At 36.6% G+C, this 72089-nt stretch overlaps 2 protein-coding genes and 2 non-coding genes across 4 annotated transcripts; 2 read left to right on the top strand and 2 right to left on the bottom strand.

The window, feature by feature from the left end:
* Positions 1–15289: 15289 nt before the first annotated feature.
* Positions 15290–15397, bottom strand: LOC112738858 (small nucleolar RNA R71). The gene has a single exon (XR_003169811.1). It is a non-coding gene; the product is annotated as a small nucleolar RNA R71 (small nucleolar RNA).
* Positions 15398–34940: 19543 nt separating this feature from the next.
* On the top strand, positions 34941–35855 carry LOC112735219 (protein FAR1-RELATED SEQUENCE 5-like). The gene has a single exon (XM_025784782.1). It carries the CDS (start codon positions 34941–34943, stop codon positions 35853–35855), a length of 915 nt encoding a protein of 304 aa, XP_025640567.1.
* Positions 35856–40829: 4974 nt separating this feature from the next.
* LOC112732605 (protein ROH1A) lies at positions 40830–42577 on the top strand. The gene has a single exon (XM_025781369.3). It carries the CDS (start codon positions 41084–41086, stop codon positions 42266–42268), a length of 1185 nt encoding a protein of 394 aa, XP_025637154.1. The 5' UTR covers positions 40830–41083; the 3' UTR covers positions 42269–42577.
* Positions 42578–66333: 23756 nt separating this feature from the next.
* LOC112739072 (small nucleolar RNA R71) lies at positions 66334–66441 on the bottom strand. The gene has a single exon (XR_003170011.1). It is a non-coding gene; the product is annotated as a small nucleolar RNA R71 (small nucleolar RNA).
* Positions 66442–72089: the final 5648 nt, after the last annotated feature.

Below are 72089 nucleotides of genomic sequence, written 5' to 3' on the forward strand. Positions count from 1 at the left end.
AAGAAGAGCTGAAAGAGGGAAAAATATTGTTGGAGAAGAAGAATCAGAAGAAGAATTCCAAGATATGGAGGAACATTCAACTAATCCACCAGGTGGAGCAGACAACAACAATAACAATCCACCCCAGAGGAGAGTTTTAGCTTCCTATACTTTTGCAAATCCTAGACATTGTGGAAGTAGCATCTTAACTCCAAATGTCAACGCAAACAATTTTGAACTAAAGCCACAACTCATCACTTTGGTTCAAAACAATTACTCTTTTGGTGGAGGACCACTTGAAGATCCGAACCAACACCTATCCACCTTCTTGAGGATTTGTAACACTGTTAAAACTAATGGTGTGCCTCCTGACAGCTACAAGCTATTGCTATTCCCATTTTCTCTCAGAGACAAGGCCACTCAATGGTTGGAATCCTTTCCAAGAGACAGCATTAACAATTGGGATGATTTGGTAACCAAGTTTCTTGCCAAATTTTACCCACCTCAAAGGATCATAAGGTTGAAGACTGAGGTACAAACATTTACACAAATGGAGGCTGAACCCATCCATGAGGCATGGGAGAGATACAAGGCTCTAATCAGGAAATGTCCTCCTGAAATGTTCACTGAGTGGGATAAGCTGCAGAATTTCTATGAGGGCTTAACATTGAAATCTCAAGAAGCTTTGGATCATTCAGCTGGAGGTTCCTTGCAACTCATGAAAACTGCAGAGGAAGCTCAAAATCTCATTGATATGGTGGCTAACAACCAATATTTCTTTGCTCATCAAAGAAACCGCCAACCATCACAAAGAAGAGGAGTAATGGAGCTAGAAGGAGTGGACTCAATCTTGGCTCAAAACAAGATGATGCAGCAGCAAATTCAACAACAATTTGAACAAATGGCCAAGAGGATTGATAGTCTCCAAGTTGCAGCAGTGAACACTAGCCAACCATCAACCACATGGGGGCAAAATGAAGAAACTCAAGAAGAACAACAACAAGAGCAAGTACAGTATATGCACAACCAAGGACCAAATGAAGTGTATGGTGATACATACAATCCATCCTGGAAGAACCACCCAAACCTCAGATGGGGAGATAATCATACCCAAAACCAACAACCATGGCAGAGAAACTCAAACCAAAATAACCCAAGAAGCAACCAAAACCACAACCAGCAGCAAACTAACCAAAACCCCTACAGAAAAACTCAAAACAACTACCCCAACCCCAACCAGTACCAATCCAATAACCAACCCACCAACCAAAATGCCTACCATCCACCACCCATATCTCATAACCCACCTCAAGTATCACCTGAAGCCCAAAGAATCACTAATTTGGAGGCCGTGATAGACAAAATGTTGAAACACCAAGAAATGATAACCAAGAATCAGGAAGCCTCCCTGAAGAGCCTAGAGAGACAGATGGGGCAAATCTCCAAACAGATTTCTGTTGAGAGACCTTCAAGCTCACTGCCGAGTGACACAATTCCAAATCCTAAGGAAGAATGCAAGGCGATAAAATTAAGGAGCGGGAGAACATTGATGAGCAACAATGACACCACTAAGAAGCAAGTAGAGAGCAGTAAAAGACCAATAGAAGAGGAACAGCCAACACACACAGAGGAAGCCAATGATGATGATGCAATGGCAAGCAAGGAAGCTTCAAAGCAAACTCAAGCAAAGGAGGAACAATCAAAAATTCCAAAAAAAGGGAATGAAGCAGTTGAAGAGCCAACCAAGAATCAAAAGCAACAAGCAGAGAAAACCTTTGTACCTCAACTGCCATATCCCCAGAGATTCAACAAAGAAACCAAGGACCAGCATTTTCACAAGTTCCTCAAAACTTTCAAAAAGCTGGAAATCAATATTCCTTTTGCTGAAGCACTTGAGCAAATGCCTCTGTATGCCAAGTTTTTGAAGGAGCTTATCAACAAGAAAAGAAGTTGGGATGAGAAGGAAACCATACTGCTCACTGAGGAATGCAGGGCTTTGATTCAAAAAGGGTTTCCCCCTAAGCTTGAAGACCCAGGGAGCTTTTTGCTACCTTGCACCATTGGGGAATTAACCATCACTAAAGCAATGTGCGATCTAGGAGCAAGTATCAACTTAATACCATCCTCCTTGGTAAAAAAGCTGCATATAGAGGAAGTTAAACCAGTACAGATATCTCTAGAGCTAGTAGATAAGTCAACAGTATATCCCAGGGGTATGATTGAAAACCTTCTGGTCAAGGTGGACAATTTCATATACCTTGCAGATTTTGTGGTTCTAGATTCAGAAGGGGATGATGGTGACTCTATTATTCTGGGAAGGCCATTCTTGGCCACTGCTAGAGCTATCATAGACATAGAGGAAGGAGAATTAACTCTCAGAATGCATGATAAGAGTGTCACTCTGAAGGTGTTACCAGAAGCACAGTTTGGTAATGAGAAGAAAAACTATATGGAACTTGACAAGGAAGAATCACAATTAAAGGGAGAAAGCAACAAGGCGATTCACAACAACATCCCAAGGCAAAAGATTGTGCAAACTGATGAAGAAGTCCAAGAGAATATGGGAGTATTAGCCACTGAAAGGATGAAAGATCCCCAAGGTAAGCCTACGGCCAGAAAAGAAAGGTCAACAAAAGAAAGGATGAAACGCAGAAACAAAACAAAAAGGGGTTGGAAGAACAGGAAGATTCCAACAGAGGGGCTTTCCAAAGGTGACAAAGTGCAATTGATATATCAACAACTGGGAGCAAGCCGACAGACTGATGACTATTACAATGTCAGCAACATACTCTCGTTGGAACATGCTGAAATTGAACACCAGAGAACAAAGAGGAGGATCACGGTCAGGGGAGACAAGTTGAGGCACTACAACCCTCAACCACCATAAAAGAAAGCTCCAATGTCAAGCTAGTGACAATAAAAGAGCGCTCCATGGGAGGCAACCCATGATTTAAGATTTATGTCATTTTAAATTCAATAAGTTATGATCATCTGAGCATGAAATTTATTTTCATAGACGTACTCAATGAATGCATGCAAAATTTTTTTTCATATGCTAAGACTTCTAAAGTTTGGTGTGCCTTCAAGCACACCAAACCAGTGTTGCAAACATTTTCATACTATATGCCTAGCATATGACCAAACACTAAGTTTGGTGTTTCTCTTCTCATGAAAATTAAAAAAAAATCATGCATCAATGATCATACATTATCTCTTACTGAGACTTTTCAATTAAAAAGAAATCATACTCTATGATGAAGGCATCAATTGTGATTTACTACTAGCATCTCACATTTACCCCTTAAGCAAAATACAAATTTGGTGCACGGATTTAGGGACACAATTGATCCTTCATGAAAAAAAAAAACAAGAGAGAAGAAGGAAAAGTATGATGAAAACATTTCTTATAAACATTTGACCAAGAATGGCATTGGGATTTCAATTTCACTAGTTGGAGGAAGAAACACATATTTTCAACTATATGACCAAACATTAAGTTTGGTGTCCTCCAAGAAAAGTCACGATTCAAATGGATATAAGGAATGATGATTCATATAGTGTTAATGAAAAAAAGAAAGAAAAAAAAAAAGAAAAGCACCATTGCCACGGTTTGATATAGCTAATGCGTGTTGTCTTGTTGTGATGACTAGGTGGTCAAAGAACACTTTATGAAAGAGACAAGACAGAGGAAAGCATAGCATGAGGACAAAATCTCATCACATGCCTCAAAAAGAGAATCTGTCACTCCTTGAAATGATCACGGCAAAGACAATTGAAGGATGTCAAGCTAGTGACAATAAAAGAGCGCTTGTTGGGAGGCAACCCAACTTGAGGTAGTTTTCTTTTCATAGCTTTTTCAATAAAAATGTTGAATAATTGATATGTATTGCAAGGAGCTAAGTTTGGTGTTGCACACCAAAAACAACTTAAGGAAGAATGGAGGATTCTAAGTTTGGTGTTCCACCAAAACCTCATTCAAAAGCACATTCTAACCTCCTGCACATTGTTAGCTCCAAGCAATCGAACAGATTATTCAACCACTTAACTGCTTTTTAGCCTTAACTTCATAACCTTTAGCAAGGACACAAGATTTTGCCTAGAGTTAACCTGCTGTATCCAGAGAAGTGGCAAGAACTTAAGTTTGGTGTCCCCACACCAAATTAAATCCACAAGCCACACTCAATTCATGCATACTAACTGGTCATCTAAGGGCTTGAGAAGCAAGCAACTTTTGAGAAGTATGAAGGGAATTCACCACCATTTGAAGACACTATGCATCATAACTCAAAAGGGCACAACAGAAGGAAGGACAAAGGAACTGCAAACCAATAGGTTGTATTTACACTTAACTCTTACTGTTGAAAAATGTTTTGACTTGTGTTTTGTTAAAGTGTTCATCTAATACAAGTAGAATCACTCTTAGAATAAGTAAGCTAGTCTATGTGTGTGCTTGTGTGTTTACTTTCACTGAACAAAAAGCATGCTTTGTCCCCTGCATTTTCAATTCAATAAAAGAAATGTTTGAATGTGAAGTGAAATAGTTCTCTGTTAGATAGAAGTAAAATAAAAGTAAGTGGTGGTATGTGTGTGATTGTATAATAGCTCACCTTTAATGAATAAGAACACTAGGATGTCTCCTCTTAAGTAGAAAGTAGCTACTGTCTATGAATCTCAATCGAATAAAAATCCTTGGTTAGAAAGAAAAACAAAAAGAAAGAAAAAAGGGGAGAAAAAGAAATAGCCAAAAAGTAGCAGAACAAAAGAAAAACAAAAAGAAACAAAGCTGGACACCAATAGCTTGAACCTTAGGATATATGCCTGTGGTGTCTTTGTATTAGGATCTGCTTGGATTATTAAGCTCTTTGGAGTGCATCAACACTTGATGACTTGGGTTAACTAACCCGGGATCATCAGCTGAAAGTCCACTATCAAGAGCAACCTAACTACAAGGCATTTAGTAGCCCAAAGAGGTGCTGGGCATCAATGTTCTAAGAAGGAATGTGAGCCAAGTGTCTATAGTGAATAATGTGTCAAGTATAAAGAAAAGGAAATGAACTTGCTACACATGACACTCAAATAAAGCTTATGAACAAGATAATAGCCAAGGATAAAGGAATAATGAGAGGTCATAGCAGTATGTTACTTGAAGCTTGAAGGAGGCTTTCTAGGCTTAAGAGTCAATAAGAGGTGAGTGTGTACATATCCACATAAAACCCCATGAACTACCAATAACACTCTACTAGCATGAACATCCTCTTCCATTTCATTCTTTGTTCTCAATAAATCATTTCTTGCTTGGGGACAAGCAAGCTTTAAGTTTGGTGTTGTGATGACAAGTCATCTTAGCCTAGTTTCACTAGCCTTTTTCTTTTGTTTTCAATTGAATTATGCACTTTCTTGAGCCAAAAGCAAGCCAATTGGGTAGATTTTCATATTTCCTTTGACTTAATCAACCATGTATGAATTCATGCTATTTCATGAGGTTTTATGCTATAATTGTCACATATTATGAAAGAATGAATATCTCATGATTTTGAGCATAGCTTTGATGTGTTTGGTTAATTAATGATAGGTGAAGAAAGCTTGGAGAAAGGTTGATGCAAGAAGGAATGGCTAGGAGGAAGAGAGAACAAAAAGTTTGAGCAAAAGTTTGCCTCAAACTTTAGCTCAAACTTTTGGATTAATTAAAAATGAACCAGGAAGCAAAAAGCTGGACCAAAAGTTAGCCCCTAACTTTTTGGCTAACTTTTGGGCAAAAGCTGGAGCAAAAGTTAGCCCCTAACTTTTTGGCCAACTTTTGGCATGAAAAACACCCCTGGATGAGCAAAAGTTTGCGCCAACGTTAGCCCCTAACTTTTTGGCTAACGTTGGCGCATGAAAAACACTCCCTGGACTAGCAAAAGTTTGCGCCAACGTTAGCCCCTAACTTTTTGGCTAACGTTGGCGCCATGAATAACCAAGGGGAGGCCAACGTTGGAGCAAAAGTTAGACCCCTAACTTTTGCCCCAACGTTGGTATCAGCAAAACAAGGGTGCTGATGTGAAAAGTTGGAGCAAAAGTTAGCCCCTAACTTTTACTCCAACTTTTACTCAAACTTTCATGATTCCAACCCGGTTCAATTCGGTTCTTCTCCAAACTCCAAGAGCAATCAACCAAGGCCTCTATTAACCCAATTCCATCAAGAGCAAAGGCCCAATTGAAGGCTTGAAGACCATTTGAAGAAAGTGTATAAATAGCATAGGATTTAAGTTTTAGAGGAGCTTCTCTTTTTAGTTTTCAGGGAGCTTCCCTTTTAGTTTTTCAGAATAGCTTTCTTTTCGGTTTGCTTAGAGCTCACTTTTATTTTTCTTAGCATTGTTGTTTTAATTCAAGAGAATTTGGGAGGAGAATTGATCTCTCTTCTTCCTTGTTCCTGCCCAGCACTCTTTACTTTTCTTGTCTTGGATCTTGGGTGGAGAATTGAAGAAATTCTGTTTCAATCTCACCTTGGGATCTTGTTTAATTTTCTGCTTAATTGAATTTCAGTTTCGGTTACTTGCTTCTTCATCTACTTTCTTTGAAATTTACAATTTCCTTTGCAATTGTGCTTGTTGGATCTAGGAAGGCATTGAGATCTAGACTTGGTTTTCTAGTCTCTTGGGTCCTGAGATCCGGATTTCCCATTTCCCATTCCCTGTTTACTGTTTTCATGCTTATTTACATTTCTGTTTTAAGATCCAGTTTGATTCAAGACATCCTTTACTTCTCTGTTTGTTGCAATTTTTCATTTCCTTGTTTAATTTCTGCAAATCCAACTCCCCATTCCCTTTACAATTCAAGCCATTTACATTTCTTGCACTTTAAGATTTTGCAATTTACATTTCTTGCGTTCTAAGTTTCTGCCATTTAATTTCTTGTTCTTTAAGATTCAGCACTTTAATTCCTGTTCTCTTTAATTTCATGCCAATTACCCATTCCCTTTACTTTCTATGCAATTTAAATTCTGCAAATCACAAATTTCTCAACCAAATCTTGATTCGCTTGACTAAATCAACCACTAAACTAAAATTGCTCAATCCTTCAATCCCTGTGGGATCGACCTCACTCCCGTGAGTTATTATTACTTGATGCGACCCGGTGCACTTGCCGGTTAAGTTTGGGTGTTTTGGAGAAATTCATTTTTCCACGAAAATATCCCATCAACACCATAGAAGGGTGATCATAGCAGCTGGGATCTCCGTCTCGTGAGTACTCGGCATCACATAATTACTCAAGATCTGGTGCCATAACCGAGCCTCATCATTTAAGTACGCCCTCTTGATCCCTCTAGGCATGGTGGTGTCCTGACCCATCTCCCAAGGAACAGTCGGGTCGAGAGCTATCCGTGCCTTTACAGCATCCCAATCAAACTGCATCTGGCGCATGTCCTCCTCAGCCTTTGAATAACCATCAGGCTGATCGGACTTGGCTGGGAGCTGGAGAATGTCCTCTAAGGCCTCCTCAGTGACTAGAATTTGTTTTCTTCTCAGGTTCACTGCATCTAGGGTGGTGATGTAGTAGTTGTAGTAGAATTCCCGGACCCAAGATGCATTGACCTCTGTCAATGTTCTCTCCAGAAAGAACCAGCCTCTTTGCTTGATTTGCTCAGTGGTGTACTGCTGGAGTGCTTCTGGAATCTTCAGAGTTCTCTCCAGGTATAGATTCCTGGAGTTTGCAAAAGCCGGATACTTCAGCTCACAGTACCAGTTTGCAAATTTTATTGGATCATTTGTAGGGAGCAACTGGTCAGCTTTTTCCTGCTGTGTAAAGTTCTTCTCCCGCCATGAGGAATCATGCATGAGGACAATGATGGACTGGGAGGAATCTCCTCTCTTGCGCTTGCCAGTAGCCTTGCCTTTACCTTTCCTCTGTGAGGCAGACATCCTGAAAAATGGAAAACCAGGATATGGATAAAAATAGGGAAGCAAATAGGCAAATAAACAAAGAAAAATCAAAGCGACAAAAGAGAATTGGAAATAGGTAAATGAGTTAAGTAATAGTGTATTAAGGATTGTATAGTAGTTTAAAAGTTTGAAAGGAAGAATTTACAATCCAAAATTTATCAGAATCCAAGGTAAATAGAAAAATAGGGATGGCAGTGGGGCGGGTAGGGGCGGGTTCTTGCCCTACTCGACCCCGCCCCGCCGTCCTTGTACCTTACTACTACCCGCCTCATCCCTACCCGCGGGTAGTAGGCTACTCTACCCTAACCCGCCCCACGGGTACCCGCCCCGCCCCTACCCGCCCCTATAGAAAGTAAATGACATTTTAAATTTTACACATTCATATATAAATCAAGATACAAACTTAAAATTCATAACTGAATTAAAATACAAACATAAGATTCATACAATGTCAAATAACTTAAAATTAAAAAAGAGTTCATAGAATGTCAAATAACTAAATTAAAATACAAACATAAAGAAATTACATCATTAAAATATAAAAAAGTCTTCAATCCTTATTCTTGATCACTTTCCACATCTTCATCATCATTAAAGTTTTGAAGATCAAGATTCAAACCTAAAATTCAAACCTGAAAAAAAACAATTAAAAAAGCACAAAACAAAATTTAAGAATTGGCAAACTGAATCATGTTCACATCACCTAGTCCAACACAAGTCTCTCTTTTCCAACAATTCTAACAAGATCTTTTAGTCTTTTGAGATCCATTTGACCATTGTTGAACACATACTATAAAGAGAGAAATCAATTAAACACAATATGGCTAAATTATTTCCATTGAAAAATAACACATAAGTGGCATTCTTGAATAACATAATTGGTTGAGAGAGTTAATACAAATGCTTTCTCAATGGATGAAAGTTAATGGCAATTAAAAGGTGGAAAAACTTAAAGAAGAACTTAAAGATGTGACAATGACGTGGCTTGCTCCTTCCTCGATGTAACTCAAATAATTGTTCGAATTTATTCTCCCTCCAATTTGCAAACCGCCTAAATTTTACCAGTCCTCCACATTTAAGTTCAGCAGAGGAAAAATATATGTAAGTTTTAAACATTTCATCAACCATAAAGGACAATGAAAATGCTAACATAACTTGTATATTGCTAAGACTCATGTTTCAACTTTCAACAACATCATTCTCAATAACAATTAAGAACACAACATTTTAGTAAATATGTTCCTTTAGAAAACACAAATGCCACTAATCAGTGGCAGCATTTAGAAAATCATATCGGGATAAGCATGCAATGCTTCAAGTGCAGCAGCTTTGCTCAAAAGATCCGCACCGAGCATGATCGCATGGCCAACGGTAAGCCCATCTTGTTTATAAAGAATAGCATACTCAGCTAAAACATTAAAAATCAAGGATGAATATGTTTGTTATCAAATTGAAAGTTCAATTAATATCAATAATACAAGAAGAATATATGACTTCAAAGTATTCTGCACAAGTTGAATATATGACTTCAAAGGAATGAAAAAGAAGAATAATACTCTAATTCACTCAATAAAACCACACACTAACCCAGCATGAATTAATGGTTATAATGCAGTGTGAATCAAGGATGAATTCATCAAGGCTGTGTTTGGTAACTAAAATAGGACACAAATATAAAGATTCAGAGATAGAAAAAATGTCTTCCCTTCGTATTCAATTTTCAGTACAAAAAATAAAGGAAGTTTAAGATCTCAATTTTCTCCAAACAGTGTTTATTCTTTTGAACAGTTAATCCTATGACAAAATCTGCCCCATAAACTAAAATTGTTCCTGCAAATGAACATACATGTGATGCTAGACTTGAACAGAAACATAGTTACATAACCTCACTAAGATATGACAATATTAATGCACTCAAGCTTTAAGATATGGCAGCAGAGAGAGCATGAGATAGAGAAAGGGGCAACTTACCAGTTACTAGAGGAGGAAGACGGTAACAAAGAGGGCAGCGTAGAGGTTCGGTAGTGCAGGACGGCAGCACAGTGACACAGCGAGGGTTCACTGTTCAGCAGATGAAGACTCAGCGATGGGTTCGGAGGATGGTAGCATCGCGGCGGTGAGAGGCTCGGCGGGAGAGGAAGAGGGTTGCGGCTGAAGAGGAAGAGGAAGTGGGCGAGGGGCTCGGAGGAAGGTGTTGTCGCGGCGGTGATTGGCTCGGCAGGAGAGGAAGAGGGTTGCGGCTGAAGAGGAAGAGGTGACGGGTGACCTTTCTCTGTTAGGGTTGGGGGAATGGGGGCACAAAGCCTCAAACATGAAAGAGACAAGGTCACAAGGAGTGAAACTGTTAGGGTTGCGGCTGTGAGAACTGAGAAAGAGAAACCCTAAAATTGAAATTGTGTATATATACTATGCACTCCGGGGCGGGTAGGGGCGGGTTTACCCTGACCCCGACCAAAACCCGCCCCGCCCCGACCAAAACCCGCCCCGCTCCGGGTCGTGTTTTAACCCGCTCCGACCGGGTCGGGGCGGCTCGGGTACCCGCGGGTTCGGGTACTCCTGCCACCCCTATAGAAAAATAGTCATTATGCCATGGTTAGAAAGTTAGAGGAAAGTGAAAAATCAGAAAAGAGACTTTGAAAGGTTAGTATGGTTAGAATTTGAAAAAGAAGTTAGTAAATTAAAATTAGTGAGTCAATAAAATGTGGTTTTAAGGTAAGTGGCATAAAGAAAATATTCCATATAACAAGGATTCACAATTATGGCTAGAATTAACTCACAACCAAACAAGGAAAACAGGGTGATGTTGATTCTAATAGATATAAAGAAAGCAAGAACTGGAATCAGAATATCACAAATACAGTTGATAAACCAGGAAATCAAAGAGGATAAGAAAGTCTGTCATAGCATTCATGAAACGGTTTGGGTAAAGCAGAGGACAACAGAGTTCAGATTGCCAAACCAAAACATGAATGAAAATAATTCACAAAAAATTTGGGCAGCATTCCGGCTAAAGTTGGATTGTCCCGGAAAATAAACAGCAAACAAGGCAGTTCATATGAATTAAAAAAACTTGCTGCAGTTACCTATAATTAATAGAAACAGAAAAATTCAGAGTAACAAGCAGCAAATGCAAGAAATCACAGCATATGAAGGTCACAGGAACAACAGAAATCCAATTTTGATAAAACAGAAACATGAACAGTGCAAGTAAACAGACCTAGATCCACTAACCACAGCCTAATCTACCTAACAACCTAAAAATCCACTACAGCATGCATATTTGATGAGCGGATAATTTATACGCTTTTTGGCATTGTTTTTAGTATGTTTTTAGTAGAATCTGGTTACTTTTAGGGATGTTTTTAATAGATTTTGTATTAAATTCACATTTCTGGACTTTACTATGAGTTTGTGTGTTTTTCTGTGATTTCAGGTATTTTCTGGCTGAAATTGAGGGACTTGAGCAGAAATCAGATTCAGAGGTTGAAAAAGGACTGCTGATGCTGTTGGATTCTGACCTCCCTGCACTCAAAGTGGATTTTCTGGAGCTACAGAACTCGAAATGTCGCGCTTCCAATTTCGTTCGAAAGTAGACATCCAGGGCTTTTCAGCAATATATAATAGTCCATACTTTGGCCAAGAATAGACGACGTAAACTGGCGTTCAACGCCAGCTCTCTGCCCAAATCTGGCGTCCAGCGCCAGAAAAGGATCCAAAACCAGAGTTGAACGCCCAAACTGGCACAAAAACTGGCGTTCAACTCCACAAATGGCCTCTGCACGTGCTACACTTAAGCTCAGCCCAAACACACACCAAGTGGGCCCCAGAAGTGGATTTATGCATCAATTACTTACTCATGTAAACCCTAGTGACTAGTTTATTATAAATAGGACCTTTTACTAGTCTTTTTGACCATCTTTGGATTACCTTATGATCCTTTGATCACGTTTTAGGGGGCTGGCCATCTCGGCCATGCCTGGACCTTCACTTATGTATTTTTAACGGTAGAGTTTCTACACTCCATAGATTAAGGTGTGGAGCTCTGCTGTTCCTCAAAGATCAATGCAAAGTACTACTGTTTTCTATTCAATTCTTCTTATTTCTCTTCTAAGATATCCATTCGCACCCAAGAACGTGATGAAGGTGATGATTATGTGTGACGCTCATCATCCTTCTCCTTTATGAACGCGTGCCTGACAAACACTTCTGTTCTACATGAAATAAGCTAGAATGAATATCTCTTAGATCTCCTAACCAGAATCTTCGTGGCGTAAGCTAGAATGATGGCGGCATTCAAGAGAATCCGGAAGGTCTAAACCTTGTCTGTGGTATTCTGAGTAGGATTCAATGATTGAATGACTGTGACGAGCTTCAAACTCGCGAGTGCTGGGCGTTAGTGACAGACGCAAAAGGAGGGTGAATCCTATTCCAGCATGATCGGGAACCGACAGATGAATAGCCGTGCCGTGACAGGGTGCGTGAGCATATTATTCACTGAGAGGAGGGGATGTAGCCACTGACAACGGTGATGCCCTTGCATAAAGCCAGCCATGGAAAGGAGTAAGACTGATTGGATGAAGATAGCAGGGAAGCAGAGGTTCAGAGGAACGAAAAGCATCTCCATTCGCTTATCTGAAATTCCTACCAATGATTTACATAAGTATCTCTATCCCTATTTTACTATATAATATTCGAAAACACCATTATCACTTTATATCTGCCTGACTGAGATTTATAAGGTGACCATAGCTTGCTTCATACCAACAATCTCCGTGGGATTCGACCCTTACTCACATAAGGTATTACTTGGACGACCCAGTGCACTTGCTGGTTAGTTGTATCGAAGTTGTGACAATCATGAATTAAGATCAGAGCACCAAGCTTTGGAGCCATTACCAGGATTTGTTCGAGCCTGGAGATCACAATTTCGTGCACCAAGTTTTTGGCGCCGTTGCCGGGGATTGTTTGAGTTTGGACAACTGACGGTTCATCTTGTTGCTCAGATTAGGTAATTTTCTTTTCGTTTTGTTTTCAAAAATCTTTCAAAAATATTTTCAAAAATCTCTCATCTGTTTTCGAAAAAAATAAAAATGTTTTCAAAAATAAAATATTTTTTTTCAGAATTTTTAAGAATGAATTCTAGTGTTTCATGAAGCATGTGAAGCCTGGCTGGCTGTAAAGCCATGTCTAAATTCTTTTGGACTGAGGCTTCCAAACTATCAGAGGTAAGTTACATACTTGGTAAATGATGAGCAGCAATTTGTTATCAAGATCAATATACTCTGATGTTAAATGCTGAAGCTTGGCTGGCCATTGGCCATGTCTAGTGTTTTGGACTGGAGCTTTCTTTGAAAAGCTTGGCTGGCTAGTGAGCCATGTCTAATTCCTGGACTGAAGCTTTAGACTAAGAATGCAAGATTCCTGGAATTCATATTAAAAATTTTGGAATCCTTATTTTCCTTTTTCAATAAATTTTCGAAAAAAATCCAAAAAAATTAGAAAATCATAGAAAGCAAAAAAATATTTTGTGTTTCTTGTTTGAGTCTTGAGTCATGTTATAAGTTTGGTGTCAATTGCATATGCATCTTACATTTTTTCGAAAATATCATGCATTCATAGTGTTCTTCATGATCTTCAAGTTGTTCTTGGTAAGTCTACTTGTTTGATCTTGATGATTTTTTGTTTTGTGTCTTTTGGTGTTTTTCATATGCATTCTTGAATTCTTAGTGCGTAAGCATTAAAGAATTCTAAGTTTGGTGTCTTGCATGTTTTCTTTGAATAAAAAATTTTTCAAAATTGTGTCTATGATGTTCATCTTGACATTCATAGTGTTCTTGGTGTTCATCTTGACATTCATAGCATTCTTGCATGCATCACATGTTTTGATCTAAAAATTTCATGCATTGCATTTTTTTTGTGTTTTTCTCTCTCATCATAAAAATTCAAAAATAAAAAAAATATCTTTCCCTTTTTCTCTCATCAAATTCGAAAATTTGGATTGACTTTTTCAAAAAATTTTAAAATCAAATTGTTTCTCATGAGTCAAATCAAATTTTCAATTTGAAAATCTTATCTTTTTCAAAATCTTTTTCAAAAATCAAATCTTTTTCAAAAATCTTTTTCTTATTTTTATACCATATTTTCGAAAATAACAATAACAATTAATGTTTTGATTCAAAAATTTGAAGTTTGTTACTTGCTTGTTAAGAAAGATTCAAACTTTAAGTTCTAGAATCATATCTTGTGATTTCTTATGAATCAAGTCATTAATTGAGATTTTAAAAATTCAAATCTTTTTCAAAAACTAACTTCTATCATATCTTTTCAAAAATATCTTCTTATCTTATCTTTTTCAAAAATATCTTTTCAAAATATCTTTTCTAACTTCCTAACTTCTTATCTTTTCAAATTTGTTTCAACTAACTAACTAACTTTTTGGTTGTTTCTTAACTTTTTCAAAACTACCTAACTAACTCTCTCTCTCTCTCTAATTTTCGAAAATATCTTCCCTCTTTTTCAAAAATTTCTTTTTTATTAACTAATTATTTTTATTTTTAAATTTAAAAAAAAAAATTCGAAAATTTCTAACATTTTTCAAAAACCATTTTCAAAAATCACTAACTCCTTTTCAAAAATAATTTTCGAAAATTATACCTCCCCCATCCTATTCTATTTATTCATTCATATCCTAACATCTCATCTCACATCTCTTCCATCCGTACAGTTGTGCTTCTTCCTTTACATCACATTCTTTGTCCCCCCCTCTTTTCTTCCACTCACAAAGGGATCCCTATACTGTGGTATAAAGGATCTCTATCATTATTATTATTTTTCTGTGCCTTCTTCTTTGTCATATGAGCAGGAGCAAGGATAAGAACATTCTTGTGGAAGCAGATCCAGAACCTGAAAGGACTCTGAAGAGAAAATTAAGAGAAGCTAAAATACAACAATCTAAAGATAACCTTTCAGAAATTTTCGAACAGGCAGAGGAGATGGCAGCCGAAAATAATAATAATGTAAGGAAGATGCTTGGTGACTTTACTGCACCTAATTCCAATTTACATGGAAGAAGCATCTCCATTCCTGCCATTGGAGCAAACAACTTTGAGCTGAAACCTCAATTAGTTTCTCTGATGCAGCAGAACTGCAAGTTTCATGGACTTCCATCTGAAGATCCTTTTCAGTTCTTAACTGAATTCTTGCAGATATGTGATACTGTTAAGACTAATGGAGTAGATCCTGAAGTCTACAGGCTCATGCTTTTCCCCTTTGATGTAAGAGACAGAGCTAGATTATGGTTGGATTCTCAACCCAAAGACAGCCTGAACTCTTGGGATAAGCTGGTCACGGCTTTCTTAGCCAAGTACTTTCCTCCTCAAAAGCTGAGCAAGCTTAGAGCTGATGTTCAAACCTTCAGACAGAAAGAAGGTGAATCCCTCTATGAAGCTTGGGAAAGATACAAACAGTTGACCAAAAAGTGTCCTTCTGACATGCTTTCAGAATGGACCATCCTGGATATATTCTATGATGGTCTGTCTGAGCTATCAAAGATGTCACTGGACACTTCTGCAGGTGGATCCATTCACCTAAAGAAAACGCCTGCAGAAGCTCAAGAACTCATTGACATGGTTGCTAATAACCAGTTCATGTACACTTCTGAAAGGAATCCTGTGAGTAATGGGACGCCTATGAAGAAGGGAGTTCTTGAGATTGATACTCTGAATGCCATATTGGCTCAGAACAAAATATTGACTCAGCAAGTCAATATGATTTCTCAGAGTCTGCATGGAATGCAAGCTGCATCCAACAGTACTCAAGAGGCATCTTCTGAAGAAGAAGCCTATGATCCTGAGAACCCTGCAATAGCAGAGGTGAATTACTTAGGTGAACCTTATGGAAACACCTATAACTCAACATGGAGAAATCATCCAAATTTCTCATGGAAGGATCAAAAGCCCCAACAAGGCTTTAATAATGGTGGAAGAAACAGGTTTAGCAATAGCAAGCCTTTTCCATCATCAACTCAGCAACAGACAGAGAACTCTGAACAAAATGCTTCTAATTTAGCAAATCTAGTCTCTGATCTATCTAAGGCCAGTGTAAGTTTCATGAATGAAACAAGGTCTTCCATTAGAAATCTGGAAGCACAAGTGGGCCAGCTGAGTAAAAGGATCACTGAAATCCCTCCTAGTACTCTCCCAAGCAATACAGAAGAGAACCCAAAAGGAGAGTGCAAGGCCATTGACATAAGCGCCATGGCCGAACCTGTGAGGAGAGGAGAGGACGTGAATCCCAAGGAGGAAGACCTCCTGGGACGTCCAGTGATCAATAAGGAGCTTCCCTCTGAGGAACCAAAGGAATCTGAGACTCATCTAGAGACCATAGAGATTCCATTGAACCTCCTTATGCCCTTCATGAGCTCTGATGAGTATTCCTCTTCTGAAGAGAATGAGGATGTTACTGAAGAGCAAACTGCCAAGTTTCTTGGTGCAATCATGAAGCTGAATGCCAAATTATTTGGCATTGATACTTGGGAAGTTGAACCTCCCTTGTTCGTCAATGAACTAAGTGATCTGGATCAACTGACATTGCCTCAGAAGAGACAGGATCCTGGAAAGTTCATAATACCCTGTACCATAGGCACCATGATCTTTAAGGCTCTGTGTGACCTTGGTTCAGGAATAAACCTCATGCCCCTCTCTGTAATAGAGAAACTGGGAATCTATGGGGTGCAAGCTGCTAAAATCTCACTAGAGATGGCAGACAGCTCAAGAAAACAGGCATATGGACAAGTAGAGGATGTATTAGTAAAGGTTGAGGGCCTTTACATCTCTGCTGATTTCATAGTCTTGGATACTGGAAAGGAAGAGGATGAATCCATCATCCTAGGAAGACCTTTCCTGGCCACAGCAAGAGCTGTGATTAATGTTGACAGAGGTGAAATAATCCTTCAATGGAATGAGGACTCCCTTGTGTTTAAAACTCAAGGATCTCCCTCTGCAACCATGGAGAGGAAGCAGAAAAAGCTTCTCTCCAAGCAGAGTCAACCAGAGCCCCCACAGTCAAACTCTAAGTTTGTTGTTGGGAGGCCACAACCAAACTCTAAGTTTGGTGTTGAACTCCCATATCCAAACTCTAAGTTTGGTGTTGGAAAGTTTCAACAAAGCTCTGCACATCTGTGAGGCTCCATGAGAGCCCTCTGTCAAGCTATTGACATTAAAGAAGCGCTTGTTGGGAGGCAACCCAATGTTTATCTAATTCTTATTTTTTTTTGTTTTTCATGTTTTCTTAGGTTCATGATCATGTGGAGTCACAAAATAAACAAAAAATTGAAAACGGAATCAAAAACAGCAGAAGAAAAATCACACCCTGGAGGAGCATCTGTCTGGCGTTCAAACGCCAGAACAGAGCATAGTTCTGGCGCTGAACGCCCAGAATGGGAGCATCCTGGCACTGAACGCCCAGAACAAGCATGGTTCTGGCGTTCAACGCCAGAAATGGCAGCAAAGGGGCGTTGAACGCCCAAAATGGGCACTAACCTGGCGCTGAACGCCCAGAGTTGTGTGCAAGGGCATTTTACATGCCTAAATTGGTGCAGGGATGTAAATGCCTTGAAACCTCAGGATCTGTGGACCCCACAGGATCATCTCAGGATCTGTGGACCCCACAGGACCCCCACCTACCTCATCATCTCTCTTTCCATTCATGATCATCCCTTCTTTTTTTTCCATTTACCACTCACATCCATACACCCACTACCTTCAAAAATTCAACATCTCTCTCCCACCCAATCCCACCCATATGGCCGAATACACACTCCCATCCATCTCCTCCATATCTTCTTCTTATTCTTCTATTCTTTCTTCTTTTGCTCGAGGGCGAGCAACATTCTAAGTTTGGTGTGGTAAAAGCATAGCTTTTTTGTTTTTTCCATAACCATTGATGGCACCTAAGGCCAGAGAAACCTCTAGAAAGAGGAAAGGGAAGACAAAAGCTTCCATCAAGGGTCTATAGCTCAGTGGTAGAACATTTGACTGCAAATCAAGAGATCACTGAGATACCTCAGGGGATACATTTTCTTCCACACAATTATTGGAAGCAACTAAGGGTGGAACATCAAGAGCACTCCATCATCCTTCATGAAATCAGAGAAGATCTAAAAGCAATGAAGGAGGAGCAGCCAAGGCAAGGAAGAGACATAGAAGAGCTCAAGGACATCACTAAGGTGGACTCATTCCTTGTTCTTACTTTCTCTGTTTTTCATTTTCTATGTTATGTGCTTATCTATGTTTGTGTCTTCATTACATGATCATTAGTAGTTAGTAACTCTGTCTTAAAGTTATGAATGTCCTATGAATCCATCACCTCTCTTAAAATAAAAACTGTTTTAATTCAAAAGAACAAGAAGTACATGAGTTTTGAATTTATCCTTGAACTTAGCTTAATTATATTGATGTGGTGACAATGCTTCTTGTTTTCTGAATGTATGCTTGAACAGTGCATATGTCTTTTGAAGTTGTTGTTTAAGAATGTTAAATATGTTGGCTCTTGAAAGAATGATGACTAGGAGACATGTTATTTGATAATCTGAAAAATCAAAAAAAAAATGATTCTTGAAGCAAGAAAAAGCAGCAAAGAACAAAGCTTGCAGAAAAAAAAAATAGGCGAAAAAAAAAATGTAGAAAAAAAAATAGAAAGAAAAAGCAAGCAGAAAAAGCCAATAACCCTTAAAACCAAAAGGCAAGGGCAAATAAAAAGGATCCCAAGGCTTTGAGCATTAGTGGATAGGAGGGCCTAAAGGAATAAAATCCTGGTCTAAGCGGCTAAACCAAGCTGTCCCTAACCATGTGCTTGTGGCGTGTAGGTGTCAAGTGAAAACTTGAGACTGAGCGGTTAAAGTCAAGGTCCAAAGCAAAAACAAAGAGTGTGCTTAAGAACCCTGGACACCTCTAATTGGGGACTTTAGCAAGGCTAAGTCACAATCTGAAAAGGTTCACCCAATTATGTGTCTGTGGCAATTATGTATCCGGTGGTAATACTGGAAAACAAAATGCTTAGAGCCACGGCCAAGACTCATAAAAAAGCTGTGTTCAAGAAACATCATGCTGAACTAAGAGAGTCAATAACACTATTCGAAATCTGAAGTTCCTATAGATGCCAATCATTCTGAAACTCAATGGATAAAGTGAGATGCCAAAACTATTCAAGAGGCAAAAAGCTATAAGTCCCGCTCATATGATGGGAGCTATGTTTCATTGATAGTTTGGAATTTATAGTATATTCTATTCTTTTTATCCTACTTGATTTTCAGTTGCTTGGGGACAAGCAACAATTTAAGTTTGGTGTTGTGATGAGCGGATAATTTATACGCTTTTTGGCATTGTTTTTAGTATGTTTTTAGTAGAATCTGGTTACTTTTAGGGATGTTTTTAATAGATTTTGTGTTAAATTCACATTTCTGGACTTTACTATGAGTTTGTGTGTTTTTCTGTGATTTCAGGTATTTTCTGGCTGAAATTGAGGGACTTGAGCAGAAATCAGATTCAGAGGTTGAAAAAGGACTGCTGATGCTGTTGGATTCTGACCTCCCTGCACTCAAAGTGGATTTTCTAGAGCTACAGAACTCGAAATGGCGCGCTTCCAATTGCGTTGGAAAGTAGACATCCAGGGCTTTCCATCAATATATAATAGTCCATACTTTGGCCAAGAATAGACGACGTAAACTGGCGTTCAACACCAGCTCTCTGCCCAAATCTGGCGTCCAGCGCCAGAAAAGGATCCAAAACCAGAGTTGAACGCCCAAACTGGCACAAAAACTGGCGTTCAACTCCACAAATGGCCTCTGCACGTGCTACACTTAAGCTCAGCCCAAACACACACCAAGTGGGCCCCGGAAGTGGATTTATGCATCAATTACTTACTCATGTAAACCCTAGTGACTAGTTTATTATAAATAGGACCTTTTACTAGTCTTTTTGACCATCTTTGGATTACCTTATGATCCTTTGATCACGTTTTAGGGGGCTGGCCATCTCGGCCATGCCTGGACCTTCACTTATGTATTTTTAACGGTAGAGTTTCTACACTCCATAGATTAAGGTGTGGAGCTCTGCTGTTCCTCAAAGATCAATGCAAAGTACTACTGTTTTCTATTCAATTCTTCTTATTTCTCTTCTAAGATATCCATTCGCACCCAAGAACGTGATGAAGGTGATGATTATGTGTGACGCTCATCATCCTTCTCCTTTATGAACGCGTGCCTGACAAACACTTCTGTTCTACATGAAATAAGCTAGAATGAATATCTCTTAGATCTCCTAACCAGAATCTTCGTGGCGTAAGCTAGAATGATGGCGGCATTCAAGAGAATCCGGAAGGTCTAAACCTTGTCTGTGGTATTCTGAGTAGGATTCAATGATTGAATGACTGTGACGAGCTTCAAACTCGCGAGTGCTGGGCGTTAGTGACAGACGCAAAAGGAGGGTGAATCCTATTCCAGCATGATCGAGAACCGACAGATGAATAGCCGTGCCGTGACAGGGTGCGTGAGCATATTATTCACTGAGAGGAGGGGATGTAGCCACTGACAACGGTGATGCCCTTGCATAAAGCCAGCCATGGAAAGGAGTAAGACTGATTGGATGAAGATAGCAGGGAAGCAGAGGTTCAGAGGAACGAAAAGCATCTCCATTCGCTTATCTGAAATTCCTACCAATGATTTACATAAGTATCTCTATCCCTATTTTACTATATAATATTCGAAAACACCATTATCACTTTATATCTGCCTGACTGAGATTTACAAGGTGACCATAGCTTGCTTCATACCAACAATCTCCGTGGGATTCGACCCTTACTCACGTAAGGTATTACTTGGACAACCCAGTGTACTTGCTGGTTAGTTGTATCGAAGTTGTGACAATCATGAATTAAGATCAGAGCACCAAGCTTTGGAGCCATTACCAGGATTTGTTCGAGCCTGGAGATCACAATTTCGTGCACCAATATCTATCTATCCTAATTATGAACTGGGTGGTGGTCGGCGCGGCGGCAATGGTGGCTGGGTGGTGGTTGAGAGAAGAGGGGCAGAGAGGGAGAAGAGGGTTGGGGCGGGGCTACGCGACTAATAGGGTTCGCGTGGCTGAGGGGTTATATTTTTGAATCCACGCGGCCGCGTGGGGCACGCGGTCGCGTGGTTGGGGTGAAAATGGTAGTGACGGGATCGCGTGGGGCGCGCGATCGCATGAAAGGGGGTGGAAGAGGGGATGACGCGATCGCGCGGGTCACGCGATCGCGTCACTGAAAATTGTGCTAAACGCACGACTCCAGCACCATTTCAGCATAACTCTCTGTCTCCTTCTAAGGTGATGTGCAATCCATGTGACGTGATCACGTCGCTCACGCGGTCGCGTGGGATTGGTATTGTGCAAGTGACGCGATCGCATGGGGCATGCGATCGCGTGGGCCAAATTGTGTAAAACGCACAAGGGCCGCACGATTCCAGCCTAACTTTCTGGACGTTGGATAATTACGCCGATCTCCGGGTCACGCGATCGTGTGGATGACGCGGTCGCGTGGGAAGTGTAGTTCGCCATGTGACGCGATCGCATAGGGCATGCGGTCGCGTCGTGCATCCCCTTTTTTTTTAATTGAATGCAGGATGCAATGCTTAATGTGAATGCTATGCATAATTCCAGGTTTAATAAAATAAAAATAAAATTCAAAAACAAACAAAGTGGAATAAAATTAAAATTGCAAAAGGAACGATCATACCATGGTGGGTTGTCTCCCACCGAGCACTTTTGGTTAAAGTCCTTAAGTTGGACATTGGAAGGGCTTCCTGTTATGGTGGCTTGTGTTTAAATTCATCCAGAAATCTCCACCAGTGCTTGGAATGCCAATAGCCTCTGGGGTCCCAAACTAGGCATGTAAAGCTTCTGAGCAGCTTCAAACAAAGTTTTAGGCTCCCGGGGTGACGAATGTCAGAATAGATTCCAGGATCCCAAGCCTTGTTTTTAAATCCGCCTCTGTCTTGATCTATATGTTTCCATCCGGGTGGTTTAAAAAGTAGAATCTCACCATGGTGACCAAACGTTCTCCGTGATCCATGCAATGAAGCATGATACCAATCCGTGTACTTCGAGGTGAAGCGTGAAACCTTATTGAACCTTGTGCACCAACTCTGAGTACGAGCCAGTTCCCTCTTACTCTTAAAGCCGCAAAGAGCTCTAAGCTGGCCATCTGTTTCAAGCAAACCATATTCAAGTGAATAAGCAAAGTTAAAGGTTAAGGATTGTACCCACTTGAAGCTTGTATTAGGTGGCAATGGCCTTGGGGGTAGGTATTTCCGGTGGTTCTGTAAGTTCCATTCCTTTGTGCTCTTCTGTAAATTCCTCCACTTCCTTGCAGGGTTCTACAATTGTATCTATGTCCAGGTCAAAGTATTCTATGTCTTCCTCATCACTTGAGTCATAGATTGGAGGTTGAGAAAAATCTACCTCCGCATCATCTTCATATTCACTTGGTGAAGATTCTTCAATCTCAGAGAATTCACTTGCGGATGCAAGTTCATTACTAAGAGAGCTAGACTTGTAACTATCATCATCAAGGGAATTTGTGTCCTGGGTTATTCCGTCTGATTCTTCATAAACAACTTGCCTTGGAGGTTGTACAATATCCTCCTTAGCATTAACTGTGGCGTCCTTGATGGAGTTCTTCTCAGTTCTGGATTCCCATGGAGGTTCAGCATCTCCTAGATCTTCAACCAACTCTTCTTCTTGAACAATGACAGCTTCTTCTATTTGTTCTAGTACGAATACATTCTCTATCTTGTCCACTGGAGTTTCTGGTATCTCCTTCATGCTACGCTCTTCGTTAGACTATTCACATGGGGCTGTAGCTGATCCTTGTGTATTTGAGCGTCTAGAAACCCATTGAATTACTACTTGCTCTAGTTGTCGAATGGTTGTTTGAAATTTATTTACTGTTTCCGTTAGGCGAACCTCTGCTTCTCGGGTTGCCGGACTTGGACATGATACAAAGGAAAGTGGTGGTGGTTGGGAGTGATTGGATTGGTACTGGGGTAAGGAAGGATCATATGGTGGCGAATGGTGAAGAGAAGCTTGTGAGTGTGGTGGTTCGAGGTTATGTTGAAAGGATGGTTTATATGTATGGGGTGGGGCTTGTTGGTAGTTACAAGGTTGTCCACCATGTCTTTCAGCTGGGTATGCACGGTAGAATGGTCTTTGTCCAGGATATCTCGGAGGGTGTTGCTGCCTAAAGGGTTGATTAGATCCTCTTGGCTCCATCCATCCTTGATTGGTCTGACCTTGATGCACATTCCTGCTGTAGCTTCTATTTCCTTCAACAAAATTAGAACCAAACTCAAAGCGAGAGGGGTGAGAGTTCATGGTAGCAAATAAAGATAAAAAGGAAAAACAAAAATAAATAAACAAGCAAAAGAAAAATATTTACAATAACCAATAATAAGGCACATGTTAGCAGTTCCCCGGCAACGGCGCCATTTTGACATCAGGATTTTTGCCAGTAAAGAAGTTCATAAAAACAGTCGCGTTGTAGATATAGTCTCTAAACCAACAAAAACCCCTTCGTGCAAACGTTTTGGGTGTCACAAGTAACAATCCCCTTTAAAAATTGTTAATCGAGTATTCAAACCTCGGGTCGTCTTCTCAAGGAACTGCAAGGAAGTATGTTCTTATTACTGGCTATAAAGGTTGTAATCGGGGTTTAGAAGGTGAGAAGCAAGTGATTTAAATGACAAGTAAAGTAGATGGCAATTGAAATAAATAAACACTGTAAAGCAACTTTTGGCAAGGTAAGAGAAATTAGAAGTCCAACTTAGTTATCTCTCTCAACAATAATGAAAGTTGAATCTAAACTCCACTTAGTTAACCTTTACTAAAGTAAAGGAAAGTCAAGGGACTAATTAGTTTGACCTTCGAATCCTATTTATTTCCTAAGAAAAAGTTGGGATTATTGAAGTTCAGTTCAATTAGCAAGATAACGATTATCAATTATGCTGAGTTTAATAATGTTGAGTTACTGATTTCTTAACCAAGACCAAAAAGGGAAAGAGTAAAATTGTTGGAATAAAAATGCCCTTAGCTGGGAAGCAATGGTAACACAAATTAAGGAGAAAGCAATCAATAACTAAAATACCTCAAATAATCATTAATTCAAATCATAACATGGGAAGGATTCATAAGTCAAGTTGGCAACATTTATAGGTACAAATAAAAGCATTAAAGTAAATATTAAACCTGGATCGAGAGTCACTCTTACAAACTAAGAGAAGTCCTAAATCCTAATCCTAATCCTAAGAGAGAGAGGAGAGAACCTCTCTCAAACTAAATCTAAATCATGGAAAGTGAAAATTGGTGAGCTCTCCCTGAATGGATGCATTCCCCCACTTCATAACCTCTGGTCTATGCCTTTTGGACTTGGATTTGGGCCAAAAAGGACTTCAGAATTCGCTCTGAGCATTTTCTACAATTTCTGGTGCGTAGCCTCTGTCACGCGTCCGCGTGGGTCACGCGGTCGCGTCATTCGGAGTATTTCCTTGCCACGCGGTCGCGTCAGTCATGCGATCGCGTCATGTGCGTTCTGCTTAAGGCGCGCCGTCGCGTCAGTCATGCGGCCGCGTCGCTACTGATTCGCACTTGGCACGCGATCGCTTCGTCCATGCGATCGTGTGGATGCCAGTTTCTTCAGAAGCTCCGTTTTGTGCTTTCCTTCCATTTTTGTATGTTTTCTTTTCCATCCTTTAAGTCATTCTGCCTTAGAAAATCTGAAACTACTCAACACACTAATCACGGCATCGAATGGAAATAAAAGTAATTAAAATAATTAATATTAAAGCTTAGGAAACATGTTTTCACATACATCACATAATAAGGAAGGGAAAGTAAAACCATGCAATTAATATGAATAAGTGGGTGAAGGATTGAATAAATCACTCAAACTAAGCCCAAAATAACTCATGAAATATGGGTTTATCATTGCTTCTTTAACATGCAATGTTCTTTGTCCTTCTCAAATTTTTTGAATTCATTGATTTCAAAGGGTTGGGGTGTTGAGGTGCTCCAATGTTGATCACTTCTAATTCATTGTAGTTGTTGATATATAGTTGAAGACTTTTAAAAATATGTAACTTTGTGAATTGAGCAAAGATTGACTTTGAGTGTTCTATAATTTTTTCTTTATAGTTTGGGTTAGTATCCTTTGAGGTGGTGTTCTTCGTAGAGGTATTTTCCAAGCAACATTCTTATAACGATATAGAATTTCAAAATTGAAATTATTGTTCACTTCAGGAGAAGTATTAAGATCATCTTGAGGAAGGTAATAAATGATTACTTTTCTGATTTCGTTCATCAACAACGTCTTCTTTTTCATGTTGAGATTTCTTTCAAAGCCTCTATCAATAGGCTAGTGAAAAAGTAGATCAATCTTCTTATCTAACTTTGCAGGTTGATCGTGTATAACATGATTTTGCGCATCGACAAACATATTTAAGAACACTTGAAGTGACAAATGTGATATATAGTATGCATTCATGCAAGTATTTGTATAATTTATAGATACCCCATGACTAGGGGTGAAAAAAGGTCAGGCGGCATGCCAGAGGCCTGTAGCCTGGCCTATGTTTAGCTTGGCCTAGCCTAGCCTGTTATAAAATAAACACAGGCTCAGGCTCTTGAAAAAGCCTTAATACGTTAATAGGCCAGGCTCAGGCTCACTAATTAGCCTTATTGACCTGTCAGGCCTGCCTGGGCCTGTTAACACATAATTAAATATATAAATAATATTTTTATTATTAATAAAATTATGAGATATTTTAAATTTATTATATTTTATTATAAATACTTTTGTATATTTTAAATACTTTAAAAGTTTAAAAATTCTTATAAATATTAAATATGACATATTATATATAAATATTTTTATTAAAATGATTTTTTTAAATAATATTTTTATTTTTGTAAAAAAAAATTATGAGATCTTTTAACAGGCTTTAGGTCAGGCCAGGCTAAATAACAGGCCACGTTTAATACTTTAAAAAAAGTCTATATATAGCAGGCTGTAGGTCAGGTTCAGGCCAATTAATTACATGACAGGTCAGGCCTGTGAAGAGTAAAGCCTGGCCTGTTTCCACCCTTACCCATGACTTTACTTAATTAGACCATAACCATGATTAAAAGACTCTACCCATACATGATAATTTTTTATGGCATCGAACACAATTCATATAGATGAGTATATATATTAGGGAAAGATTGTAGAAAAGTTCTAACTTTCTTTGGATAGAATATTTTTGTTGTGAAAATCTTTTTTTTACTATAAAGAGAACTTTTGTTGTTGAAAAAAATTCTTATTGTAGACGAATTAGAGATTATATTAACAATAGCTATCCCCAAGTAATGTTGGTAACTCAAAAGAAAAATTGTCATAAGAATTCATGCTAGCTTAGAAGATATCCAATGTGCGGACTTCAATATACAGATACACTTTTTTCCTTTTTTAAAACATACTTTTCTAGTATGTACTCATAATTTTGAAGAACACCTAACTCATGAAGATGAGTGGACATTTTTATTCAAATTATTAGTACCCTTTTTGAATGGACATCTTCTAAGTAAATATTTTTAGGGTGACACCTTTTCTGTGCCATCTTACAAATGAACACTTCTTTACTTTATTCTCATTGCTTCTTTGACGAGAAAGAGAAAACACTTCCATGTGTGTTGATTATGATTTATATATGTGATGCGTCTGTATCATTAGTATTTTTTCTTCTTTATTTTAATTGATTTAAAAAGAATTTCTATGGATAATCAATGAATTTAAGGTTAGAATGGATATTACTTTAATTAGTTGAAATTTATTGATTACATAAAGTTTTAGAAGGAAAATAGAAACACATAGAAAGCTTCCTGAAAGTTACAGAAAGTTCCTTGGAAGAAGAAAAAGTGAGAGACAGGGGCTTTCACATACTACGTCCCCCACATTTTACATGTCACGTGTACACATGCAGCGCGCGCACGTGTGACCATCATTTCACATAGTATGTTGAAGCTTTCACGTAATACGTTGGGGACATTTTCCATGTCACACGTACGCGTGACTATCACTTTTCATGTAGTACGCTAACGATCTCACGTACAATGTAGCCCACTTCACGTTGTACGTGAGCCCACAGAAGACATTCCAGGATCAATTCTCCATGTCACATATGACTTGGACGAGCCAAGTACTATGTAGGCATTGCTACCTCTTCCAGAACCTAAAACCAAGGCCTTCTGTTCTTCAACTTCTCAGCCCTTTGAAGGATCAATCACAAGCCCAGTAATGATGACAGTTATTAAATATCACAAGCAATTAAGGAAGATATCTTCTCGGTAGAAAATAATTAGGAAAAGATTTGATTCTGTTTGAATTTTGAATTTGATTTAGAAGTTTGAATTTTTATCTTTCAGCTTTTTAGGTAAGTATATAAGGGAAAAAGGCTCTAACCTCTTCTCTTCGCCACTTTTGAGTTTTATTTTTTTTAAGTTTTCAAGAACAAGCGTGAGTTTCTAATTCTCCTCGGTTAAGGTTAGGAGCTCTGTTAGTTCTATGACTTTTCTATTTCTAATTGATGCAATTGATTCCTTTTTAAGAAACTGTTTTCATTCTTTATCTCAAGGGGTTTGAATATGTTGAAAAATAATTCTTCTCTGACTTGAATTTTCTTAATCTCTTAGAAAATTGATTAATTGAATTAAACTTGAAAATTGATTCTCATAATTCTTAAGTTTTGAAACTGGATTGATAAGTGACATAAAATCAACTAGGTTAAACTCTTATGAATTATGTGATTTTATAAATCAGTAGACGTCTTCAACTCTTTTCTTGATTAAGTGACTAAGGGATTAGTGTTTAATTAGGTTAAAGAGAAATTGAATCACCAAGAGATTGGGGTTTAATTACTAATGATTTGCCATAAAAGAATCATTGCATGCATGATTAGAATAGAAAGTGAAAAGTGTTGATTCGAACGACTAACATCTCTGAAACCTTAATTTTCTCAATTATACATTACTTTCATACTCACTGTTTGCTTTGTTTGCTTCATTCAATTTCTGTTTGAGTTCAAAAGCTTTCAAAACCCTAATTTTCTAGTCTGACTATATTAATCGGTTGATTTTGTTTGCTTAACTCGTTAATCCTCGTGGGATCAACCCTCATTCACCTGAGGTATTACTTGATTTGACCCGGTTCACTTGCCAGTATTTTTTGGATTGTAAAATCTACATCAATAAGTACCTCTATTCTATAAGTTTTTTTTCTAAGAACACCTAATGGAGATGGAGGGAACACCTTTAGATACCTCTTCAAGTGTACCACATAAGTTTTAAATATTTGAATAATCATGCATGTATTTATGCCTTCCTTTTCAAATTATTGTATGAATATTTTTGCAAGAGATAATCAACCACAATCATCATAGTTGTTGATTTCTTTCAAAAGAGTGAGTTAAACACCTCATGGATGAAAAACATTCATTCAGCCCTTTCTCTCTTGATGGGGAGGTTATAGATAGGACCAAAATAAATGTTCAGTCGTCTCTTTTCTTTTCTGTCATTGCCTTTTTTTGGAACATCACTTAATATTTCTTCACAAATTAGGAACACCTCCATATCTTGTGTGTTTGATACTTCAAAGTGATTGAAGATTCAAAAGAATTCCATATTGTAGCACTGGTAAAAATGTAGCTTAGGGTGTTTAATTTTTTTTAAGAATACCGATCAAAATAAGACACATGTAACATTGGTGGTATTTGAGGTTAGTGAACCCCGCATTTCAAAATATTCCAAGGTTTTCAATTTTTTACTATCTTCAGCATGAATTTAGAATAACATTCCAATATACATAATATTTAGATACTATATCTAGGCATGGATGTTCCACAAGATGATAAATGCGCATAGAATTGAGAGTTTTAATATCAAAGTTGAGAGTACTTAGCTTCTTTGAAGACTCTTTAAGATAATGTTCCAGGTGGATTTCTCATGAAACAACTTATATGATTTATTGTTGTTAACCAGCTTCTATTCATAATGAGTTTAAGTGTTTCTATGGTGATGTCAAGACTTCCCTTCCTTCATTTTTCTTAGCGACTTCAACTGCTGATGAGCGGATAATTTATACCATTTTTGGCATTGTTTCTATATAGTTTTTAGTATGTTTTAATTACTTTTTATTATATTTTTATTAGTTTTTATTCAAAAATTACATTTCTGGACTTTACTATGAGTTTGTGTGTTTTTCTATAATTTCAGGTATTTTTAGTATGTTGGATTCTGACCCTCCTGTACTTGAAGTGGATTTTATGGAGCTACAGAAGCCCAATTGGCGCGCTCTCAGTTGCGCTGGAAAGTAGACATCTTGGGCTTTCCAGAAATATATAATAGTCTATACTTTCTCGAGATTTGATAGCCCAAACTGGCGTTGAAAGCTAGCCTAAAACTTTCTGGCGTAAAACGCCAGAACTGGCATAATTCTTGGCGTTAAACGTCCATTTTGGCACCCAGGGTGGCGTTTAACTCCAACCTTGGGCATATGCACGTGAAAGCTTGAAAGCTCAGCCCAGACATGCACCAAGTGGGTCCCGGAAGTGGATTTCTGCACTATCTGCACTTAGTTACTCAATTTCTGTAAACCTAAGTTACTAGTCTAGTATAAAAACTACTTTTAGAGATTCATTTGGTACCTCATGACATTTTACACTTCATATTGTATCTTCTACGGCATGAGTCTCTAAACCCCATAGGTGGGGGTGAGGAGCTCTGCTGTGTTTCAATGGATTAATGCAATTACTACTATTTTCTATTCAATCATGCTTGATTCTATTCTAAGATACTCATTCGTACTTCAATATGGAGAGTGTAATGATCTGTGACACTCATCATTATTCTCAATTCTATGAACACGTGCCTGACAACCACTCCCATTCTATCTGAGCTCAACGTAGTCATTGGGTAACAGCTTGAGTGCGCATCTCTTGGATATCTAATACACAGACCGAGTCCGTGAGATTAGTATCTTCGTGGTATAGGCTAGAATCATGGGCAGAATTTCTGGGATCCGAAAAGTCTAAACCTTGTATGTGGTATTCCGAGTAGGATCCGAGAAGGAATGACTGTGACGAGCTTCAAACCTGCGAATGTTTGGTGCAGTGACAATGTGCAAAAGGACAAGGGTCTTATTCCAACGCTAGTGGGAACCAACAGATGATTAGCCGTGCGGTAGCTGCACATGGTATTTTTCATCGGAGACGAGAAATCTGACAGTTGATTAGCCGTGCAGAGATCGTACCTGGTATTTTTCATCCGAGAGGATCATAAAGCTTGCCATTGAAGGAAGCCATGCGTGTTTGAAGAAGAAGACAGTAGGAAAGCAGAGATTCAGATGACAGAGCACTCTGGAACCTCAACCTATTTCTCATTACTGAATCACAGGTACTATTTATTTCATGTTATTTATTTTTCATAAATACAATCACTCTCATCATTAATCTCCTGACTAAGATTTACAAAATAATCATAGCTTACTTCAAGTTGACAATCTTCGTGGGATCGACCCTTACTCACGTAAGGTATTACTTGGACGACCCAGTGCACTTGCTGGTTAGTTGTGCGGAGTTGTGAAAAGTGTAATCACAATTTCATGCACCAACTGCCTTTTCAAAAAATTTGGGTATCAAGTGTTTCTAAACGTGTAGATATTCTTTGCTAGGCACCTTTGCAAACCCTTAGGGTGTTCATAGAGATATAGTAGAATCAAATCTAAATAACCTTAAGTTATTTAAATTCAAAGGTTATTGTCTTGAAAATCTCTCTTCCAAACTGAAGTCCCCATCTAGGGTACCTGACTTTGCTAGAGAGAAATTCTTGTCTAAAGAGTATGATACCCTTTCTTCTGATATTTCTGCTCTTCAAAAAAAAAAAAGTTGACATGCTTAGATTTGAACTGGACACTATGAAGGCTAAGCTAACCAGTGTCAACTTGGAGCGAGAGTAATCAGCCAAGTATAACAATGTTACTTTTTTCATCATATCTTTTGATGATCTTTTGAAGCTGTTCTTAGTTTTTTTTGTGAAAGATGTAAGGCTTTAACAAGTATATTTCTTCTTTGCTGTCTCTATGACTTTTATTGTTATACTTCTTTTTGAGTGTCTTGCTTTTTCTTTTATTTAATACTATGCATACTCCTCCAAGGAATTTTATTTTCTTTGCCTACTTGTGTGATCATTTTATTTTTGATACACATTTTGCTTTTGGAGGAGGGATACTATACACACATTTAATAATATGCATAATCCAAAATTTTTCTTGCCCGGCTTTTGCTCTCTCTTTTTTATTAAAGAGCTCACAGGGTGGAATACCTCATTTTCTAGAATTCTTTTGCAATGCAAACTTTTTAAGATGCATCATTTATAACACTTGAGTATACGATTATAGATGGAGTTTTTTCACCACTGCTTCAATGAACATTAGTTTATTATGGTAGAACTCCCTGTTGAATGAGTCGGGATTCTATAACACTAGAACATTTTCATGGGCTTTTGGTAATTTTGTGAGTAGGGAATTGACAGCCTCCAAGCTTTTTTTTAGGCTTCTGAATGACTCCTATCAAGACTTTGGATATCTCTTTTTGAATGTGGGGTTCCAACCTGAGTTAGTTAAATATGATAGTACATTCTCAAGATTTTGAAAGATCTCTTGCTAATGTGTCTTCATCTTGGGACTCCTCTATGGTGATCATCTTTTTAGCCTCATCTACAATCTCAATCAACATTACCTCTCTTGCCGCATCTATCATTCCAATGTCATGCTGGGAAAAAAGGAGTGTTCTTCACACCTGCTTGATTTTGTTTTCTGTGTAGGAGTATCTTTTCTTTCTTTACTTGCTTATGAAATATCATTCACATAACAATTAGTCAAACCATGACTCTTATTTCGGTATACCATGTAGTACTTTAGGTCTCTCAAGTCTTCAGAGATTGGTGGTTCTCTACATGTTCTAAGATTCAATATTTCATCCTCGAACCATCCATTTACGACCACCATGGCTTGAGATATGGAGAGGGATAGCAATGGTGGAAGACTGTTTTTGTTAGGACCCTTAGGATAGGAATGCTTTCTGCTCCTATCATCAACAATACACACCTCTAGAGGGAAAACTTGTTCAGATCTCCTCCCATTGCGCTTCATTGTCTCGGTTATGTCAAATGCTCTCTTCAAGAGTTCAGAAAGATATTTATATTGCTCATGAAACAATAAATTTAGGACTCATCTTCCACGTTTCTAATACACTCATACGGCACCGGATTCGATAGTCCCAGAACAAAACATATTTTTTAAGTTTTTTTAATAACTGATAATTAGTCCTTATCTAATTTTAATTACAAATTAACCCCATATATTTTATTTAATCATAAAAAACTATTTTTTTTATTTTATAAATTATTATTTTATCATTAATCTATTATGTTTATTAACAATCAAAAACAAAAACAATAACGAATTAAATCTTTCATTGATTGTAATAAATTTTTTTGCTATTCCAATCGATTAAAAGTTTATATTTGATCTGTGACGTTCGTCCAGGACTGTGAAATCATGTTTCTTTGAAAATCAATCGATTGGATTATCAAAACAATCGATTGAATTTCAGGTTTCCCATAACTCAATCGATTGGACTACAGGTTGTTATCATAAAACAATCGATTGAAAATTGTAAGGCAGCATGGTTTTTGCAAAAATCAATCGATTGGTCACATTACCCAATCGATTGAACGATGAATAAAATGTGAGTTTTTTATAATTCAATCGATTGTTTATACTACCCAATCGATTGAATGCTTCAAAACAACATGAGGTCTCACAATTCAATCAATTGGTTGTGTTACCCAATCGATTGAATTCATCAAAACAATATGGATTTGTCAAATTCAATCGATTGGTTGTGCTACCAAATCGATTGAAGTGTGTACTACACCTATTTCAATTTTGTTATCGTTTTTATAAATTATTATCTTATTATTCATCTGTCTTATCTTTAAAATTCTATCTTCAATTTTTAAGGTTTTATTTTGATTTAGATACTCTAATCTTATCTTTTCTTTATTATTAACATTATAAATTGGTGAATAATCCATCACCAATATTCAATCCCACCATTAAAATCGTGTATCAATCTCTTTGATTATAAAAAATTTCATTGTTTTTCTTTCGGATATCCATCTACTTAATATCCAATTTTTTTCATTTTTTATCTGTCTATTTAATATCCACTATTTGTTCATCATTAATTGATAATTACAGTTGCAGCAATCACCAAAGGTCGAATCAATTTTATTATTGTAGTGTTCAAAAAATAATCCATCGTTTTGATTACAAAATCGAGGTCAGTGAATAGAATCTCTAATTTTGCAATTCTTTGTTTCGATACTTTATTCGTGAAATTGATTGTGTAATAAAAAAATTTTTTTTTATCTTTTAGTAATTCTCAGACATTGAGAAATACTAAAAAGTAAATAGATTTTATTATTTTTTATTATTAATTAGCTAGCAATCAAGGACGGTCCTAGAGGGGGCGAGTAGTGGCCTGGACCCCCCAAAATTTTAAGAAACTATACTTATATATAAGATTTGTGTTTAAAAAATAAAAAGATATTATGTAATTTAATAGTTTTATATGTATTATTTTTCACTATGTAATAGATCTATGTCTTAATTGTTTAATTCACTAATATTTTTTACCTAACTAATTTAATATCATACCCTCAAGTCTTTGTACCTTTCAATTTAGTTTTTATATAATAATTTCTATATTTATTTTTATAAAAAATCATTTGTTTTTTTATATTAATATATTTAACATTCATATTTTTATATTAATAATAACTTACATAGTTATGTTTTGGTAATCACATTATGTACTTTAGATATTATTTTCTTGTAAAAAATATTAATTTTTCTTCTAAATTTACATTGTTAAAAGAAAAATTTTATAAAGATGTCTTATATCTTGTATTCTATAAGGGTACTGTGTCTTTCAAATAATTAATAATTTATAATTTATTTTCAAATTTTTTAAAATTTTTGAAAGAATAAATTTTAATTAATAAGATATGTGATAATTTTTAGCTAAACACGCTATAAATTATTGGTATTTTAAAATTTTATAATGTACTATTGATATTGTTATATTTTCTTTATGTAATTATCATATTAAAAATAAAATTGTGGAAAAAAATTATAATTATATGTATCTTAATATATCTGTTAAAAAACTAACTCCAATAACTATATGTTAATTATTTTTATAGATTAAAAAAATTATTTAAAAATTTGCACCTCCATATTAAAATCTCTGGATCCGTCCCTGCTAGCAATATTAGAATCTATTTATTTTTTGTAATGTTATAAGATGAAGTGTACTGAATTATTTTTTTTATTGGACATTTTTAAGATGTCAGGTATATTTACGGACACTGAGATGAATGAGCAATACCAGGAGGACGATGACATTAACCAACAAGAAGAGCTAGTTTGTGACCAAGATATGATGAATTAACAGAATGAATTCGAACAAGATTTCAGAGATAAATTTACTGAGGGATCATATTTTTCTGAAGCTGATCGGTCAGAAGATATCCTTGAAACTACTTATGTGGTTGACTCCATGCAAGACATTACAACTTTGAATTTTAGTGAAAATTTTGCGGAGGAAATTAGTAAATATCACTTTTCTACATTGCAGCTTGCATTTGATTTTTATCTGAAGTACTCAAAGTCGAAAGGCTTTAGTGCAAGGAAGAGCAAGACCTTCAAGAATAGTATTGGCGAGATTTATAAACAAAAGTTTGTATGTCATAGGCAAGGATTCAGGGAGGACTGGAGGAGAAATATTACACGCTGGAAAAAAGGAAGAATGAGCCTAGATTGGAAACAAGAACTGGGTGTGAATCCCGAATGGATGTTAAATTTGTACCAAAAATTGGAAGGTGGCATATCTTTTATTTCTCTGACGAAGACAACCATGATTTATTGGATACACAATTCAGTGCTATGTTTCCTGCCCACAGAAAAATATCAGAGGCATATATTATGCAAATGATGAACATGCTAAAGTCCGGGATTAGCACTTCACAGATATTTGGTCTTCTAGCTAGTCAAGAAGGCGGGTATGAATTTGTTGGCTATGGTCCCAGAGATATCTACAATGAGATTGCTCGGCAAAGGCGTCAAATTCCTGGTGAAGCAGTACGAGTGTTGAAGAAGTTGGAGGATATGCGGTTGAAGGATCCACAATTATATTTCAAGGCATGTCATGATTCAAGAGGTTTGTTACGTAACTTGTTCTGGTCTGATGGGATTAGCCTATTAGACTACCAACTCTTCGGGGATGTTATTGCTTTTGATGCTATGTACAAGAAGAACAGGTATAGTTGTCCATTAGTCATAGTCAGCAGGGTTAACCACCACAACCAAACAATTGTTTTTGCTGCTACGTTAATTGTGGACGAGACTACTGATACATATATTTGGCTCCTGCGTCAGATCATGTTTGCAATGAAGGGTAAGACCCCGACCTCAATAATAACTTATGGGGCCATGGTGATTAGGAATGCAGTAAGAGATGTATTTTCCGAAGTCAGACATAGATTATGCGCTTGGCACCTTATTCGAAATGCAACTAGCAATGTTGGAAATCCATCGTTTCTATCTAAATTCAGAAAAATCATGTTAGGAGATTATGAGATTCCCGTGTTTAAGCGTAAGTGGGTTCAGCTTATTGAAGAATTTGGCCTTAAGGATAAGTCGTGGGTGAACAACATGTATGAAGAGAAGCATACGTGGGCTACTGCATATATAAGAGAAAACTAGATAATTAAAGATTGGTGTCCAAGTGGTAATTACGTTGGTAATGAAAAAGAAATAAACAGGTCTTCTATAGTCTTTTGTGGGTTGGCTCAATGCATAAGACGCCTTGGATTTATCGAATGATTTGGGCTCCATCTTTGGCTTTCTAATTCCGTCTGGGTGAGTGAACGGTAATTTTTTCTGTGTCCCCATAATGGTCTTATCCTAAGAAAAAAAACAGGTTCAGTAAATTCTTATTATCATGTTAGGATTATACTAGTAAAAAATATGAGTTATTGAATTTTACTACACATGCATATACCTTTAATATATTTTTCTTTTTTGTTGTGACTCTTATAGTTGGGGATACTGGTTTGTCCATATTGATCTCGATGTTGAACGCATCATCGTGAGTGAAAAACCTCTTGTCCAGTTCAATAAGATCATCCTCGTCGTCTGATATAGTAGTATGAATATCAATATCCGAACTCTTAGCCTTCAATCTATTTGAGAATGGACGTGTCTTTTGTACAGAAAGCTTGGTCGGAGTCTCGAAATCATTGTTCAGACTGAGTTGTGATATCATTGTCTCAATGCGGCTTACAGATTCAAGGATTTTATCAATTTTTTCGTCCCGAGCCATGTTTACAACTCTCATTGACTGCAAACATTTTAGGTAAAATAATTTCATATAAATGTAAAAATACAAAAAGAGTGATAAAAAATGTTTATACTATATAAATTGTATGACATAATATAAATTGCATTACTTGTTGTCAAATTAAATTACCCCCATGCTAAGGAGGACCTCTTCCACTTTACTAGACAATTCTTCACTTTTATTTAGATCCTTGCTTTGAATAACATCGTTATTGATAACTAGGTCATCCTGTATAAAGAAAACATAAAAGATTAAATTACTCATAATACATTCTACTAAAAATTAAAAACCGATTACGTCTTACCTTAGCACTAGGAATTGTAGTTCCAATTTGATCACCAAAATCAACTGTGATAAGATCACAGTCTATAGCCAGTGACATATTCTGTGTATTACATGCATCATTAGGGACTAAATCTTCGTTAGAAGGAATATCCATGATTATTATCAACTGAAGAATATTGTATGAGTAGATTTGGTTGAAAGGCAAATACTTAAAATAATTTGTCAACGTATAAAAAATTAGTCGGATTGAGCACATATATATACACCCAAAAAAGATAACCAAATTTTAATTCTATCTTTTTTTAAATTTTTAAATTAAGTGAACAATTTTAAAAATTTTTATGATATCTTATCTTTTGGTTAAAATCAAATACAAATAAAATTTTATCTTGATTTTTATTTACAATTTAACAAAGTAAATTTTATTAATTCATATGATTATATCTTATCTATAATTATTTTTAAGTAGATAAATAATAATAATAATAATAATAATAATAATAATAATAATAATAATAATAATAATAATAATAATAAGATTAGACGCATCATTAATAATTAAAAAAAAGTTTCAAAACTGGTTGAATAGGCACTATACGTAATCAAGCCCCCACCAATCGATTGAAATAATAATTGTGGATACTTCAATCGATTGCACTTAGAAAACAATCAATTGAAACAGTAATTAAGTGTACTTCAATCGATTACAATAATAATACAATCGATTGAATCAGTAATTGAGGATAATTCACTTGATTGCATTAACAAACCAATCGATTGAAACAGTAATTAAGTGTACTTCATTCGATTACAATAACAAAACAATCGATTGAATCAACAATTGAGGATATATCAATCGATTTCACTACCAAAACAATCGATTGAATCCATACAAACACCTGATTGCAAGCATTCTTCAATCGATTGGTTTCAAGAACTGATTGCACCTGATTTCATGAAAAAAAGCTGACGCGTCTTTAGCTTCCTTAGATGATGAAGACGAAGTTGCAAACTTCTATCTTTCAGCCAACCTCATACCGCAAATTTTTCTAACTATTATTAAGTTACAAGAATCTTATAATGAATTATTTTAAGAATTCACAAAGATGGTCAAATAATTTGCTTTATCAAAGAAAAAAGTTTTGCAACTTCAAAAAAGATGTTAGACATTTTGAAAAATGAAAATATTATTGGTAAACAAATTTGTGAAGATCACAATTCATCATACGAATCGTGAAACTCATCTTAAGGATATAGATAAACTTAAAATAGATTTAGCTAAATTTAATGCATCATCCAAGAGTTTAAATAAATTATGTAGTAAAATCATGCGAATGATAGAAAAGGTCTTACAATTCAAACAAACCTAGTACCTTTAAGAACTTTACATATGAATTATAAAAATGTACAAAAGTCCCACTGAATATTCAAGAACTCTACATGTGAATTAAGTTCCCAGATTTACATGCATAGATAAGATGTTTTTTTTCTACTTTATCTTCTTTGTATACTAAGAAAGTTAGATTGCCATAATACTTTCTTTAAAAATAAAATAAGCTTAAAAAAGTTGCACTACCTAATAAAAGCACAAGAAATTTTTGCCATCATGTATGAAAATGGCAGAATAAAACACTAGCAAAAATGTCAGTGCTATGCTTCATGATCAGCAGAACAAAGTCCAAAGATTGAATTTGATATCAATTTTAGTGTCCACTGAGCATCATGTTGGCACCAACTGTTGCAATAGTAGTAGCATCGAGAAACTTTCACCATGGAAATAACTTGCAAGAACTTATGCTTCTGTTGGATTTCATGAACCAGTGAGAAAGTTACAATCAATTCCAAAGTAAAATTCATAATATGATTTACAGGGATGAAATCATTTAAAATTGTCAAAATACCTAGTGAACAATAATACCTAGGACTCTTAAAAGTGAAATGACACATTTCATGATACAGTGAAAATAACACCTAGATTTTGTCATTGTTGAAAATAGAGCCGCTCTCAAAACGTAATTATCCTAGATTTTTTTGTAACTCACTAACATTAACTCTCATCCAAGCATCAATGGGTATTATAGGATCATGTGGAGTTCTTGATAACAATTTCTTCATGGTCCAGGCCTTGGGATGATGCCCCTTGAGTTTGTGATGCCTAGATTAGTGTATAGAAGATCAATTGCTTCTCCTTGACGATTGATAGCTTCAGTTTGCTTGTCTTGACGCTGCCTCATTTCAGCAAATTGCCCGTCCATATATACCACCCCCTCCTTCGCCAACAATGCGAGATTTGATGGATGAATTGCAAAGCATGAGAGTAATCTCATACTATAGACTCTGCAAACCCACCAATCTATCATATTCACCCCATTCCTCATCTGCCGCAATACCTTCAGTAAATTTTGCCCCATGATAAACTAAATTCCATTGTTCAACTAATTGTTCCAAAGTAACTCTATAATGCCGTGACCCTAAATCAAACTCAATCAGTGGCATTACCTCCTCACCCTCTTCATCAAGTTTGGAACAACATAATTTAAAGTACTATTAATAATATTATTAATAGAGACCATTTATAAACTCAACAAACTCAAAACATTAATAATATTATTAATCTATTAATAATACATATTATCATAAAGTTACAGATCAATAAAAATTTATCAATATAAGAATAATGAAGATTAAATAAAATTTTATGTAGATTAAAATTCAATTACTTGTATAGTATACTAATAATTAAATTTACATATATTTTACTCAAAATCATTATATATAACTATATATACAAGCAATTGAATTTTAATATACGTAAACTTTTAATTAATCAACACTTATATTGATAAATCTTTATCGATACATAACCATATGACAATATGTATTATTAATAGATTAATAACATTATTGATGTTTTGAGTTTGTTGAATTTATAAATGGTCTCTATAATATATATATATATATATATATATATATATATATATATATATATATATATATATATATATATATATATATATATATATAAAAGATAGTGTATTTTAATGCAAAGATATTAAATAGAATTATTAATTTAGTTCAAAGAGATAAAAGAATTAAATTTGTTATTACTCAAAAAAAGTTTACTATATATCAAATAATGTGTTCATTAGTTTCTATTTTATTGTGAAAATTATCTAAATCATAATACTAATAGTATATCATATGGTTATTATTATTAATGTATTAACCATATTTTAATGTTTATTATTTATACATTTAAAAGTTATATTTAAAAATTATTTATTTAGCTTCATAATAAATGATATTTTTAAATTTGAATAATATATTAATTAGTTTGTACTTATTATACTATATATTCAATAATTTATTAAAAAATAATATTAATATAATGAATAAAAATCATTTGAAAAAGATATTGCTTAAAGAATAAGGCCAAATAAACCCCTAACTAATTTGAATTTAGAGACAATTAGACTCCTGTCTATTTTTGAACCTGACACGTCAGTGTTCCGTTCAGACTTGACGGAGAAACACTCACAAGGACCGCGTTGTGTCATGGAAGTAGAGGATAGGAACCGAAATGGATCATTTTTATCTTAAAAGATCGCGTTGTCATTCTGAAAAATGGACAGGGGTTGGGTTGGTAGTTCGCTCATCAAATTTTGATACAAATTTTTCCAATCACTATTAGAAAAATAAGATCTTTTCATCATTAAAAATTGATAATTTTATGTCGAGTGATTTAAAAAAAATGATATATTGTGTCATATTTTTTGGAAAATAAAAAATATAAAAATCAAATTTTGTTCTAAATTTTTTTATACACATGCTAAATATTTATTCAAATATTTTTAAAAAAATTAGATTTAATGAATAAACTGTTTGTTATATATGAATGTTTTTTATTTGATACTTATAAAAAATATAATATTTATTAATTTTTTGTGATATTTTTAATTAATTCAAAAATTATTTTATTGATAACAATTTTTTTTCGGCATTTGAATATTTCGAGATTGGTAGGTTTTTTTGTTCTCTTTCCATGTAAAAAAGAAGAGAAGAGAAGAGCATTGTGGGAAAAAGAGGAGAGAATACCGAATCAGCGTAGACCCAAAAAAGCAAAAGAAATAAGAAAAAAGAAAAGAGAAATGGTCTGGTCTTACGACAGCACCTCCCTCTGACCATAAAAATAGGCCATTTATATAACTCCCGCGTTCTCTCTTCTCTTTTACACCTCTAATCTTATTTCTTTTCTCTTTTCTGTTTCTTTTTCAGTTTCTCCTGTTATTGATTTCAGAAGAAGAAGATGCCTGCGACGACAGAGAACAACCACAACCAGGGATCGTTCCTGGGGAGAATAAGCATCAGAAGGAACCAGGTGATGTCGATGTCAATGGACGGCATCCACGACACGGAGTGTGAGGAGATGGAGCTATTTCAGAGGCACGTGGCAGAGAGATTCGCAGAGCTGCTGTCGTGCACAGATGAACCGGAGGCATTCATGTCCATCGGGTGGCTGAGGAAGCTTCTAGACGAGTTTTTGTGTTGTGAGGCAGAGTTCAAGGCTGTAATCCTCATGGGAAGGGACCCATTCCAGATCGCCAAGCCACCTCTCGACAAGCTCCTCCCTGAGCTCCTTGACCGCATCATCAAGTCTCTCGATGTCTGCAATGCCGTCTCCCTCGGAATTGATTCCCTCAGGAACATCCAACGCCTCGCCGAAATCGTCCTCTCTGCCCTCGACCAGACCCTCATCGGAGACGGCCAGGTCCGCCGTGCAAAGAAGGCCCTCTCCACCCTCCTCAGCGCCATGCTCCACGAGGACAAGGACGGCGGCATCACCAAGGGCACCGAGCGCAACCGCTCATTCGGCCGTCGCGGCAACAAGGACAAAGACCGCTCTGCCGCTGCCCCCTTCCGCTCCCTCTCTTGGACCATGCCCAAAAACTGGTCTGCTGCCAAGCAAATTCACGCCATGTCATCCAACCTGGCAGCTCCACGTGGCAATGAGTCGTCTGGCCTTGCCCTCCCTGTTTTTATAATGAACACCGTTTTGGTTTTCATTCTGTGGACATTGGTTGCAGCGCTTCCATGCCAGGAGAGGAGTGGGCTTGGGACCCACTTCCAGATGCCTAGGAATTTGAGCTGGGCCCAGCCCATCACTGCACTTCAGGAGAGGATCTCCGAGGAGTGGAAGAAGAAGGAGAAGAAAGGTACGGTGGGGCTATTGGAGGAGATGCAGAAGATGGAGAAGATTGCACAATGGCTCCTTGATTTTGCAGACTCATTCCAGTTCCCTGCCGAGGCTGACAAATTGGAGGAAGTTAAGGCACAAGTGGAGGAGTTGGCTGATATATGCCGGAAGATGGAGGAAGGGTTGGAGCCATTGCAGCTGCAGATTAGAGAGGTCTTCCATAGAGTTGTCAGGACCAGAACTGAGTTCCTTCATGTGTTGGACCAAGCTGCCAAATTGAATATACCCACTTCCTAAACAACTTCCATAACGGCACCCTCTTTTTCACTCTATCTTTTCTTTTTCCCCTTATTTTTCTTGTTTAAAAGAATCCCCCTTTGTGAACGGCACTTTCAGAACCAACATGGACAGTTCAATGAGGTTGGTTTCTGGGGGTGGGGGTTAATTTAAAATTCTTTACAAGGTATGGAAAGCATAGTCATTTCCAAAGCTGGTCTTCTTAATGGATTATTTTAATATTTCATTAACTATGGTAGGCTGCTCTCTACATTTGCCTACATTGTACATCAACATTATAGCTTCTTTTATGGGCTGCTTTACTTCTAAGGGGGATGTCTGCGGCTGCATTTACTAAAAACTTGTTTAATTAGCTGTATCTATTCTTTATTAATCAATTTTCTATTTATTTTTTCTAGAACCATGGTATTCTGTTGCGTAAAAGAAAAAGATGAAAAAGATGTTGCTTGGGGTTGGAAGAAAGACATACATCCATCTAGAAATTAAGCAAAAGTTTTCCCCTTATTATATCACTTATTAACAAGCTTACTTTAACTTATATTTTTCTCGTTTAGTTTTAGAGTTCCAAAGGAGCTAGTATTAATTGTCTAGTACATCTGGAAATGATGATATGTTGGTATATTATTATGGCAACTACCCCCATGAAGATGTCAAAAATATATTTTTATGATGATCTTTATTTAAAAAATGTAACATATTTGTTTGGCCACACTTTTATGACATATAAAAATCAAGCCCTACAACTTATCATCTAATAGTCAAAAAGAAATATCTTCATATGATGACAATTATGAAATTTTCATTGGAGTAGCCATCTATTATTAATGACCAGTGGTTGCATGACAATTTCATAGGAACTACGTTGAATAGGCCAGAGGGGAGGTAAGATTGGATCTAAAATTCGTTAAGTTTTCCTCCCATGTACATGTCAACGATGATCATATATTTTAAGCAAAAAATGTGCAGTGATATATTACTATCCACATTTTTTAGTGAAAGTCAGCAATCAAAAGTTTGGAGGGAGCACTAGAGCAATCAACACTCAGCACTAGAAAACAAATTTGAGTGCCTAGTGCAAAATAACTGGATTTCTACATGCCCACTACTACAAAGCTTATACCGATCGAAAGAAAAAATATAATTATACCTTATACTTGGTTCCTCAAGTTGGAGGTTTTATTTATATCAGCATAGCTAGACGTACAAGTCATTAAATGTTTTGCAGAAACCTATCATCCATAATTAACTCTGAAAAATAACAATCAAAATCGAAATGTGATTTCAATAACGTAAATTAAATTAGCAATAGAATGCTAAAAATTGACAAAAGTTATAGAGTAGGGATTTTGTCATAATTTACAGGTTTTGACTATATTCACTTTATTCAGCAAGTTTGGTAAGTTTGAGAACCATTTCAAAACATGCAGCCTTAGTAGATTAGTTATAGCACAAAATTTCTCTTGTTGTTATTGTTGGCTTGTTGCTATCATCTCTTTGCATTTTGAATTTGTCTTTCATATCAGAATATTTAAACGTATTTCATCTTTGGAATCTTTGCCAACAATGAATCAATAATACTAGCATTTGGCCACGCAATTGCACGAAAAAATCTAATCATTTTTTTCGTTAAAATTTATATTTTTTATATAGAATTTATACCAAACAAAATTTTTAGTGAAAATACAAGTTAAAGTATTGATGATGTAAAATTATGTCAAAATAAATCTAAACTCATTATATTCATAATAATAATGACTATTATAAAATATTACAACATTCATAATAAATCCGTAAATTAGAAATATACAGAAGAAAAGGCATATTAGAAATCTCCTTGCATGCTTGCAAAGGAGAGAATGTTTGTTACTTTGTTATGTAATGAGAGATTTGGAGAAAGAAGAGTGTAAAACACAAGAAAAAATGGTTTGAGACTTTGAATTGTTTGTGTTTTTTGAAATATTCATTATTGTAATTTTTATATCAATTTTTAATAGGATTAAAAATTATAAATCTATTAGTTAGCTTAGTATATAAAATTTATTGTGTATTTTTTATATAAAAATACTTTTAATTTGTTATTTATCACTTTTAATATTAATTAATTAAAAAAATATAATACCAAAATATTCTCCCTCAAATTTGTTACTTGTTAAGTAGATGGTCGGTTAAATTCAATTCTTTATTCTTAGGGAATCTTTTAAGATTTTGTTAGAAAGGGAGATCTTGATTCAATAAACTTGAACAGAAAATTAATAGATTATGATCTAAATATTCTTTCAATGCTTACAAAAATTATTTAAAAGAAAAAAATGAATGAGAGAAAAAATTAATTCACCTAAAGAAAAGAGAATACATTTAGTTTATTTTAATTCTGTACCATTTCTGTACTAACTAACTACTATTCTTGCCTTTTATGAATATTGTCCAGGTCTATGATCAAATCAGATATTATTTTCATTGTAATACATTTTCTTCAAAACAGATAAACTAAGTAAGGTCTCAATCAAAATTGATAAATAAGGTCTCAATAAACTTTGCCTCAATATATAAATTTGGTGCATTCTTATAAATTGAGTACAAGAAATAATCTTTAAAGGCCTTATGTAGTAGCAGCAGCTCTCCTCTTCCTTGGTGTAGCTTCTATGTCTAATCATAATAACAATAATCTTTAGAGTCACACATAAACCATAGTTTAATAAATACTAATAGCATGTTAAAATTTTTCTGAAACTAATAATAATCATCATCGTAAAAAAGAAAAGACAATAACATTAGCAATGCAATTAAAATGGTAAAAATGTCTAATGAAAAATAAAAAAGGAAATTTAATCCAAAAAAAAAGTACCTTCCGCCTCTATAAGGACTTTTAAAAACCATGATGAGTGTCAATAGGTACTTTTGAATTTGAATAATTCTTTGTTTGGATTGCTTTCAGATTGACAACTCCTTAAATGCAAACAACTGTGATTAAACCAAAGGGAACTAAATCTATTTATAAACAAATCTAAGTGGATAGAATGCTAGTAGTGTATGATAGCAGATTAGCTTTAATTGTAGATAGAACCAAACCACCCTTTCCAATTTTATTGCTTGGACGAAATAGTCAAGAGACAAGTTTTGGTTCTTTATAAGAATAGAGTCCCACATTTGGATTTCTTAAGTTCTATTCACAAATATATTCAGTTAAAATCTCTACTGGTATTTTTGCTCTTTGGAATATAATGAATGTCATAATTAATGACTACAACCATATCCAATTAAATGTTAACCAAGTTACCTTCATCAATGTTTGGATCTCGTTTTGGTGCAGAAGTTGCCTTCCTACCAATATGAAAGAAAAACAGGTCATAACTGAATGCAATACCCAATTTCACCAGTTTGAATCATAGAATACCGTCAAATTCTTTAAGCAATATAAAATGGTACATGTGAAAAATAAGGCTACAATTTCCACTTAGCAGAGTTGAATAAACATTTTAATGAGTCAAACATTCTCAACAAAGCTCCAGTGAAATTGAAAGAAAGTACCAATATAAAAAGTTAAAACAGAAATAGAATCTCCTATTTTGCTACTTAGGCTGAGTTAACTGATTTGACTAATCTGAATATAAAGAAGTTGTCTCAAAAACTAAATGGTCAAAGGATCAGCTCCAAATTGTTCAATATAGAAAAAACTACATAACAATTCAAGCACGTATGAAAATGCATTCATGTAAACCCTATAAAATAGTGAAATACTTTCTATATGCCACAGAACTCTATATCATGCACAACTATATCAAATAGTCTTTTCAGGTAGGGAAGCCTCATTGTACCATCACATAAGAAATGGCAAGAATTCCTTATCAAATTGCGAATTGTACCAAACCTTCACCTTCAGCAATAGTAGAAAGGAGGACCAGAGGCCAGACTTACATAGCCATAGAGTCAGAGGAAAACAGAACAGAGCAAAAATAAATCAAGAAATAAAGAAAAGAAAGTAAGCCCCACAAACAAAAAGAAATAACTAGAGATGCCAAAAAATGTCAACCAGTAGCACAAAATTGTTATAAAAAAAAAACCACTTTACTTTTTCTTTCCCTTAGCATAATATGTTAAAGAGTTTTCATATAACCGAATGAGTCTCACTTTATCATCAAAGGCTTAATTTTATTCTGTAATACTTAAGACAAAAAAGATTTTGCAATAATTCAGTATATTACCTTTAAAATATTTCTTTTTCACTCTCTCATTAACAACAATCATAGAGAAGCAAAAATATATTCAGAAAAATAAAAAATAGTAATCAGACTTTATAATTAGAAGAAGTAGCTAAAAGTGGCCATATCTTGAAGAATAAATGCAAAGGATCAATTCTAGACCTGACCCAAAGCTACCTCTAATCATATACACACCCAGCACACAGAGAGCAGCCACTAAGGTCTAAAAAGAGCACGAACAATTGAAGAAACAATGAATTAAACAAACAAATTTGGGTTCCAATAAAAAATTAGCACCAAATAAATTCTTAATGAATTTCAACAACCATAGCTAATTTTAATGACACGAAGGAGCGCAATTGGAACCCCAACGAAACCTACAGAACCCATAAAAAAAAAACTCAATCTGGTAACCTCAACTTCTTCCATACAATTAGAAGATTCACATATGGAAAAGATTCACAATAAATCAATACTCGATGCAAAATTAAATCTACCGACAAAAGGCATAAGGATAATAACATTTCCAAAGAAACTTTAGAATATACTAATATAGTACTGAAAGATTTCATGCATAAATTTAATTTCAATTAAAAAATCTAGTTCTAACTCTCCACGTAATAAAACCTAACCTATTTTGGTTGGAAAAAATCCGAATTGAAGCATAATCCAAAAGTATATAATCATGTAGCGCATCCTTTAATATCATTCGACACACTCCATCATTTTTAAATTTTAAAATTGATATATTCTCTATGTCCTGGTGTTTCTATACAAAACTAAAAAGAGATTTTAAAGTAACTATTATGTTACAACCATCAAAACCTAAGCCTGCCCTTTCTAACGAATTGATTAATTACCAAGCTTTTCATTTCACTAAATAAGTATTATTTAATCCACCAAATAAGATAAAAAAAAGTCTAATTACCCTAATCACCATTTGGCATTTTGATACCTGATTTTCATATTTAGTAATTCAATCATGAAAGGCCACCAAATTATGTGTTTAAAATTATCATAAAAATAGTATAAAAGTAAATTATTTAATGCAATTAACCTGTTAAAAGCCAATTAATATTCAAAAAGAAAATTTCAAACCAAATTCAAGATTTACTCCAAAATAAGCAAATAAATAAATGCAAAAATAAGATACTGTTTTGCAAATCAGCCTGACATTGGTTTGTGGAATCTTGCACAATTCACAAAAACTTTCTGAGTTGCTCAATTAATAAATGAGAAAGAGGCAAATTATGCGATAAAAAGGTAGCAATAATACTTGCATGTATATTCCAAATTTCCTTATACAAAATACTATTATTATAAGTCATAGATTTTACAATGTCAAATGTCTTCTTAATCAAATTCAAACCAACCATGTAGTATGCATAATGCTTTAATAAAAAAAAATCATGTGATACTAACTCTTTTTTAACCAAGAGCAATGCTGCACATGCACAAGTTTTTGGAATATTAATCAAATTCAACGTCGTATTAACTATTTTAACATGTAGCCAAATTGCCTTCATCAATATCTGAATTTTATTTTGGTATAAAAGTCAAGGGCATATAAGAAAGAAAAAAATTGAAAAAAAATTACACAATATAGCAATATAACACTTTCTACTAAGCAAGTAAATCAGATGAATTCAAAGGAATATATATCATTTGAATAAGTAAACAGACTCTTACCTTTACAATAACGATAGCTATCACTCCAATGATAATAACGAGCAGTAGCATCATAATACACTTGTCAGTAGCAATCTATTGTCAAGAAAAGCAAAGCAAACAAAATGGTTAGTCAATAAATGATTCATATACTATTGTGGGTGAAAAAAAAAGGTTGAATTTTCAGAAATTGACTTGCCTACAAAGTTGCTTGGTCAATTTTGAGGCTCTCTTCATTGAGAAATGAATAGAATCCAACTCCTCAGTGACTTTTCTCATTTATTCTGTCTATTCAGGAGATATTACAGTGTTTAGTAGGTACATATATATTGATTTAATTTGATGTGTGTATTAATAAAGAAGTTAAGCAACATCATAAGTTATACACCTGAGACTTTAGAGTTGCTGTAGTTTCGGTTCCAATATTTATTGTCTCTTGAACAATTTGTTATTAGCAATGAACACACATAAATACCTAGCAACAATGAAATTTTGTAAGGATATTTCAAGAAATATATAGTAACCTTCTTTTCCTTGTCAATAGTTTAGTTTATTTCATCCATCATTTGATGCCCTCTATTAATTAGTTGTTCATTTGTCATTGCTGTAAAGAAACAAATGCATCATCATACATCTTCCACAATCCAACTTAAACAAAAATCATACAACTTAATTAGAAAGCACATTAAACATATTAAGGAGAGATGACATCCTATTTCTATATGGATATATCTATAGCCCTACTCTCTCTTTCTTTCCCTTCATATATCTCTATTTATTATCCATTATGAAATTTATTATTCTAATATAAACCTACCTAAGAAATGAATTACAAAGAGATTATTATGATCATCAACAATAAATGAAAAGGATAAATTTTTATACAATGAAAAGAAGTGCATCTTTTAAAAGAATTTTTGTATTCTTTTTTGAGGTCAACAAAAATTAAAATTTTTAAAATTATATTTTTATTCTAAATTATAATTTTAAATTTCAACTCTTAAAAATTTGATTTAAACTATAAATCTTATAATAAAAAATAATTAGATTTAATTATGAAAAAAACTCCACATCAGAGATAAAATATAATAATAAATAAATTTCTCATTAGTCTTGGTCACTTTCCAACTTTCCATCATCATTAATAGTTTGGAGGTCAATATTAAAACCTGAATTATAATGTTATATATTTGAGAAAGAGTACATAGCTAGGCTGCTGAGAGCTGATAATTTATACTCTTTTTGGCATTGTTTTTAGTATGTTTTTAGTATGATTTAGTTAGTTTTTATTATATTTTTATTAGTTTTTAAATAAAAATCATATTTCTGGACTTCACTATGAGTTTGTGTGTTTTTCTGTAATTTCATGTATTTTCTGGTTGAAATTGAGGGAGCTGAGCAAAAATCTGATTCACGCTGAAAAAGGACTACAGATGCTGTTAGATTCTGACCTCCCTGCACTTGAAATGGATTTTCCGGAGCTATTGGAGTCCAAATAGCGCGCTTTCAATTGTGTTGGAAAGTAGACATCCAGGGCTTTCCAGAAATATATAATAATCCATACTTTTCTCAAGGATAAATGACGTAAACTGGCGTTCAACGCCAGTTCCATGTTGCAGTCTTGCGTCAAACGCCAGAAACAGGTTACAAATTGGAGTTGAACGCCAGAAACAGGTTACAACCTGGCGTTCAACACCAGAAACAGCCTAGGCATGTGAGAAGCTTAAGTCTCAGCCCCAGCACACACCAAGTGGACCCCAGAAGTGGATTTCTGCACCAATTATCTTAGTTTATTCATTTTCTGTAAACCTAGGTTACTAGTTTAGTATTTAAACAACTTTTAGAGATTTATTTTGTACCTCATGACATTTTTAGATCTAAACTTTGTACTCTTTGATGGCATGAGTCTCTAAACTCCATTGTTGGGGGTGAGGAGCTCTGCAATGTCTCGATGAATTAATGCAATTATTTCTGTTTTCCATTCAAACACGCTTGTTCCTATCTAAGATATTCATTCGCGCTTCACTATGAAGAAGGTGATGATCTGTGACACTCATCACCTTCCTCAATCCATGAACGTGTGCCTGACAACCACCTCCGTTCTACATCAGATTGAATGAGTATCTCTTAGATTTCTTAATCAGAATCTTCGTGGTATAAGCTAGGGTTGATGGCGGCATTCATGAGAATCCGGAAAGTCTAAACCTTGTCTGTGGTATTCCGAGTAGGATTCAAAGATTGAATGGCTGTGACGAGCTTCAAATTCGTGATTATTGAGCGTAGTGACAGACGCAAAAGGATTAATGGATCTTATTTCGACATGATCGAGAACCAACAGATTATTAGCCGTGCTGTGACAGAGCATTTGGACCATTTTCACTGAGAGGATGGGAAGTAGCCATTGACAACGGTGACACCCTACATACATCTTGCCATGGAAGGAGCCTTGCGTGTGTGAAGAGGAGTACAAGAGAAAAGCTGAAATTCAGATGACAAAGCATCTCCAAAACTCCAACATATTCTCTATTATTGCACAATAAGTATTTATTTTATGCCTTTTTACTTTTCACAATTGAACTTACAAAACACTGTTGTTGGTATCCTGACTAAGAATAATAAGATAAACCATAGCTTGCTTCAAGCCAACAATCTCCGTGGGATTCGACCCTTACTCACGTAAGGTATTACTTGGACGACCCAGTGCACTTGCTGGTTAGTTGTGCGAATTTGTGAGAAACAGTAATATTGACATTGACATACACATTTTCGTGCACCAAGTTTTTGGCACCGCTGCCGGGGATTGTTTGAGTTTGGACAACTGACGGTTTATTTTGTTGCTTAGATTAGGAAAAATTTTTCTTTTTGGTTTAGAGTCTTATATTATTGTTTTTGGTTGAAATTATTTTTTTTAAATCCTTATTTTCTCTTTTTAAATTTTTAGAATTTTTTTTTTACTAATAATTGAGTTTTTCTGTTTGAGTTTAGTGCCATGTTTTAAGTTTGGTGTCAACTGCATGTTTTTATTTCCCTTTAAATTTTCGAATTGCATGTTCTTTGTTCTTTCTTAATCTTCAAGTTGTTCTTATTTTGTGATTTTTCTTGTTTTTCTTATGCATTTTCGAATTATTAGCATTTAAAAAAAAGATTTATTTATACCTTGTTAAAACACTTTAAATTTATAGCTCAATTGGCTAGAGCGTGGTGCTTATGTTCTTGGTAATTGGCTATCATCTTTTTAAAAAAAAAACTTTTTCAAAAATAATTTTTCTTTGAATAAATCTTGTGCCAAACTTTAAGTTTGGTGTTTTCTTGTTGATTTTTCTTTAGTTTTCGAAAGTTTTATTTTGGTTTTCCAAAAATTTTAAGTTTGGTGTTCTATCTTCATGTTCTTGTTGTTCTTGTAAGTCTTCAAAGTGTTCTTGAGTCTTCTTTGTGTTTTGATCTAAAAATTTTAAGTTTTGTGTCTTTTTATTGTTTTTCTCTTTCCTCATTAAATTCAAAAATATCTTTTTCCTTTATTTTAATTGATTTTTCGAATTTTCCTTTTAAAAATTCAGATTTTATTTTAAAATTTTTTTTATTTTATCTTATCTTAGTTTTAAAATTTCAAAATTCCAAACTTTTTCAAAAAATCATATCTTTTTCAAAATCTTATCTTATCTTATTTCAATTTTCAAATTTCAACTTCCAAAATTCAAATTTCAAATTTCAAAATTCAAATTTCAAAATTCAAATTTCAAAATTTAAAATTTAAAATTTAACTTTCAAATTTCAATTTTTAAATCTTTTCAAAATTTAAATCTTTTTCAAATCCTTATCTTAATATTGTTGACTTTTTCGAAAATTCAAAATTGAATTTTGAAATTTCAATTTTCAAATTTCAAATTTCAAATTTCAAAATTAATTTTCAAATTTAAAATTTAAATTTCAACACTTTTTAATTTAAATTCCTTATCTTCTCTTACCTAGCTTATCTTATCTTTTCTAATCTCAAATCTTAAAATCAAATCTTTTTCATATCTTTTTTTTCTTACAAGTATCTTTAACTTTAAGACATATCTTTTTCAAAACTTCCTATCCAATTTCTCTCTCTTCATTTTTTCGAAAATCCTCACCCACATTTTTTTTAAATCTTTTTAATTAATTAATTTAGTTTTCAATTTTCTTTTATTTATTTTTCTTCAAATTTTTCGAAATTATAGTCAATTTTTCATTTATTTTATTTTATTTTATTTTATTTTAATTTCGATTTTCAAAAAAAATAAAAAAATAATAATAAAAATAAAAATATATTCTATTTGCTATTCATATCAATTCCCTTTTCTCCATCATGGATCTAAGTGGAAATGAACAATCCAGAAGGACTCTGGGGTCATATGCCAACCCCACTACTGCTTCATATGGGTGTAGTATCTGTATACCCTCCATTGGAGTCAGTAGCTTTGAGTTGAATCCTCAGCTCATTATCATGGTGCAGCAAAGTTGCCAGTATTCTGGTCTTCCACAGGAAGAACCTACAGAGTTTCTGGCACAGTTTTTACAGATTGCTGACACAGTACATGATAAGAAAGTAGATCAGGATGTCTACAGATTATTACTGTTTCCATTTGCTATAAAAGACTAAGCTAAGAGGTGGTTAAATAACCAACCTAAGGCTAGCATAAGGACATGGAAACAGCTGTCAGAAAAATTCCTGAATCAATACTTTCCTCCAAAACGGATGACACAACTAAGGCTGGACATCCAAGGCTTTAAACAAGGAGATAATGAATCTCTTTATGATGCCTCGGAGAGATATAGAGAGATGCTAAGAAAATTCCCCTCTGAAATGTTTTCAGAGTGGGTGCAGTTAGACATCTTCTATTATGGGCTTACAGAGAAAGCTCAAATTTCTCTAGATCACTCAGCTGGTGGATCTATACACATGAGAAAGACAATTGAAGAGGCTCAAGAGCTCATTGATACAGTTGCCAGAAATCAGCATCTGTACCTAAATAATGAATCTTCCATGAAAGAAGAGGCTAAAACAGTAACTGCTGAACTTAGTCCTGCAGAACAATTTACTGAATTCAATCAGCAATTAGACTTTCTAACAAAACAGCTGGCCGAATTCAATGAGATACTACAAGACAGAAGAATGGCTAATATAAATATGGAGGTACAGTTGAAGCAAACAGAACAATAGTTATCAAAACAAATAACAGAAGAGTGCCAAGCAGTTCAATTAAGAAGTGAAAAAACATTAAATACCTCACTTCAAGGCAGTAGGAAGCCAAGAAATGAACAAACTGCTATCCAAAATTTCTCTGAGGACAGTAAGAGCCCAGAGAGGAATAACTCTGGCGTTCAAACGCCAGAAACAAGCAAGGAGTTGGCATCAAACGCCCAATGGAAGCTCAGTTCTGGCGTTCAAACACCAGGAACAAGTAAGGAGTTGGCGTCCAACGCCACTCCAGCTTCTAACCCTGGCATTCAAAATGCCAGTGAGGGATCAGACACACACAAGTGCTGATAACAACCCCTCTAAAAAGGCTTCTCCAACCACCTCTGTAGGAAATAAACCTGCAGAAACTAAGGTTGAGGAATACAAAGCCAAGATGCCTTATCCTCAAAAACTCCGCCAAGAGGAGCAGGATAAGTAATTTGCTCGTTTTGCAGACTATCTCAGGACTCTTGAAATAAAGATTCCGTTTGCAGAGGCACTTGAGCAAATACCCTCTTATGCCAAGTTCATGAAAGAGATCTTGAGTCATAAGAAGGATTGGAGAAAAACTGAAAGAGTTCTCCTCACTGAAGAATGTAGTGCAGTCATTCTGAAAAGCTTCCCAGAAAAGCTTAAGGATCCCGGGAGCTTTCTGATACCGTGCACATTAGAGGGTAATTGCACCAAGACAGCTTTATGTGATCTTGGGGCAAGCATCAATCTAATACCTGCATCCACTATCAGAAAGCTTGGTTTAGCTGAAGAAGTCAAACCAACCCGAATATGTCTCCAACTTGCTGATGGCTCCATTAAATACCCATCAGGCGTGATTGAAGACATGATCGTCAGGGTTAGGCCATTCGCCTTTCCCACTGACTTTATGGTGCTGGAAATGGAAGAGCACAAGAGTGCTACTCTCATTCTAGGAAGACCTTTCCTAACAACTGGACGAACTCTCATTGATGTCCAAAAGGGGGAAGTAACCCTGAGAGTCAATGAGGATGAGTTTAAATTGAATGCTGTCAAGGCTATGCAGCATCCAGACACACCAAAAGACTGCATGAAAGTTGATCTCATTGACTCTTTAGTAGAGGAGATCAACATGGCTGCGAGTCTCGAATCAGAGCTGAAAGACATCTTTAAAGATGTTCAGCCTGATTTGGAGGATTCAGAGGAATCGAAAGAACCTCTGAAACTTCCTCAGGAAGAGGAGAAACCTCCTAAATCTGAGCTCAAGCCATTACCACCATCCCTGAAATATGAATTTCTGTGAGAAGGTGACACTTTTCCAGTGATCATAAGCTCTGCTTTAAATCCACTAGAAGAGGAAGCACTACTTCAAGTGCTAAGGACACACAAGACAGCTCTTGGGTGGTCCATAAGTGACCTTAAGGGCATAAGCCCAGCTAGATATATGCACAAGATCCTATTGGAGGATGATGCTAAGCCAATGGTTCAACCACAGAGGCGGTTAAATCCAACCATGAAGGAAGTGGTGCAGAAAGAGGTCACCAAGTTACTGGAGGCTGGGATTATTTATCCTATTTCTGATAGCCCCTGGGTGAGCTCTGTCCAAGTTGTCCCTAAAAAGGGAGGCATGACAGTGGTTCATAATGAAAAAAAATGAACTGGTTCCTACAAGAACAGTTACAGGGTGGCGCATGTGTATTGACTACAGAAGGCTCAATACAGCCACCAGAAAGGATCATTTTCCTTTACCATTCATAGACCAGATGCTAGAAAGACTAGCAGGTCATGATTATTATTGCTTTTTGGATGGCTATTCAGGCTACAACCAAATTACAGTAGATCCCCAGGATCAAGAGAAAACAATATTCACATGTCCATCTGGAGTGTTTGCTTACAGAAGGATGCCATTTGGGCTGTGTAATGCGCTTGCAACCTTTCAGAGATGCATGCTCTCTATTTTCTCTGATATGGTGGAAAAATTTCTGGAAGTCTTCATGGATGACTTCTCAGTATATGGAGACTCATTCAGCTCCTGTCTTGATCACCTGACACTGGTTCTGAAAAGATGCCGAGAGACTAACCTGGTTTTAAACTGGGAAAAATGTCACTTTATGGTGACTGAAGGGATTGTCCTTGGGCATAAGATTTCGAACAAGGGAATAGAGGTGGATCAAGCTAAAGTGAAAGTAATTGAAAAATTACCACCACCTGCCAATGTTAAGGCAATCAGAAGCTTTCTGGGGCATGCAGGATTCTATAGGAAGTTTATAAAGGATTTTTCAAAATTGCAAAACCTCTGAGCAATCTGCTAGCTGCTGACACGCCATTTGTGTTTGACACAGAGTGTTTGCAGGCGTTTGAAACTCTGAAAGCTAAGCTGGTCACAGCACCAGTTATTTCTGCACCAGACTGGACATTACTATTTGAACTAATGTGTGATGCCAGTGACCATGCCATTGGTGCAGTACTGGGACAGAGGCATAACAAACTTTTGCATGTCATTTATTATGCTAGCCGCATTTTAAATGATGCCCAGAAAAATTACACAACCACAGAAAAAGAATTGCTTGCAGTGGTTTATGCCATTGACAAGTTTAGATCATACTTAGTAGGATCAAAAGTGATTGTGTATACTGACCATGCTGCTCTTAAATATCTACTCACAAAGCAGGATTCAAAACCCAGGCTCATAAGATGGGTGTTGCTTCTACAAGAGTTTGATATAGAAATAAGAGACATAAAAGGGACAGAGAACCAAGTGGCTGATCATCTGTCCCAGATAGAGCCAGTAGAAGGGACGTTCTTTCCCTCTATTGAGATCTCTGAAACCTTTCCGGATGAGCATTTGTTTGCCATTCAGGAAACACCATGGTTTGTAGACATTGCAAACTATAAAGCTGCAAGGTTCATACCCAAAGAGTACAGCAGGCAACAAAAGAAAAAATTAATCACTGATACAAAGTACTACTTATGGGATGAACCATATCTCTTTAAGAGATGTGCAGACGGAATAATCCATAGGTGTGTGCCTAGAGAAGAAGCACAGAAGATCCTATGACATTGTCATGGATCACAATATGGAGGACATTTCGGAGGTGAGCGAACAGCTACAAAAGTTCTCCAATGTGGCTTCTACTGGCCCACTCTCTATAAAGACTCCCGAGAGTTTGTGCGTAACTATGACAGCTGCCAGAGAGCTGGTAATCTGCCTCATAGTTACGCCATGCCTCAGCAAGGGATCTTGGAGATTGAGTTATTTGATGTATGGGGTATTGACTTCATGGGGCCTTTCCCACCATCATACTCAAACACTTATATTCTGGTGGCAGTCGACTATGTATCCAAATGGGTGGAGGTGATGAGATATTTTGGTTAGAAACGAATCTCTCCCAAAACACCCAAAACTAACCGGCAAGTGTACCGGGTCGTATCAAGTAATAAAAACTCACGGGAGTGAGGTCGATCCCACAGGGATTGAAGGATTGAGCAATTTTAGTTTAGTGGTTGATTTAGTCAAGCGAATCAAGTGTTGGTTGGGTGATTTGTGATTTGCAGAATGTAAATTGCATGAAATTAAAGAGAGCGGGAAAGTAAATTGCTGAAACTTAAAGAACAAGAAATTAAATGGCAGAAACTTAAAGTGCAAGAAATGTAAATTGCAGAAACTTAAAGTGCAAGAAATGTAGATTGCTTGGAATGTAAAGGGGATTGGGATGTGGATTTGCAGAATTTAAACAAGGAAAAACTAAATTGCATCAAACAGAAGAAGGAAAAGGGAATTGGGATTGAACCGGAAATAAAGCAGAAAAGTAAATGAACATAAGAAGCAGTAAACAGGGAATTGAAATGAGAAATTCAGATCTCAGGACCCAGAGACTAGAAAACCAAGTCTAGATCTCAATGCCTTCCTAGATCCAACAAGAACAATAGCAAGGAAATTGTAAATTGCAAAGAAAAGAGATGAAGATCAAGTAACAGAAACGGAAATGCTAATTCAATTAACAGTAAAGGAAATAGAGAGATCCAAGATTGAGATTGAAACAGAATTTCTTCAATTCTCCAATCCAAGATCCAAGACAAAAGTAAAATGAAATTGAAAGCAATGAAAGCAAGAAATTCAAGTTCAAAAGCTCTCCGAAAACTATTATGAAAATTCTAAAAGGAAAGCTCCCCAATAACTTGAATTCTATCCTATTTATACACTTTCCAAAATGATCTTCAAGCCTTGAGTTGGGCCTTTGTTCTTGGTGGAATTGGGTTGAAAGAGGCCTTGGTTGATTGCTCTTTGAAGATTGAAGAAGAACCGAAGTGAACCAATTGAACCGGAAATGAAGTTAGCCAACGTTGGTCTTCAACGTTAGGGTCAAAGTTAGGGGTCTAACTTTGACCCTAACTTTTCATATCAGCAAACCACATCCTTCTGGTGTGGACGTTGGCGCCAACGTTAGGGGTCTAACTTTGACCCTAACGTTGGCCTTGCTTGGTGTGATTGGCGCCAACGTTAGCCTCCACGTTAGGGGGCTAACGTTGGCGCAAACGTTGCCTACTCCCCCATTGTGATTTAAGTGCCAACGTTAGCCTCCAAGTTAGGGGGCTAACGTTGGCGTAAACGTTGGTGGCCCAAGGAATAAAATTTCTCTTGCCAACGTTAGCCTCCAAGTTAGGGGGCTAACGTTGGCTCAAACGTGGGAGCTCAGGGAGTACTTCATGCCCAACGTTAGCCTCCAAGTTAGGGGGCTAACGTTGGGGCTAACTTCAAGCCTCCAAGTTCAATTTCAACTTCCATTCTTCACTTCTAGCCATTCCTCTTTGCTTCAACCTTTCTCCAAGCCTTCTTCACCTATCATTAATCAACCAAACTAATCAAAGTTTTGCTCAAAATCATGAGGTATTCAATCTTCCACAATATGCAACAATTATAGCTCAAAACCTCATGAAATGGCATGAATTCACATATGGTTGGTTCAATCAAGGGAAACATGAAATTCTACTCAATTAGCTTGCTTGTAGCTCAAGAAAGTGCATAATTCTAATGAAAACTAAAGAAAAAGACTAGCTAAAATGGGTTAAGATGACTTGTCATCAGGAGGCCATTTCCACACCCACTAATGATACTAAGACAGTGCTGAAGTTCCTCCAGAAACATATCTTCAGCAGGTTTGGTGTCCCTAAAGCACTAATTAGTGATGGGGGCACTCACTTCTGCAACAAACAACTTTACTCTGCTATGGTCCGGTATGGAATTAGCCACAAGGTGGCAACTCCATATCATCCACAGACAAATGGGCAAGCTGAAGTCTCTAATAGAGAACTAAAAAGAATCCTGGAATGGACTGTAAGTACCCGTAGAAAGGATTGGGCAAGAAGCTTGGATCATGCTCTGTGGGCTTACAGAACAGCATTCAAGACTCCTATAGGGACCTCTCCATACCAGCTTGTGTATGGTAAGGCCTATCATCTGCCCATGGAACTAGAGCATAAGGCCTACTGGGCAACCAGATTCCTAAACTTTGATGCCAAATTAGCTGGAGAAAAAAGATTGCTCCAGCTGAATGAGCTAGAGGAATTCAGACTCACTGCTTTCGAAAATGCCAAGCTTTATAAAGAAAAAGCAAAAATGTGGCATGACAGAAAGCTATCATCTAGAGTCTTTGAACCAGGACAAAAGATTCTGTTGTTTAACTCTAGGCTCAGGCTATTCCCCGGGAAACTGAAATCCCGGTGGAGGGGACCATATGTGATTACAAGTGTGTCACCATATGGCTATGTGGAGCTTCAAGACATTTATTCTAATAAGAAGTTCATTATTAATGGACAGAGAATCAAGCACTATCTTGAAGGCAATGTTGAGCAAGAGTGCTCAAGGCTGAGGCTAGATTAAAAGCTCAGCAAGGTCCAGCTAAAGGCAATAAAGAAGCACTTGTTGGAAGGCAACCCAATGTTATTTAATTATATCTATTTATTTTCTATTGCTATTTTATGTCTTCTTAAGGTTGATGATCATGTTCAGTCACAAAAACTACTGAAAAATCAAAAACAGAATGAAAAACAGCAACAAAAATAGCACACCCTGGAGGAGGAGTATTCTGGCGTTTAAACGCCAGAAACAAGCATCTGTCTGGCGTTTAACGCCAGAAACAAGCACCAAGCTGGCGTTTAACTCCAGAAACAAGCATCTACCTGGCGTTAAACGCCAGAAACAAGCTACATTTGGGCGTTTAACGCCAGAAATAGGCAGCAGTCTGGCGTTAAACACCAGGATTGCACAGCAAGGGCGTTTTACACGCCTACTTGGAGCAGGGATGTTAAGTCCTTGACCCCACTTGATTTGTGGACCCCACAGAATCCCCTTAGGATCTTTGGACCACATAGGATCCCTACCTTTCCTTCTTCATTTTCACACAACACAACTCTCTCTTCTTCCACTTGGTCGAATACATCTTCTTCCCCCATCTCCTCCATTTTCTTCTTCTTCTACTACTGTCTCTCTTCTTTTGTTTTTCTATAACCACTAATGCCTCAAGGGATGCACAGGGATGCACTTCCCTCCACAAAACTATTAGGAGCAACAAAGATAAGGAAGAGACATAGAGGAGCTCAAGAGCACCATTGGTTCTTCAAGAAGAGGAAGACGCCACCCTCACTAAGGTGGACCCGTTCCTTAATCTCCTTGTTCTTATTTTCCTGTTTTTCATTTATTATGCTTTATGTTTTATTTATATTTGTGTCTTTACTATATGATCACTAGTATCTAAGTGTCTATGTCTTAAAGATATGAATGTCCTATGAATCCATCACCTTTCTTTAATGAAAAATATTTTCTGAAAAAGAAAATGAAGTACATAAATTTTTGAATTTTAAAATAGTTTAATTATTTTGATGTGGCGGCAATACTTTTTGTTTTCTGAATGAATGCTTGAACAATTTAATTAAGGTGAAATGTTATTTGATAATCTGAAAAATCATAAAAATGATTCTTGAAGCAAGAAAAAGCAGTGAAGAACAAAGCTTGCAGAAAAAAAAATGCGAAAAAAAAGAGAGCAAGAAAAAGAAAAAGCAAGCAGAAAAAGCCAAAAGCTCTTTAAACCAAAAGGCAAGAGCAAAAAGCCAATAGCCCTTAAAACCAAAAGGCAAGGGTAATAAAAAGGATCCAAGGCTTTGAGCATCAGTGGATAGGAGGGCCTAAAGGAATAAAATCCTGGCCTAAGCGGCTAAACCAAGTTGTCCCTAACCATGTGCTTGTGGCGTGAAGGTGTCAAGCGAAAACTTGAGACTGAGCGGTTAAAGTTGAGGTCCAAAAGCAAAAACAGAGTGTGCTTAAGAACCCTGGACACCTCTAATTGGAGACTTTAGCAAAGCTGAGTCACAATCTGAAAAGATTCACCCAGTTATGTGTCTGTGGCATTTATGTATCCGGTGGTAATACTGGAAAACAAAGTGCTTAGGGCCACGGCCAAGACTCATAAAGTAGCTGTGTTCAAGAATCAACATACTAAACTAGGAAAGTCAATAACACTATCTGAATTCTAAGTTCCTATAGATGCCAATCATTCTGAACTTCAAATGATGAAGTGAGATGCCAAAACTGTTCAGAAGCAAAAAGCTAATAGCCCCGCTCATCTAATTAATACTGATCTTCACAGATGTTTTTGGAATTCATTGTATATTCTCTTCTTTTTATTCTATTTGATTTTCAGTTGCTTGGGGACAAGCAATAATTTAAGTTTGGTGTTGTGATGAGCGGATAATTTATACGCTTTTTGGCATTGTTTTTAGTATGTTTTTAGTATGATTTAGTTAGTTTTTATTATATTTTTATTAGTTTTTAAATAAAAATCATATTTCTGTACTTCACTATGAGTTTGTGGGTTTTTCTATAATTTCAGGTATTTTCTGGCTGAAATTGAGGGAGCTGAGCAAAAATCTGATTCAGGCTGAAAAAGGACTGCAAATGCTGTTGGATTCTGACCTCCCTGCACTCAAAATGGATTTTCTGGAGCCATTGGAGTCCAAATGGTGCGCTCTCAATTGCGTTGGAAAGTAGACATCCAGGGCTTTCCAGCAATATATAATAGTCCATATTTTTCTCAAGGATAAATGATGTAAACTGGCGTTCAACGCCAGTTCCATGTTGCAGTCTGGCGTCAAACGCCAGAAACAGGTTACAAATTGGAGTTGAACGCCAGAAACAGGTTACAACCTGGCGTTCAACTCCAGAAACAGCCTAGGCACGTGAGAAGCTTAAGTCTCAGCCCCAGCACACACCAAGTGGACCCCAGAAGTGGATTTCTGCACCAATTATCTTAGTTTATTCATTTTCTATAAACCTAGGTTACTAGTTTAGTATTTAAACAACTTTTAGAGATTTATTTTGTACCTCATGACATTTTTAGATCTAAACTTTGTACTCTTTGACGGCATGAGTCTCTAAACTCCATTGTTGGGGGTGAGGAGCTCTGCAGCGTCTCGATGAATTAATGCAATTATTTCTATTTTCCATTCAAACACGCTTGTTCCTATCTAAGATGTTCATTCGCGCTTCACTATGAAGAAGGTGATGATCCGTGACACTCATCACCTTCCTCAATCCATGAACGTGTGCCTGACAACCACCTCCGTTCTACATCAGATTGAATGAGTATCTCTTAGATTTCTTAATCAGAATCTTCGTGGTATAAGCTAGGATTGATGGCGGCATTCATGAGAATCCGGAAAGTCTAAACCTTGTCTGTGGTATTCCGAGTAGGATTCAAGGATTGAATGGCTGTGACGAGCTTCAAACTCGCGATTGTTGCGCGTAGTGACAGACGCAAAAGGATCAATAGATCTTATTCCGACATGATCGAGAACCAACAGATGATTAGCCGTGCTGTGACAGAGCATTTGGACCATTTTCACTGAGAGGATGGGAAGTAGCCATTGACAACGGTGACACCCTACATACAGCTTGCCATGGAAGGAGCCTTGCGTGTGTGAAGAGGAGTACAAGAGAAAAGCTGAAATTCAGATGACAAAGCATCTCCAAAACTCCAACATATTCTCCATTATTGCACAATAAGTATTTATTTTATGCCTTTTTACTTTTCACAATTGAACTTACAAAATACTGTTGTTGGTATCCTGACTAAGAATAATAAGATAACCATAGCTTGCTTCAAGCCAACAATCTCCGTGGGATTCGACCCTTACTCACGTAAGGTATTACTTGGACGACCCAGTGCACTTGCTGGTTAGTTGTACGAATTTGTGAGAAATAGTAATATTGACATTGACATACACATTTTCGTGCACCAGCTGCCAAAAATAACGAAAATTAAATTAAATAAAGAAATAATAGAATAACAAAGACCAATAGAATAACGAAGTATATGAATATATTCACACGTATATGAATATCAAAGTCTAATAGAATAATAAATTGAACTTATTTCTAATTACAAACTTTTTTTGAAACAGCTCAAATTCCCAATAAAACCCACAAACATAAAGAAAATAATAGAAAGTTTGATAGATAGGGAGTATCTAGAGGGTGATAAGAACAACACAAATATACAATTACCTTACTTAAATTAGTATGATTCTGACTTCACATTATAGAATTTCTTTATAAATGACGATCATGGAAAAGACTTCACTAAATCCCTCAATCATATATATGTATAATGGGAAATATTTTACATTATATAATTCTTGTTGCTATTTTTTATTCTTTTTTATTAAAAGAGCCTTAGTTTTGAAATCAGTATGATAAAAATTTTGATTATTCAAAAAGTATCAAATATGTTTTAATAATTAAATGCCTTTAAAATCTAGTAAATAATTGTTCATAATTAAACTGAAATCTATTTTTTTTCCCGAAGCACTTTACATTATGTTAATTCAAGCACAACTAAAACAGTTCAAATTATTCATGAGTAAACCCCAAATTATTCTTACGTCATTAACAATTACAAAAATAGAATACTTTTCTCCCTAACTCGCATGATTCACTGAAATTTACTTAATCATGTCTAACATGACAACCACTGACCAACATAGCATTCATAATTGAGGGAGGGGAGGAGCGAAATCCAAACATATTGAAAAGGATTAGAAACAATCTGCATTACTGATTGCAAGTTCTAAGGACCACAGGTATTTAAATTTTTCTTTCTTCAGGAATTCAACAATAAGTAAAAAGAAACAGCCACAAACACAAAAGAAATAGCAAACCAAAAGAGATAGGGGTGATTCAGGTGAACAATGAAATGCAAAGAAGAAAATGGATAATTGATCTATCAAAAATTAAAGATTGAGGAAGGTTTGATGCTTTGTCTCTCTGATTTTAGTTTTTTCTTTTCTTTTTCAATTGAAAACTCAATTTTAAAAACTAATTAAAGGGGTAGTAAATTAAATGACATAAAAATAATAGAATGCAAGTTCATCTATTTCCACCGATTCAACATTCTAAAACATGAAAATTTACTTTTAAATATCACTTAAATGGGGTGCACACTTCTCTCCGTGTGACTCCGCACTCCCCGATGCCTACCCTTTGCTCAAGAAGCTTCACCTAAAGCGTATGTCTCTCGTTGATGATGTCCTCAACCTTATCGCTCGGTCCTTTCCTTCCTTCAAAGAACTCGTTCTCATGTGCTATGAAGATTTTGGGATCGCTGGAATCAGAACAACACACAAAAGGTTAAAACTACTTACCAAATCAATAAAAAGTAAAAATAAAACAAAACCAATGCAATCAAGAACCAAATCACAGTGAAAAGTATGGCACCTCAATCTTGATCTTTCCATCCCTGATATCAAAGTTTTCATCGCAGTCTTTATGCAATTTACAACAATATAATTTATGCAAACAATTTCTGGGTATATGATAAACCACTATTTTATGGTTTATAATATGTTTAATTGTGTGGTTTTATCATGATCTTTACCCACTTATTCATATTATTAGCATGCATTTATATTTCCTTCCTAAAATTTTACATGATTGAAAACTTGCTTCCTAGAGACTTTTGATTATGTATTTTAATTCTCCTTTATTCCATTCGATGTCGTGATCTGTGTGTTAAGTGTTTCAGGATTTATAGGGCATGAATGAGTTGGAGATTGGAAAGGAAGCTTGCAAAAATGGAAGGAACACAAGAAATTGAGGAGATGACCAGCGAAAAGTGACGCGGCCGCATGGCTCATGCGACCGCACGAAAGAGAGGAAATCGCAGTGACGCGGTCGCATGGCTCACGCGACCGCGCGGATTGGAATAGCACAAGTGACGTGGAGGCGTGGACGACGCGCCCGCGTGGCAAAGCGAAACGCCACATGACGCGTCCGCATGAATGACGCGATCGCGTGACATGCGCGATCTGCATAATCTGCAGAATTTGCTGGGGGCGATTTTGGGCCCTATTTTGACCCAATTTTCGGCCCAGAAAAGCATACTAGAGCCAGGGAACATGCAAAAACCAAAAACAACATTCATTCTACATAGTTTTAGTTTTTAGATCTAGTTTTACTCCTCCTCTAGGTTTTCTCTCTACACACTCATAGTTCTTAGGATTTTTATTTTCTATTGTTCTTTGCATTGGGATATCGAGAAGAGTTATTACCTCACCAAAACTTCGTCATTCTAGTTCGTTTACTTTACTTGGCTTTACTCTTCCATGTCCTTTAATTTACTCAATTTTATTATTGAATTATTTTAGAATTTATTAATACAACAGTTACTTCTATTTTTAATTGATCCCTTTGAGTTTTATTTATCATGTCTTTCTTTAATTCCCTTTCCTATATTATGAGTTCTACATTCACAATGAGCGAGTAGTTCCCTAACTTGATGGGGAGTTGATTGAAAGGAACCCTTCAGTTGGAATGTTCAAAGGAGAAATTGTAATTAGAGTTATTGTTAGATGGCTCTCTAGTCACTAACGCCAATCCTTCCCAGTAAGCGGATTGGGACTTGTGAGTAGAAACATCATTCCAACTTGTTTGACTTTCCCTTATTTAGTAAGGGATAACTAAACAGAACGACCTTCAATTATCAATTAATCTTGAGAGTACTGCAACAAGAATAGGGCCTCCAACTAATCTACTCCCAGTCAAGGCTTTTATTTAAATTACTTGATTTCCCCAATTTAATTTCCTGTTTATTCAACTCAAACTCTTTCTGAAAATATCGGATTAACAAAATAGCACACCTTTCTGCAACTCGTTGGGAAACGACCTGGGATTCATACTCCCAGTATTTTAATTTTAATTTTTGTGACACCCTTTCTAAATTGATAAGCGGATTTCTGGTTGGTTAAGAACTATACTTGCAACGCACAACTTATATCAATTCTTAATTAGCCAATTTCCGCCACGTCAATTTTTGGCGCCGTTTCCGGGGAGTTGCAATAGAGTGCTAAAGTTATTAATTGGATTTTATTTATTTGCATTTTATTTTATCTTGCTACCATGAGCTGCTTGTTTCTTTCGTTAAATGATGCGTTCACTTCCTGATCCTAACTTGCTAGTATTCGATCCTGAGATTCAAAGAACTATTTCACGAATAAGGCAAGCTCGGCGTCAGTTAGTCCTCTCTGAGGGCGGATCTGAAACGTCACTAGAGAAAGAAACCAGCCCCCGTTCTACTTATTTAGTTGATTTACGTGTAGGTAACATGGCAGCAGCTAGGAGAGTTACTATCCAGGAGGCTGGAGCCCCTGATTTTACAATGCAATCATTTCAAGCGCATCACCCAGCGGTGGCTACAGACTTTGAAATAAAGACCGCACTGCTCAATTTGATGCCCAAGTTTCATGGCTTGCCTGATCAAGAGCCTATCAAGCACCTGAGAGATTTTCAAATAGTCTGTTCTATCGTCAAGCGTGATGGTGCAAATGAAACTTCAATTTTGCTGAAAGCTTTCCCGTTTTCTCTTGAGGGAAAGGCAAGAGAGTGGTACTACACTCAACCCGCAGCAACTGTATCCAACTGAGATATACTCAGAAGATAATTTCTGGAAAAGTTCTTTCCAGCTGAAGTTACTGATAAACTGAGGAAAGACATTTCCATGATTGTTCAGGATGAATCTGAGACTCTCTATGAATACTGGGAGCGCTTCAATAATCTTCTAGAAGCATGCCCCCACCATATGATTGACAAGATAGTGTTACTCGGTTACGTCACACAGGGCATGAGGCCCCCAGATAAGACCACATTGGAAAGTGCTAGCAATGGGTCTATAAAAAAGTACAAGACCACTGATAAGGCATGGTAATTGATCAGCGACTTAGCTGAATCTACTTGGAATCACAGGCAGAAACAATGCCGTTCAAAAGCCGTTGCAGAAGTATCCTCTAGCAGAGAGACTGCTGCTCTAACTCAAAGTATCTGTGAAATGATCAACTTACTGAAGCAGATGCAATTGAATCAACAACAAGTTCAGCAAGCACAACCTTCTCCACCACAGCAAAACCAACAGTTAGTCCCATAGAGAGTTTACGGAATCTGTGCTGATTATAGCCACTATACTTATGAGTGTCCGCAGCTCCAGCAGGAAGACAACACCGTGTCAGTCACTCATAACTTCTATGACCGCCCCAACCAAGGGTACAATCAAGGTGGCAATTACAGCCATGGCTGGCAGGACAATTCTAACCAGAATTGTAGGGACAACAACAACAGAGGAGGCAGAGACAATCAGGGAAATTAGAGGTGGAATAATAACAATAACAAACAGCAAAACCAGAACCAGCCTTACAGAGCACCTCACCTGAGGCAATCCCAAGGACCACAGAATACCCAACAGCAGACCTCTCAAATTACTTATCCTTCTTCATCTTCTAATGATGACTTACTACAATCTATTGATCGGAGACAACAGACCATGGAAAATAACCTTTATGCTACACTAAATGGTCTGAACTCTACTTTGCAAGCTCTTGTCTCACAGATTGGATCAATGAATAACTCCAATAACCATCCTTTGAGCTCCAGTGGAATCCCCTCTCAACCATTACCCAATCCAAAGGGTGGCATTAATGCCATCACCCTAAGGTCCGGAACCACACTGCAGGAGAGGAATCAGGAGAAGCCAAGACCACCAGAACACGCCTCAGCTGAAGAGGTAGTGAAAATAGAAGATGTTGAAGAGGAAGAGGATATACAGGACATGGCTGAAAAAGAAGAAGTTCAACCACAGGAGGAAGCACCAAAGGGTGCAGACACTGCAGAAGACACCACTCCCATTCCATTTCCACAACTTGCAAGGAAGCCCAGGAAGCAGCTGGAACCTGATCCCAAAATGGTAGAGATATTCAAAAAGGTTGAGGTAACTGTTCCTCTTTTTGATGTTATTCAACAGGTACCTAAATATGCAAAGTTTCTAAAATATTTATGTATACATAAAGACAAAATTAATGAATTAGAAACTATTCCTTTAGGTAGTTCCATATCTGCTTTAATGGGAGGTTTACCTGAAAAGTGTAGTGACCCAGGTCCTTGTATAGTTAATTGTACTATTGGTGGTGTGATAATTTCTGACTGCATGTGTGATTTAGGAGCATGTGTGAGTATAATGCCTTTGTCTATATATGATATTTTGAGACTCCCTCCCTTAAAAAGGTCGGCAGCTCGTTTTGTGTTAGCAGATAAGAGCATTATTACAGTGGTTGAAGTTACTGAAGATGTATTATTGGGCATTAAGGGACTCACAATCCCCACTGATTTTTATATTCTAGAGATGCCTCAAAATGACTCAGAGAAGCCATCATCAATCCTACTTGGAAGACCTTTCCTGAAGACATCAAAGTTCAAATTGGATGCTTTTTCAGGAACATACTCTTTTGAAATAGATGGCCGATTAGTAAGTTTCAACCTGAATGGAGTTATGAAGCACCCTTCAGAAGATCATTCTATCTTCTAGTGTGACATCATAGATGAAACTGTAGCTGAAGTTCACCAGGAGGAATTAGAGGAGAAGCACACAGGACAAGGTCCAAGTGTGGGGACATTCTCAGAGGACAATGACAGTGCTTTACCATTGTTACCAGCTCCAGACAACTCAGAGCCTGACCATGATCAGAAGTTAGAATTAAAACCCCTTCCTCCACACCTCAAATATGCTTACCTTGAGGACAAGCAAAAGTGTCCAGTTATCATTGCAAGGGAACTCACTTCTCAACAAGAAGAGCAGTTACTTAGTGTGCTGAGGAAGCACAAGAAGGTAATTGGGTGGAGTTTGGCAGATATAGTAGGCATTAACCCTCAAGTATGTGAGCACAGAATATTTTTAGAAGAGGGAGCAAGGCCTGTTCGTCAACCCCAAAGAAGACTGAACCCCACTATCTTAGAGGTTGTCAAAAAGGAAGTGACCAGACTACTAGAGGCAGATATCATCTATCCCATCTCAGACAGTGAATGGGTAAGCCCAGTACAAGTAGTACCAAAGAAGTCTGGAGTCACTACAGTGAAGAATGAGCATGGAGAGCTCATAGCAACCAGAGTACAGAACGCTTGGCGGGTCTGCATTGACTACAGACGCCTCAACCAAGCAACTCGTAAGGATCACTATCCTCTTCCATTCATTGATCAAATGCTGGATCGCCTGTCAGGTAAATCACATTATTGTTTTCTAGATGGTTACACAGGTTATCTCCAGATTCATATAGCTCCTGAGGATCAGGAAAAGACTACTTTTACATGTCCTTTTGGGACTTATGCTTACAAGAGAATGCCCTTTGGCTTGTGCAATGCACCAGCTACCTTCCAAAGGTGCATGATGAGTCTTTTCTCTGATCTTATTGAGGACTGTATGGAAGTTTTCATGGATGATTTTAGTGTTTATGGCGATTCCTTTAGCCTTTGCTTAGATGGATTATCTAGAGTATTAGATAGATGTGTCAGTACAAACCTTGTATTAAACTTTGAAAAATGTCACTTTATCGTTAAACAAGGGATTGTACTAGGACATGTTGTGTCTAATACTGGCATTTCTGTAGATCCAGCAAAGGCGGATGTTATTTCTGGTTTACCTTACCCCTCTTTTGTGAGGGAAGTCCGCTCATTCCTTGGCCATGCAGGTTTTTACAGGAGATTCATTAAGGATTTCAGGAAGGTAGCACTTCCCTTATCCAGACTACAGCAGAAGGATATTGAGTTCGAGTTCAGTGAAGATTGCAAACAAGCGTTTGATAAGCTGAAAACCGCCCTGACTCAAGATCCAATTGTGAGAGGACCAGACTGGAGCCAGCCATTCGAAATAATGTTCGACGCTTCCAACCATGTAGTAGGAGCAGCATTGGCTCAGCGTGAAGGTAAGGACCCTTTTGTTATTGCTTATGCGTCTAAAACTCTAGATACAGCACAATCCAATTACACTACTACTGAGAAAGAGCTTCTTGCTATTGTTTTTGCTCTGGATAAATTCTGAGCCTATTTACTGGGTATGAAGGTAGTAGTGTACTCGGACCACGCAGCTCTAAAGTATCTATTAGCTAAAAAGGAGTCCAAACCACGGCTTATACGTTGGATACTGCTATTACAAGAATTTGATTTAGAAATTAAGGATAGGAGTGGTAACCAGAATTTAGTGGCAGACCACTTGAGTCGCCTTGAGCACATTTCAGATGACCCCACTCCTATAGCTGATAATTTCCCATTTGATGACCTGCAAGCAGTATCTGAGGTAGTCCCTTCGTATGCACCTGTAGCTAATTACCTAGTTAGCCGCACTTTTCCTCCAAACTTTTCTAAGCATCAAAGAGACAAGCTGAAAAGCGAGTCTAAATATTATATATGGGATGACCCATATTTATGGAGATGTGGTGCTGACCAGGTAATTAGACGGTGTGTGCCTCAATCAGAATTCCAGTCCATCTTAGAGGCCTGTCACTCGTCTGGGAGTGGAGGACATTTTGGCCCTCAAAGAACAGCTAGAAAAATCTTAGACTGTGGATTCTGGTGACCTACACTTTTTAGAGACGCTGCTGAATTTTGTAGATCTTGTTTCCCATGCCAAAAATTTGGTAATATATCCAGGAGGGATGAGATGCCTCAACAAATTATGCTTTTCTGTGAAATTTTTGACGTTTGAGGCATTGACTTCATGAGTCCATTTCCAAATTCTAATGGTTATTTTTATATATTGTTAGCTGTGGATTATGTTTCAGAATGGGTGGAAGCAATTCCTACCCGCACTGATGATGCTAACACTGTTGTTTCCTTTGTGAGAAACCACATTATTTGTCGCTTTGGATCACCACGAGCAATCGTGAGCGATCAAGGCACCCATTTTTGTAACAGGAGACTAACAGGATTAACAAAGAAGTATGGAATAATTCATAAGGTTGCAACAGCCTACCATCCTCAGACTAATGGGTAAGCCGAGGTGTCAAACAGAGAGATAAAGCGTATCTTGCAGAAGATAGTCAAACCTCATAGAAGAGATTGGAGCACCAGGCTACAAGATGCACTTTGGGCGTACAGAACCGCATACAAGACACCCATTGGGATGAGTCCTTTCCGCTTAGTCTATGGAAAAGCTTGTCATCTCCCTGTTGAAGTCGAGCACAAAGCCTTTTGGGCAGTAAAGGAGTGCAACATGGGAATTGAGGAAGCCGGAGCTGAAAGGAAATTGCAACTGCAAGAATTGGAAAGCCTTCGCCTAGAAGCTTATGAGAACTCCAGACTATACAAGGAGAAGATGAAGGCTGTACATGATCAGCACATTAAGAGAAAAGAGTTTCAACCTGGAGACTTAGTCCTCCTTTACAAATCTCGACTGAGGCTCATGCCAGGCAAGTTGAGATCAAGATGGGATGGTCCATACAGAGTAGAGAAGGCCGAACCGTACGGAGTTTATCACCTAAGCCATCCTTCCAGCTCTGAACTTATCAAAGTTAATGGACATCGTTTAAAGCTATACCATGGAGAGCGGATGCAGAAAAATAAGGAGCTCGAGATCTTCCTCTTGGAAGATCCTCACATAGCCGAAGATTGAGCTAATGGAGCGTCCAACTTACGGACGTTAAAGCAAAGTGCTATGTGTGAGACAACCCACCATGGTATGATCGTTCTTGTCTTTATTTTTAGTTTTTTCTATTTAATAACTCTTCTCTTTATTAGTACATTTCGTGCATCTGCATTTACATACTTTTATTTTTAATTAAAAAAAATTGTTACCCGACGCGACCGCATCCTTGACGCGTCCACGTCGCAAGGAGATGGGAGAAAATAAAAACAAATAGAGAGTTACGCAGGAGCGTGGCTGGAGGCGTGCCAATGGCACAAATTGCCCCACGCGACCGCGTCGTCAACGCGTCCGCGTCACATGGGAACATTGGCCTCCCACGCGACCGCATGACCCACGCGGCCGCGTGCCCTAGAATTCGACGTCAAAAGGGTGCACGACCAAAAGTTGTGCTAGAGTGGTGCTGGATTGGTGCTGAACGCACAATCCTTCCCACGCGGCCGCGTGACCGACGCGACCGCATTCTATCCTTCTAATGGCCACTCACGCGATCGCGTCACCCAATATTTGGCAATTAATGATTTTGAACAGAGAGTTGTGCGAGTGCGAGGCTGCCCTCGCGCCAGTGACATAAAACGGGTCACGCGACCGCGTCAATCAGTATCAGCGCAAGTCGCGCGACTGCGTGCCCCACGCGACCGCGTCGATTGTGCCGCACAGCTTCCCTGATTTTCCACTTATCTTATCTTTTTCTCCTCAAATCTTATTTTCTCTTTTCCCTCCTTATTTCTTCCTCCTCCCTTCTTCCTTCTTCCTTCTTCCTTCTTCCTTCTTTC

The sequence above is a fragment of the Arachis hypogaea genome, chromosome 13, assembly GCF_003086295.3.
Source record: "Arachis hypogaea cultivar Tifrunner chromosome 13, arahy.Tifrunner.gnm2.J5K5, whole genome shotgun sequence".
Classification (NCBI taxonomy): Eukaryota; Viridiplantae; Streptophyta; class Magnoliopsida; order Fabales; family Fabaceae; genus Arachis; species Arachis hypogaea.

Coding starts and splice junctions, on each gene's coding strand:
- LOC112735219 (XM_025784782.1), top strand. CDS start 34,941: ATGGATGTTAAATTTGTACCAAAAATTGGAAGGTGGCATATCTTTTAT.
- LOC112732605 (XM_025781369.3), top strand. CDS start 41,084: ATGCCTGCGACGACAGAGAACAACCACAACCAGGGATCGTTCCTGGGG.